This window comes from Eutrigla gurnardus (assembly GCF_963514095.1).
Source record: "Eutrigla gurnardus genome assembly, chromosome: 10".
NCBI classification, from domain to species: domain Eukaryota; kingdom Metazoa; phylum Chordata; class Actinopteri; order Perciformes; family Triglidae; genus Eutrigla; species Eutrigla gurnardus.
The window spans coordinates 27,167,365-27,239,453 of record NC_139924.1 but is presented as its reverse complement, the minus strand read 5'-3'; the positions used below and the strand labels follow the sequence as shown (position 1 = coordinate 27,239,453).

General features: G+C 43.5%; 1 protein-coding gene across 1 annotated transcript; it reads left to right on the top strand.

Moving 5' to 3' along the window:
- The first annotated feature begins 43,788 nt into the window (after nucleotides 1–43,788).
- rtn4rl1b (reticulon 4 receptor-like 1b) lies at nucleotides 43,789–47,466 on the top strand. Its single transcript, XM_084018846.1, has 2 exons — nucleotides 43,789–44,274; nucleotides 44,844–47,466. Exons 1-2 carry the CDS (start codon nucleotides 43,804–43,806, stop codon nucleotides 45,738–45,740), a joined length of 1,368 nt encoding a protein of 455 aa, XP_083874972.1. The 5' UTR covers nucleotides 43,789–43,803; the 3' UTR covers nucleotides 45,741–47,466.
- The last annotated feature ends 24,623 nt before the right edge of the window (nucleotides 47,467–72,089 follow it).

Sequence of the window (72,089 nt, the reverse complement as noted above, 5' to 3'; positions counted from 1 at the left end):
CACAGTTCAGATTTTGCACTATATCACTTTTTAATTAATTGTTTTTCCATCCCATTGGACACAAGCAGCGGTTTTTTTTTGGCAGAAAAGGGTTCTGAGCTGATGATGATGATGATCCACGAGGAGGTCAGCGAGCAGTTAATGAGCCTCAATATAAACCTGATTCTAATGCAGCTCTGCAGTTAATGCACTGGTCAGACTGTTTAATGGCTTTTTATCGACACCGTCATTAACATCAATTATTTATTCACTGAGGCGGATAACGGTTTGGTTTTTAAGATTCAAGGTTGAAATGTAATCTGGACTACTTTGAATTCTGGATTAACGTGATGATATCATCAGATGAGGGATCAAACAGGATGTAAATAAACAGAAACACAGAAAAACTAGACCTTGAATTAACAGACAGCAGAGTCTTATATCACAGCTGTTATTGATGGTTGGACAAGCGTGTTTCAATGACAAACAGGAGAATCCAATCTGACCTGTTTGATGAAGAAGAAAACGTGGCATTGTTGTTTATTTATTTTATAATCCGGACTCTTGACCCGACCCTGAAATCCACGGCGCCTCTTCAGCGTCTCCAATCCCAGCCAGCAGGTTGAGGATGTTCTTCGCGGTGCGACAACAATGAGGCCGGGTATTAAGTGGGTTCACCAGATCCCTCCCGGATCTCATTCATCTTTTCTTGATTAAAGACGTGTTAAGGTGTCAAGACTTGGGCGTCATTTTTTTGTCTAACAAGAAGTCGAGGAGGTTTTTTTTTTTTTTTTTTGGCCCCCGGATGATACGTAACACTTGTCAGACACTAAATTATTATTTGTCCCTGTCTTTGCATTTTAAATGTCATGTACAGCGTATCTCGACAAGGAAAAGTGATTAAATTTGACATTGCACACGCGCCAAAGGTTATGAGGAAATTCTTTCTGATTTGACAAAAGTAGGAGAGAGAGAGAGAGAGAGAGAGAGAGAGAGAGAGAGAGAGAGAGAGAGAGAGAGAGAAAGAAAATCCAATAAAGCTTAGCCGTGCCCCAGAAAGAGAAGATGTTAAACCGAGGTTGGTTTTTCATTTAGGCTCTACCTCTTTCTCTCTCCCCGTTCCCTTATTACCCTGCAGCTCAGAGAGGAGAGGGGATTTGGGTTGAACCAGCAGAGTAGGGAGGATGGACCGAATGAGACCGGCAGTGGGGTGGGTGTGTGTGTGTGTGTGTGTGTGTGTGTGTGTGGGAACAGGAACGATCTAAAAATGGAGGAGGAAATATTATTGTAATGATAATTCACCCCGTCCCTCTGGCCTCAAATTCAACTGCGGCATTGGTTTGTTTGTTTCACCCCGGCAGCACGCTCATAGAGATGCTGCTGTGTGTGTGTGTGTGTGTGTGTGTGTGTGTGTGTGTGTGTGTGTGTGTGTGTGTGTGTGTGTGTGTGTGTGTGTGTGTGTGTGTGTGTGTGTGTGAGATGCTTGCAAATGTCCCGTCCCTCACGGGTGATGTGACGGTTGTTTCCAGATGGCTGCTGGTGGAACTCAGTCTTAATCGTGGTCCACACCCGTCCCTCTCAGGGGGAGGACAGCCTCCCACTTACCTCCCCTCCTCCCCCATTTGATGTCTCCCTCCGCTATCCTCCACCCCTCGTCTCCCGTCCCCCCCCCATGTTTTTGACTCTTCCTCTCACCTCCACTCACCTCACCTGCACAACTTCTCATCACCTTATTATCACCGACTTAAAAACTGCATTTGTTTACCGACGTTCCCGTCTATAACGCCTTAATTACGTGATTGGAAATGTCACACATTGTGTTTTTTTCTCGGAGGCACTGCTGTCGAAAACGCAACACCTTCGGAGAAGCGCGAGTGCAGACAGGCGGTGTGAAATGAGTCTCCATGTAATCCCAAAGCAACATCAGTAATAAGCTTTTATGATGAATCCAAAGTTTAATTACGTGCACAAATAAATAATAGAGCGAGGTAAATAATGTAAACAGATAAATATAAAAGGTCGTAGCCTCCGCCAGCTTAATAAAACCTTCCCTGTGCATCATTAACAGCCACTTATTTAAAAAATCTCTTCCTTCTTTATTTGTCCTCGTTGACTTACAACATTATTTATTTACCGTTTCCTCCACACAGCATTGCACATCCTCCTTGTCACATAATCTACTAAGATATGTTTGTGTATTTATTAGCTATAAAGTTGGATTTCTGCAGTAAAAAGCTGCTTTTGCAACTGATTATGCCCAAAGGAAGGCTTCCAGTTGGGACACTGTGCTCATTAATCCTCACCATAAAACTAAATTGAATTTTTTTCCCAGATCAGCTGATAAAATCACATCCCTAACGAAGTAGAGCACATGGGAGGGGCTTATAAAACACAGAGCTTCCTGTTTATTGATTCAAAAAGTCCCCTAATGACAACTTCGGCTTCACGTGAGGAAAAACTTCCGTTTGTTTTAGAAATAGTCTTCTCATCAGCATAAAGATAAGAAAAATGTGAAAAAGTGGTGTGAGGGAAATGAGGAAGCAGATAACTGATTTAAATGCAGAGTAGGAGAAAGTTGAAAAGTTCAACAAAAACCACAGAAAGCTTGAATAAAAAAGTGTAGAGTAGAAGTAATACTATTAATTTATGTTACGGACCGATTCGAGGCAAAAAAAGAAGAGCAATTATGAAAGTTAAAAGCTTTTTCATTTATAAAGATACATTTGCATCATTCAAATCACTAATTTATTTATGCAATTATGCTTTCATTTCATCAAATTGCATCTAAGTGACGTTGGTAATTTTGGGATTGCATAAATTGAATCTGGAAAATATATATTTTTTGGTCCGATTAGATTAAATGTAATTTGTCCCAGAGGGACGTTTGTTTCCACGGGAACATAAAGATATACACTTAAAAACAACATACATAAATATCAAATATACAACATCTTCACGCGCTCGGCTCAGACACGGCGACGTCACTTTTTAACCGGCCGGGAAAAACCAAATCATTTATTAAGGTTTAGGGAAAACATCACGGTTGGGCTTACAATAAATCCATACATTTAAACACAGACAACATCATAAACATCAGTAATGTTACGATGGGACATGAATGCTGGTCACCTGGGTGAAAGTCCTGTTTCTCATCCTGTTTGTCCACCTGGCACCCGTGTGATGTTTATTTTTGGGATGCAGAATGGTTTAAACACCCGATGCATCTCACATAAATATGTAAGTTTAGGACACGAACGCCGCTCACCTGGGTGAAAGTCCTGTTTGTTTGTCCACCTTGTGTCCCGTGTGGTTTTTTGGGGGATGGGTTTACACACCTGATGCGTCTCACATAGACGTTAAGCATTGCCTCTGTGTTCTGTATCTCCGACCAGTTAAGTGTTTAGAGGGTCATCAGCGTCATCTGATACCGTGAGCGTTCGGCGGCGGACGGCGCTGAGGATCTGATACTCGGCAAATAATCGAATCTTCCTGCAGCTATAAGCAGCACCTTTTAGTTTGTATCACTGTTGGTATTTGGACATCGTTAGAACAGCATCATGCTTGTAAGGAGGTGTTTTTTTATTGCACAGGTGAGTCCTGATTCTTGACATCTGACAAGTGTGTTCAGGGAAAAAAAACCCATGTTGAATTACGACGGCGTGAAATCGATTTAAACGGCTGTTTCCTGTGACCATGTGCATTCGCCCCCATTTAAATGTAATAATCAGGTTTCCATTATAATCAAAAGGAAATCCTTTTCATCCCGCCGTGTAACCGAGTATAATCTGCCGGCAGACGTGATCGGAGCGCCAATTTACCCCCCCTGAACCTTTTTCACACGGAGGCATCCAAACGTATGTTAAAGCGATTGTGACGTGTCTTTGTGCTGCAGGTGGGCATCAATACCGTGATAATAAAGACGGACTCCTCTCTAAACGGGATCTTAATGAGCCGGGGCGCTTGGCGGCTAATCGGTAGCGTCGCTTGGTGGTGTGTGAGGGGGGGGACTACCTGTAAGACGGTTTGGTGGTCTGCTGGAGCGCTGCAGGAATCACTTGACCTTTATGTTCGCCGTGAGAGGTGTCTAACCTGTGAGACCTGCATGCTTATCGAGACGTTTTCACTGCACGGCTTTTGGCTTAAGTGGACATCCGGACTGCATTAGCCAAACGCTGCAGCAGGAAATGCAAAGAAGCCCATTTAGGATGTTTATGTTGTCTAGTTTGAGAAAGTCAATACATCTCTGAACGTCTCCTCTGTGTGGCTGCAGCATCGCCTACAGTTCAGAGCGTTTTCCTCGGGAGCAATTTAGACCTTTGACTTGCAACCAAAACAACGTGACCGGCCTTCGACTTGTGTGAACAAGCTGTGTTTTAATAGTGTTAATAAGCCAAGAGTGAAAGGCCATCTGTAAAGCAGCCATTAGCGAGGCCTGTCAGCTCCGGTCCAGCAGACCCAGAACCAGCCAGGGTTTAAATGTCAGGCGCTGGCTGTACACCGACTGAATAAAAACCTTGGGCGGGTCCGATGAGGGCTCGGTATAATATGGCCTCTGACACAGCGATCAATAGGCTGCGTGTGTGGAGGGAATACTGTGTTCCTCCTCCTCCACGGCCCGAGGTGGGACCGGCAGTAACCAGAACCCGGTGCCAGGCAGGGTGGATTACAATAGGCGGGTTGGGAAGGCGGCCATACTGAGTCACAGCTTACTGAAATAGCACGGCCTGATATGACCTGTCTCTCTCTCCCAGTCTCAGACCACACAGCCATAATGCTGACACATGTATGCAGGGATTTTCAGACATAATCTTCCCCCTGCAGGGCTCCGCCACTCTCTTCTGGATTCTTCCCTCATAACCCTCTTCTTCAGCCCATATGGATTCAGAATAAACACAAACATGCAGCTGCGTGCAAACAGATGCTCGCGCCGCCGTCCTCCCTCTCTCAATCATTCCGTTTGTATCCCTCGTTGGTGTTGTTTTTGGTCTCTCCAGCTGGGACCCGTCCATCCCCCAAACCATCCATCTCAAACGCAGACTGGGAGCCAGGAGGAACGAGCCGCCTGTCAGCACGGGACTTGGTACGGGGGGGATTCATAACCTCTTCAATGTCCTCTCCATTTCCCCCTCGCCGCCTTGTTCCCAGACAGGCCCTCTACAGCACAGCGAGACTCAAAAGGCCGTCCACGTCTCAGACAAGATAGACGGACAGACGGAGACGCTTCATCTTGATAGATGGCCCCTGAGAGACACGGAGAAGGCATATATGGGACTCTCTGACAGCATATAGATATATATTTATACACTTGCACTCATGGAGGATCAAAGGTGGGGGTGACGGAGAGGAGGATGTTGCAGATGTGCATCAAGGAGCGAGAAGGCAGCCGGGGACGGAGATGGATGGACACGAGGCTCGTAAACAGACAGAAGCAGATGAACAGATGATGATGGATGATAGACAGCCAGATACGAGAGTGAGCGAGTGAGCGAGAGTGCCTGGCCTGTCCTAGCCTGTCTCTGGCCTGTCTGAGAGGGTTAATATAAGCTGCACACCAGCACTTCAATAATACACCAGCCACGGAGTTAAAATGGATAAACATATCAAATATTCATCAACCTGTCATAGAAGACGGCAGGGGTGTGTGTGTGTGTGTGTGTGTGTGTGTGTGTGTGTGTGTGCAAACTCTGCACAGTGACATCGCATGTGTGTCCTTTGGTGTTAAACATTACAGAATCCACGATGTAGATATCACAGCGTCGGGTTTACACAATCAAGTCCCTCCCTGAGGTCTCAGAGTCGGCGTGCCGGCCCGATGAGGTCGTTGGTCAGAAGCAAACGTAGCACAACGGCGACTACAGGGGGCGCTGTAGAGGCACGAAGAGGCCGCATCAAAACAAACCACAGCAACGACAGGAAAAACCTCAATCAGGACATTCTCCGTGTGATGTCATCAACCCTGACAGAACACAGGCATGACGATACGAATGCAACAAACACACACACACGCACACACACACACACACACACACACACACGTGCAGGCGCCGTGATATATCTTAAGTGAAAACGGAGCTCTGGCTGTTTTGAAAGCTTCAGTACTCTCACAGTTCAATTAGTGGAGCCGATTCCATCTCGTGTCCGACTCCCGGTCAGCCCGTCAATCACGCTGCCGGGACCCGTCACTCGGCCTGACAGCCCTGTACACACACACACACACACACACACACACACGGACACGTCACACACACACAAAGTCAGACACGCACATTTACATCAGCACAAAGCACCAGGTATTCTCCTCGCACCCACACAGAGCAGAACATGAACTTTTAAAACATCGGCAGTCTGTTGTGATTCAGGATCAGTTCGTGGGATTGGCAGCTGAGGTTTCAGGGTAGAATGAGGGTCAAAGGTTAGACGGATGAGAAGAAAGGAGGACTGTGGATGGCGTAATGAAAAAGGAAGGAGGACAAAAAGCTGAAAAAGAGAGAATCTAGAGAGGAGAAAGTGTGAGAGGCACCTGTATGTGCACATACTTAACAATAAACAACAGAAATAATTTCTATCATATCATTTTCATATCAAATGCAATCACTTTTTTCTTCCTGTAACAAAGGCTAAGCTAAGCTAGGCTAGGCTAGGCTAGCTCTTTCCTTCTGATTCAAGCCTTCCTGCTTCGCGAAGCTAACCCACAGCTTGCTCCAAAAAATAATAATAATAATAATAATTATTATAAGCAAGCGTTGTTCTGAAAAATGCAAAAGAAGAAAATGTTTGTCACACTCATTTGTGAATTTGATGCACCGTTGCTTCTGGCTGGAAGCATCATGAACAAATTAAATAGTATAAGCAACAAATAGAGGCCGTTGCTGCCTGTTTAGACTATAAAACCTCTCACATGCTGCTCATAGGCTACGTGATGCAAAACCTGTATTTACTTCATCTGAAGTTTAACTTTATTTTAAAAGTGAAAGAGAAGCGGGACGGGGAGTAGAATATCCTGTGTTTCCTCTTTGAGACACAAAAGTAGAATAACTGCGGGTGAGTTCGGGGAGGGAGACTAAACTGGAAGTGTTATTGTCCCATTAATCACAGCGAAAAGCTCTCGTGCCGCATCACACACGGGAGAATTCATCTCCGGTGACATAACGGCGGTGGAACAGACTCGGGGTGAACAGAGCGGCTCCCAACAGTGGATGACACAACTGTAACTGACCCTTTAGTCTCTCAGCTATTTTAGGACGCACCAGTTGAGCCCGCGAGCTGTAATTTAGCCTGAGTAATGCATCTGCAATTTCATGCTGGCTTTGCTGTATTTTTTTGGGAGGGGGGGGCAATGGCTTCATGTTAAAACATTAAATAGACTCCCTCGTCGTCGTGAATTTGGAGCCAAGGATTGTGGCTGCGGTTTTGAAAAAAAGGAGGATTTGTGTTTAACAATGCTGCACAAGCCCTCTGCTGTTTTCCAGAGTGAGGAGTTGCCAGAAAATCAATCAAGCATAACTACAAATACATATTAACGTTGAGTGACAATCTCCCCGCATAAACATCACTTAATGTCCCAGGAGCAGAAGGTAGCCATCATTTATTTCTAAATTACCTTTCCAAAATTTTCAGACAAAACAGAATTGTTTTGGATATGCTCATCGAGTGTCAGGTTTCGGGTTGTGTGATGCATATTTTTTTTATCCGGTCCATTAAACACGATCACACCTGCAGGGAATCGTTTCTGATGTGGTCCATTTCAGCTCAAGGCTGAACTGATTGTGACGCTGTGACACAAAACGTGCCAGGATGTGATAACTATGATAATTTCTCACAAATGTCCACCAGGATAAAAATGGTGAGGTGACAGAGTGACTGATTGGTCGGCGGAGACCGGCCGGCTCAAGGCACTCTGTCAAATTGTCATAAAATTGAAACCTAGTGATTCGTGGACGGACAAATTAAAAAGCATCGACGTGTTTATTGGACTGTGGTTTGTGACGGAGTATTAAATTGACTTCTGGTGAGCCAGATGGGTCAAACAAACACAGGACTTCCAACCACAAGACAACCAAGTCTATTTAATTTAATAAACTTAAAGGTCGAGTAGGTGATTCTATTCAGAAGCACTTTGTTATATTACTTGAAATCCTCGTAACATACCGATAGCAATGAATACATGAAATAAAAAATCATCTGTGGCCGTAAAAACCCCGTCCAATCAAAAACATCGGGCCGGAGAAAAAAATTGGACGTCCTGCCTGTCTGTCAACTAGGGGTGGGTAAAAATATTGATACGGCAATATATCGCGATACTTTGCCGCCCAATATCGATTTTTCAACTCCAAAGATTGATTTAAAAAAAAAAAGATTCATGTTTAGACGCGTTGTGAATGCAGTACTTTATCCTTTTTCATTTTATTTTCAATATTTATTCCAGTGAATTTCATGGGAATTAATAATGGAGAGGCTGTTTTGAATGAAATAGTTTTGACTCAATTTGTCCTCTGATCAATATCATCTGATGTACATATACAGGTACTTGTGTTTTCATCTTTATTTATATCGCAATATCGTGATATGTATCCTATCGTGACCAAAGTATCGTGATACGTATCGTATCGTGAGGTTCTTGCCAATACTCACCCCTACTGTCAACGCTAACTTACTGATTGCCGATCTCGAGACTCGTTTGGCGTTTTGGGGGAGTGGCTTTAAACAGACAGTCAAACAGTTTGTCAAAAACTCGGTGGTTTTTCCAAATAACCTACTCTGCCATTAATGTTAGTTTTGTTTCGTAATGTTGTTCCGACTGTGGTGCATGCAGTAAATATGCTCTCAACTTATGATAATAGTTTGAAGGTCGTGCTATGAAAAAAATGCCAAGTTTGTCACCACGTAAACGAGTTATAAAGTGTTCTATTTCAGGAGGCGGTAATTCTCGTTGACATTTCTGCTGGTATAAAGAGTGAGAGCCTGAGTAGAGAGAGAGAGAGAGAGAGAGAGAGGGCTAAAAATAAGCAATTAATGAACTAGTTGGATTTAAGTTAGCCAGTGTGAAAGTGGTCAATTCTTCATATTAGCGCAGTTCCGGCAGTTCAGTTTTCTAAAGGCTTTATTCTCCAGGGACTCACTAAACACAGGCATCAGCCTGAGGAGAGGCCCAGTGAAATATCTGTAAAATACTCATTAAAGATAGGAGAAGAAGAAAAAAAGAAGCCCATTCATCAGCAGACGTGAGGCTTTCACACTGAAGCCCAGCAGAGCGACATTTGTGCATTTCCCCCAACTAAAGCAGCTGAAAACATGTTAAAGGATCAAACCTTTCCTCTCCTCTCCCACTTATGAATTCTGCACCGCCCTCCGTCTGCGAGCAACAATTGCATGGGCATAGTTGCCTCCCGGTGAGCACTTTCAAACACTTTTTTGTTGTTGTTTGCCTCAGGGGGGCTACCTGGAGCCCCCCCGTGGGAGTGCCCCTCTTATTTCGCCTCCTTCTCTGCTTTTATTGCACCACCGTGCAACAAACAAATAGATCAAATATCAATCAAGGCCAGAATAACAAACCCACCTGCTCCCGCAGTAATGCACAAGAAGCTATGCACCGCACAGCCTTCTGATAAAAGAGGTTGATTAGGAGAGCAGACGCGACCACACACAAATATAAACCAAACCCCACAAGAGGGGCGAGGACTTTGAGGAGGACTTGACCAATCAGCTGCCCTCATATATGAGTCGGTCTCAGGGAGGATCACGAATATCTACTCCAAACCTGTGTGACACGAAAGCAAATGAAAAGCAAAGTGGTTCTTTGACAAAATGTCATTGTTGTCGTGTTGATTGTGTGTTAAAGGTTGAGTAGGTGATTCTATTCAGAAACACTTTCCCTTATATTATTTGAAATCCGTGTAACGTACAGATAGCAATGAATACATTAAATGTTCTGACATAAAAACATTTTTTAAATGTCATCTGTGGCCGTGGCAGGAATGTAAAAACCCCATCCAATCAAAAGAGTTGGGCCGGAGAAAATGATTGGAAGGCCAATGCTTACTTCCTGATTGATTTCTGGGGGAGCGGCTTTGAACAGAGGTCTGAACGAAAGAGGGCGGGACTTGATGCAGAGATGCGTTCAAAGTCTCTGTGGTTTTTCCAATTGACCTACTGAACCTTCAATATTGTAAAAAGTCAAATTAAATGGCAACTCCTGAATGTGCACAGAGACTCTTTTTAATTATTTTATACAGTCCAGTGATTCTGGAAAGTGCAAGAACTATAATCTAAAGTAAAAAGAGCTGTCACTAAATGTTTCCATTTGAAGCCTCCAAAAAGGTCACAACAGGAAGTTTTACGCCTTAAGTTCTCCCGATCCCCCCTCCTTCATATCGTTGCATTGCTTTGTCCACAGAAGTGGCTCTCCAGAGCTTTCTGGACCAAGGTGGCCAAAGAGTATCAGCCAGACCGTCACAACAACAGGCCCACGCAGCTTCAACCCTTACCGGAGAGCCTTTATATATATTTTTTATTTAACGTCATGGTGACGTCACCCGTTGGTTTGTGGACTACGGCTTTGAAGCCACAAGTTTGGCATTTTGGTCGTCGTCATCTTGGATTTCTTTGCAACCAGTGAAAGGAAGTGACCATTTGGACTGTGGAGGAGCGATGGGTGGATCTGATTAACAACTAGAAAATTCCCCCGCCGGGAAATTTTGAAAGGGCCATGGGGGCTACTGCCGGAGTGTATATACATTACGATGAGATTCTTCGAGATTTCAAACGAGACAGAGTTGTTTTAGAGGCAAATACAGAGACTGCTTGCTGACTGAGCTGTCAGAGTAGTCCGTTTTGAGTATTGTGATGTACTTCAAAAACTGTCCACCAATCACAGCACACCACTCGTGTCTCCATTTTAAAGTTTAAATGGAGTTTCTAGGTGAAAGTATGACTGAGCAGAAGACGTTTGACTAAAAAAACTACATTTCCCACCGACCGCTCCTTCCTGTCCACCAATCAGAGCACACCACTCGTGTCTCCATTTTAAAGTTTAAATGGAGTTTCTAGGTGAAAGTCTGCCCGAGCAGAAGACATTTGACTAAAAAAACTACATTTCCCACTACTAAATGTAGTTTTTAGTACATTCCTGTCCACCAATCAGAGAACACCTGCTGTCACTTCTCAAGATCAAACCCACAGAGTGCCGTCACCGTAGCAACGGCCCTGAGCGCGTGTGTATGAATGCCTTCAAGCCTCTCTCTATCGCTCCATTTTGGAATACTACTAGGTACTATGTCACCGAGCTCAGCTGTCACTCAAGTACTACCGAGTACTACCGACTACTACCGAGTACTACTGAGACTCAAGTACTGAGAACTACTAGGTACTATGTATTGTCAAACAGTTGAGTGCACTCAACTGTTTGCCAGTACATGTCACCGAGGTCAGCTGTCACTCAAGTACTACCAAGTACTACCGAGTACTACCGAGTACTACTGAGACTCAAGTACTGAGAACTACTAGGTACTATGTATTGTCAAACAGTTGAGTGCTTCGATTGCAGTCGATTGGGAGAAAAACAGACACTGAGCTCAGCTGTCACTCAAGTACTACCGAATACTACTGAGTACTACCAAGTACTTCTGAGACTCAAATACTTCGCCCCGAGCACTGGTCCCCTCAGCTATTTCATAGCTGTAGGGGGCCAGTGCTCGGTGCGATTGCCCCGTGGCCCTAATAAGCAGCACCCTTACTGGATCTAGATCCATCTGGATTCTGGTGTGAAGCTGCTTAAAGAGTTAGCTTCTATAATTCAAGGTCAACTTTACAGCTAAGTGTTAAGTCATCTTAGTAGCTAACTAGCATTGGTAGCGTGGTAGAGACCTGTCAATCAGCAGGTAAGCCCCGCCCCCTTAAGCATCCCCTGCTTTCTGGTCTGGTGGACTCTAAATGGACCATAATGTACTAAATGAACATCATGCTGGATTGAAGAAGACTTGAAACTAGAGATTGAGACCATAAACTCATGTTTACAACGTTTACTGAGATAATACATCAAGAGAGAAGTAGGACCATTTTCTCATAGACTTCTATACAACCAGAGAGGAGTCGCCCCCTGGTGGCCAGCAGAGAGAAGTAGGACCATTTTCTCACAGACCTCTATACAACCAGAGAGGAGTCGCCCCCTGGTGGCCAGCAGAGAGAATGACACCCCCCCCGCCCCCTCATCCATCTCATGCTTCCTGCGACAGACAGCCAGGAGCATGCTGGGTATTGGAGTAGTCTTTTATCTTTTTTTAATGGCTTTCTCACTAGTTTGAGAGAAAAAAAGCTAATCAGGATTTAGTGATATTTTAATCTAATTCCTGCTGCCTGTTGTTGGGTTGTTTGTTTACGTTGTTTCGACTGTCAATCAAATTAGCAGATTAGTTGAGTTTTTTGTTTTGTTTTTGTGCTTACTCACAAATTTCATGAGCAATGAAGTAGTATCCACACAGATAAGACATGTTTCCATTTTCAGACTTTTGCTTGTGTCTCTCTGGTACAGTACGAGCAGTCACACTGTAATAGATGCTACTTTTTACAGCGTGACATGAGTGCCTGCATTACCACCTCTCAGTCTTCCTGACCTCCGCTCAAGGATAATTGGACCAGCTAGGTCTGTCCACGTTAATACCAGCCCATTTCAGTCTCTCTCTCTCACACACACACACACACACACACACACACACACACACACACTCTCCTTCCCCATTATCTCCTCCAGCCATCTCAACCTGTATACGCGCAAAACAGCGAAACAAAAAAAAAGTGCATCGCATTTCACTGTGCCATTTCCAAATATTAGCATTAATGCAAAATGCATTAGGAATAGATTGACGGAGATGAAGGTGGGTGAGTGTTATGTGTCCCCCCCCTTACCCCCCCACCCATGAGGAAAGAGTAATCAGGAAATTGGAATCTGGCTTGTATGGACAAGAATGCAGACTGAATCAAATCAACTGTGAGCTCGAGTTAGACGGGATGAAAGCGCCGACTCTTCCTGAACACCACTGACTGCACGTTGCGTAACTAGGAACCGTCTCATGAGGATTCCTCTAAACCCGGATCCTGTCTCGGAGGCATATATGCCTGAGTGGTTCAGGTCTCTGTCTCACAACCTTATTAATCACCTGCAAAAAATCCCAAATCCTCATTCTGCTGGAAAAACTAATCTAGCTAAATATCTTTCTTTGCCTTTGGTGCATTAGGATTACATGTTTAATCTATAATTATCTTCTACTTAAATCAGTCACAATCTCATTACGGGGGACCAAAAAAACGTTCCCGCTTTCCCGGAGGAGCCTGAAACTCAGAAAGACTCGGTGGTATCTCTGGTTCAATTTGGAGAAGTGTGCAAATCCTTGAGACCAGCATGGAAACCCCCACAAGGTGGCTCCGGCCTTAACCTTTATTTCCCCTTTACAGTTTACTGACATAGGAAACACATTCAACGTGTCGATGAAGCCTCGAGGACGGAAACGTGAAGCGGTTGTACTTTAATTTTGATGCAAATCTCCTGAAGGAGCATCCAAAAATGGAGTTTATTAGAAGAATTATATATTCTTGTTAATGAGCGTCTTCAGATCGTCGAAAAACTTTGTTCAGTCATTTCAAAGAAAGAATTTAAATGCTCATCCATGCACGGTGAACATCCTTCATTGTGTAAGAAAATGAAAACTTAATGAACACGAATATTCTCAAAAATATGACATCTGGAATATGATCGTCTGTCTGTCTGTCTAAGATGTAAATCAACACAACTATTAGAATAGCTTTTAGCAAACCTGCAGCGTGAGAGTGAATATAAAAAAGCTTTCTTCTCCAGATATGTCCACATCGATGCTATTTTCTTTTCTTCTCTTTCTCATTCTGAATCTTGTCAAAGTGTTTGTGGGGGATTGAGGAGCGAGATCAGTGCTATCAAGAAGCAATCTGGGCTGGATGGAGTGGGAACCGGGCCCTCGGATAAATGTGTGGGTGGCAGAGAGTCAGAGCAGACAAACACCCGTGTGCCTCTATATATATATATATATATATATATATATATATATATATATATATATATATATGGCAATTAAATGATTACACAAACACTTCACCTCAGTGATCAAATTAAAGTCTGAGTTTGATGGCCGGTAACAGAATCTGGGCTGTTTTCTTTTTTTTTTGGTTGCAATATCACCTCAAACCCATTTGTTTTCTTTTATGTGTCATTTATGGGGTGACTTTGAGTGCCGGACAGACATTCTACAGCTTCAGCGGGTGCAATTGTGGAATAATATCCCCCTTTAAACTGCGATCCAATGTCAGCGAGAACGGCACTTAATATCCCCCAAAACAGTTCATTACATTTCTGTCAATCTTCATTCTTTTCCCACTCTGAGCTCCGGATTTATCAAGGTCGGCGTGTCCAGCTCGGGGTTTTTTTGGGTGCCACGTTTGCTGCAGCAGCCGGTCTGGCAGAGAGTCCTGAGACCAACATGGGACCAGGACCGGCGGTGGCTGAAACACCGTTTATATTCTTGTCACAAAGATAATACGTGCTCGTATATTGGATGTGTGCATGCAAACTGTATTTCCCAGCAGTCCTTTTCAAAGCAGTGGAGACAACTTCAGCATTAAATCAAACTCCATGAAGTGTCTATATTGCATAAGAAGAAGGCCTCTATAGCGTGATGCAATAAAGAAAACAAGGACGCTCAGCTTCAAATCCTTTTGTCACAGAGAAGCCGGCGCGCTTATATTTGATGCAAATTTGTTTTTGCAGCACTAAAATCAAATGTAATCAAGTTGTTTTGCATTATCAGCCTGTCAAGTCTTAGTTTTCTCCTCGTCCATTACTTTAAATGCATTCTTTTATAATGCACTCGTGTGTGTTTAATCCAAACAGCACAAATGTATTGAAAAAAAAAGAGCCGGCTATCGTTCCAGGGGGAGCTCCTAATAGTTTAATCTGTCTAGGGACGAATAAACACCTTGACAAACTACAACTCTGTAACAATCTGCTGCACACGCACGCATGCCTGCAGAGCGCCGAGATAAAGTAGATCCTTGTTTACCTCGACAAGAGTGTGTCAGACAGCTGCTGTCTGCCATCTGACACATTTTAGGTGAAACATCATCATTCAACCAACTTCACAAAAGTCACCGAAGCCATCTGGCAAACTGTGCACGGAGATGGAGGAGGAAGAGGAAGAAGTAGAAGAAGTAGAAGAAGTAGAAGTAGAAGAAGAAGAAGAAGAAGAAGAAGAAGAAGCTGGTGAGGATAGAACATAGACAGATACGTTGTATCGGGTGAAGGTGCACCACGTAGGTTCGAGCTCCTTTTCGGGGTCCAAGAAATGTGATTGGAAGGCTATGGAGCCACGCAAAGGTATATTAATCATCGGAGTGATCCATTAAGGAAAGAAACAATCGCAGTTTTAACAGTAAAGAGTTGTTGAACAGAAGGAGAGAAAGGTTTCTTTTTCGTTCCGGCTCAAATCAAACGGCAAACGGGCGAACCTGAGTCCTCCTGTGAGCGTTTTTTCTCCGGCAGCTGCTTTTTGATATTGCTGCTGACCTCCGGTCTCCTCTGGAGTGTAAGGCAATCACAAATGAGTGCAATGCTTATGCTCTCTTTCCAGAGTGAATTGGAAGAGAGAATATGAATGATTGGATTTGAGATAAACGTTCAATACAATACTATTTTCATATGTAAATATATATATTGGCAGGAAATCTGTAGCTTGAAGGCAAATATGTGAACATTATTTATATTGTATACGTATTATTATGTTCAGACCCACAAAACATTATTTTAAATTCAAGTGAAGATCTGAAGTTTCCAATGGTAACAAATATATCTTCAGGTAAAAGATGTATAATAATAATAATAGTAATAATAATAATAATAATACTAGTGTATGAGTCATTTGTAATAGAGGATTAAGATACATTGTTGTTATACTCTGTTTTGTAGATAATAAGAACAATCCTGATATTGAAGCAGAATCCTGGTATTTCTAATATCTCCTCAGTGTGGCCACACAAGTCTGTGTGTGTGTGTGTGTGTGTGTGTGTGTGTGTGTGTGTGTGTGTGTGTGTGTGTGTCCAGCGTCCAGCTGTCAGGTAGTGCAGCCTTGCAGTCAGCCAGGGGGAACGGGTCCGTGTAAGCTGCCAGTCAGACCCGGCTCACTGCGACCGCCGTCGCCACCACCGTCGCCATGGCGAGCGAGAACATCGGCCATGACGGGAGCTCGTTATGGGGAATAATTGGAGTTTGTTAAAAGCAACAGGCTCAGGTGTTTGTCCACATTTGGAAGGAGACGGAGTCCATTTTCATGGGTTACAGACAGACAGACAGTATAACTGCTCCTCCCTCCTCTTCTAACGGCGGCGGCGTTCAAACTGGAAATATAAGCCATTCAAAAAAACACAATGCTGAAAGCCTCTTCTGATTCCCAGCTTTTACCCAACGCCGATAATCACTATCATTACCGCTGCTCTCTCAAATAACTGGGAGTTGGGAATCATTTAATGGTGCAATCTAAATTTAAACACAACACATGTAAACACAGACGAGGAAGGCAGAGAAACATGCAATTACCAGTAATTATAGAGCCGGATTCTATCAATCAACCTCCAGAATTTCAGATTCTAAAAAAAAAAAAAAGAAGAAGAAGAAGAAGAAGAGAGACCAAAATAAGATTTTTTCTTCTCTCACTTTTGGCGATGCCAAGAAAAGTTAGAGTTTGTATTCGCTGTGGAGATTTTAAAAACTCCTCGGGTCATTATTAAATATTAATCTCCAAGATGACAAATCTGTCCATGAAGAGCAACGAAAATAGAGCTTTTTTTTTTAAACTCTAAAACATTTCGGTCCCATGAAGATGCTCCTAAACTGGCATGAAGGACCTTAATCCGCCTTAATGTCTGGGAGCGGAGACGCGTGTCATGTGGTGATTATGGCGTCTGTGTTTCACATGTTGCTCTGTGAGGGAGGGGGCAACTACACTGTTAGCAACCAACAGCAACTCCATGAACTCGACTCCAGGAATCAGAGGATGTCATCCTTTAACCACAAGATTGGGCGGTTTGATCCCCACCTCCGACTGCCCATGCGCCCTTGAGCAAGACATTGACCTAGGCAGCAATCAGGCAGGTGGTTGTAAACGAAGAAGAAGAAGCTGGTGATGACGTCAGACAGGAAGCCGTTAGATTTCAGCCGTGATGTTGTGAACGTACTTCAACACTTAGCTGTTATGTTGACCTTGAATTACCTTAGAATCCACATGGATCCAGATCCAGTAAGGGTGCTGCTCAGGGTGCCGAGATCCACCCGTCGCTCCTCCACAATCCAAATATGGTCACGTCCTTCTACTGGTTGCAAAAACTCTAAGATGGCCACGCCCAAAAATGCTGAACTCCGTACACACCGTAGTCCCCAAACCAATGGGTGGCGTCACCATGACAACGCCCACGTCTTATGTACAGTCTCTGCTTTGAACCTGAACCACCTGACTACCTTCTCGTGTGTTTCTTAGCTTTTTGATCTCAACGACCTTCAGACACGAATCATCTGTCACTTCCTGGTCCGAGTTACAAGAACGTTGATACACTTGAGTCACCTCCGGTTATTTTACTGGCCGTTGAACGTCGTCGCAGCTTAATGATATCATGATTTGACCCTCGTCTTCTCGGCTACCGTCTGTTGGCGAGGGTTGTTTGCAGACTGAACGGCGTGACCTGCAGACGGTGACTCGGGGCTGAAAAAAGCACTTTGCCATCTCTGCGTGTTTTTCCAATCAGAAAAAAAACACACACAGTGGCGTTTCTTTTTATCAAAGCCAAAAAAAAACAAATCAGAAAGCCTTGCAACAGGAAACTCTCTATCTAAGTACCATTACTATGAGGAGCATGATAACCAATTCCAGCATAATTTGCTATTTCATCATAGATTTATTTTAAATTAAATTCGTCCCGCGCCCAACTTTCTGAAACCCTACGCCCTTGTGCTCCGCGCATATACATAGATGCTAAATAAATTATCCATGCAGCACAAATTGAGCTCGATTGGAACATAAAACAGCTTGAGGAAATAGCATCGAACAGCGTGGAGGCGTTCTTCACTTACGTTTCCCCGGCTTGTGACACACACATTTACTCAGGTGTGGAGAGATAAAAGCATCTCATGCACACACACACACACACACACACACACAGTGATTGTATCATTATGTAGAATATGTAAATTGTGTTTGTGTTGCAGGGAAATGTTCGTGTTGCAGCGTTGAGCTTGCAAAGTGTTTGTTCCTGTCTGAGATTGGGAGGGAGGAGTTTGCATACGTTGATTTAAAAAAAGGTGATTGTTCCCGCAGTTATTTACATGAGCGAATAGCTTTAGAAGGAATTTGTCACGTTGTAAACATGACGGAAACACTCGGACGGAGTTTGTTCTGTTCTCAGAAACAGAAACAGAAACGTTTGTGTGTTAATAGCAGTTTTAAAGATGAGCTTAGAAATGCCATCGCCCAGAATGCTTAGCGATAATGGAGCATGGCAGAGCCGCTGGCACGCTCTCGGCTGCTCAGATGGACCATTTAATTCAAAGAAATATAAATATAATATGAAAAACGAGACGTTGCGTTTACAGGCGTTCTTTCATCGCGGCGTTTTGGACGCTGCTCCTCGATGTTGATTGCTTCTGATAAGATTAAAACATCCAAACATCCAACGATCGCAGCTATGTGAGTGTAATTATGGCACAGAATGTGTCCACTCGGGTTTTTTTAGACCACATGGTGGTGGAAAGGAATGAACCCGGCTGAAAGGAAGCCGCTGTCCGGCCGTAATGACAGCCTGCCACATTTAAGGGCAGCGTTTATGCAGATTTCTTTTTGTTGCTTTTTTCCCCCTGAAATTGCTTCCATGCTGAATGTCACTCAATAACAGACTCTTATTCAAACTAGACAAGCCCTCCATCACGCTCTCCAAAAAAACATGAAACCACAGAGTGACTCGTCGAACACTAATTGATTGAGAGAAAAAATGGTAAAAATACTCTTTGCAACAGATGGTGCATTTAATTTATCATCCTCAAAGTGAACTTCTCCTCTGCTTGCATTTTTTTTAAATCTTTTTTTTAAAGGCAGCCAACTTTTACCGAGTGTAACTGGCTGATCTCATTAAGTTTATTCCGCTTTTAACCAACACGTCTGGGATTTCTGAAAATCTTCACAATGTCTAAAATAAGAAAAAAGTAATCTGTTCAATAAGTTCAACTGTTGCATGCTTTTAATTTATTTATTATTTTATGAATCCACTTCCTCTCAAGCCGCCCTCCTCTGCTCCCTCTTCAATTACTGGTTTGTGAAAAGTCACTCAGGAACCCACCGAGACAGAAAAAGTGACGCATTCAGCTCGGTTATTGGAAGACAATTATTGTTTTTCCCCGGTTGAGGAAAAGGGAGAATCGTAACCTGTAAGTCCGGAACAAAAAGCCAGATGTCTCGTGGCTACATTGCTTTTTTGGACCGGTGTTGTGAAATAAATTGGCATCTCTGCCTCTCGTGTGGCATGTTTCTCCCCCGAAGGAGCGTCGAATGAATATCAATGGAGAAGGTGAAGCACGAAGAAAAGATAATTTGCTGTTTTTCTCTGTGAGGTTGACACCGACATCTTTAGCAACAACGTAAACACGTTGCTGTCAGAACGAGACTTCGATCGCCGACGGCTCCGCCGGCTGAAAACGTCTCATGTTGTCCTCATTTTGGCTTTTTATCTGTTTGGAAAACCAAAAACAACCTTTGAGCAAAAACTGATTCACAAATGTGACTCTGATTGCAGATTCCAGTTATTAATCTACAAGTTTATGAAAGGAGCCTCATGGGATCAAATGCATTCTTATTGATTTATTTTTGCACTTTTCAATGATCAATAAAGATAAAACATTAACATTGACTGAAGGTTTCACAGATTTATCATTAGACGCTTAACGGTGGTGCAAAGAAGATTAGAACTTCTGTATTTTAATACAATTTTTGAGGTACTTTATTTCCATGTAATGCCACTTACTTCTTTAATATACTTCTACTCGTAGATATTGTACTTTAAATGAAATTTGAACTTAGAGAGAAGTAGGACCATTTTCTCATAGACTTCTATACAACCAGAGAGGAGTCGCCCCCTGGTGGCCAGCAGAGAGAAGTAGGACCATTTTCTCATAGACTTCTATACAACCAGAGAGGAGTCGCCCCCTGGTGGCCAGCAGAGAGAGGTAGGAACATTTCCTCATAGACTTCTATACAACCAGAGAGGAGTCGCCCCCTGGTGGCCAGCAGAGAGAAGTAGGACCATTTTCTCATAGACTTCTATACAACCAGAGAGGAGTCGCCCCCTGGTGGCCAGCAGAGAGAAGAAAGACCATTTTCTCATAGACTTCTATACAACCAGAGAGGAGTCACCTCCTGGTGGCCAGCAGGGAGAATGCATGTTTAAGGCACTGTTTAAGGAGTATAATTCATGTCACTGGAGTTGTTTGAAGGTTTCCTCTGACTCCAAATCAAAAAGCTGAAGCTGAAGATCAGAACAAGAGGCAGAGATTTTTCCGACAACCCGATCTTAAATGCAACACAGCCCCAAGACTGGAAATAAAAACAAGGGTCAGCTTGTTCCAAAAGATGAAAATGTGTTGCGACGTTTGATAAGGGCAATACAAAATTACTATTCATAGGTCAATAAAATACACAAGTAAATACGTGAGCTTGTTTTTGTTTTGTTCATCTCAACATTCAATCGTCGTGGGGCTGTTTGTATCGCCCTGAATTATATTGTACAGCTCTCATGTGCACTGCTTCCCCGTTAACGGAGGAATGCACCGTCGTAAAGAAAGGTAGCGCTGTAGAAACAGAACTTTTAACACTATTGTTATTGGAGCGGGGAGAGAATAAACAAAAGGTATAGAACAAATTCCACCTACGCCTGCCGCCTGCCAACAACGATAAGTTGGCTTCATGCATGCGGAGAGATTCGCCAAGAGGCCGATGACTACCGGGTTTATATGAGAGACCGTTTAAGCTATAAATCTCACTTGCTTTCCCAACAGCATTGTAAAGTTGCACATATTATACTCTCTCTCTCTCTCTCTCACACACACACACACACACACACACACACACACACTACTACACACTCTTACATGTACCACATACTTATTACTGGCTCACATGAACCCGCGTGCCTGAGCTGTGGGCTCTTATTGATCACCTTGTTGGACACAAATCGATTTTTTAACACGACGGCCATCAAGTCAAGTCGTGTAATAATGCAGGAGCCTCTTTAAGCAGCAGTTTGACATCGTGGAAGTTGCGGTTATTAAGTAGTAAAGGCAACAAAGTGGGTCAATGGGGGGGGGGGGGCTATTTCGGGGTTGTGCAGAGTGACTTCCTGTTCCTTTTAGAAGTGTCTGTAGGAGGATGTTGTTGGGTCTTTGCCTGGTAATCCATCCTTGCTAATTATACACTCCGATGACAGTATACAGTATTCAGACAGAGTAATGGTGTAAGTGGATGTGAAAGCAAAGAATCGTAAATGTTCTTGAGAAATTTAAACAGTTGGAGTTGGACTGTAAAAAAAACAAGTGGATTGAAACAGCAATCATGTTTGGTTGCTGATTTTTACACTTTTAAAAGAATAGAAGGTACATTCATCCTGAAAATGCTTAATTTAAATATTTTGTGTAGCTTATAATTGCTCGCAGTGCCAATGTACAGGTACGTGACTTGCTTTTAAGAAGGCAAGCCAATCAAAAACTGAGCATTTACAAGATAACATGAATCTCTACTGATACTAGTAAAAATACGATTTATGAGCCAGACAGCCTTTATATCGCGTGTTGATCTGTTAGGTGAAAGTCGGGCTGTGCATCCGATAAATCCTGACCACCAGCCGGCTCGTCTGAAGTCTCAATGATGCTGCAAACGTTTGAAATTGACAGAAAAACGTCATGTTTGTGAGCATCACACAAACACACACAAACACACAAAACAGCACGCCGTGTCAAGTTTGTGATTCCAAATCTACAAAACGGTAAGTAACAGATTCCATTTCACGTTTCCATCAGTTGTCACGACGACGTCTGCAGGGGAGGAAACGGACTGTAAAAAAAAAAAAAAAAATCTTAAAACGCTCTAAACTCCACTCAGTCGCTCCCGCTCTCCAACACATCAGCGGTCCGCAGCCGCTCGTTCCCCCGCCAGAGAGAAATATGCTTCCAATTTATGTTTCGTCATAACTGGAGCGATCCCAATGAATTCCTGGAGCACCAAATGCATGTGACAAAGAGAGAGAGGGAAGAAAAAAAATCCCCCGCACTTAGCAGGAAATTATTCTTCTTGCCCGAGAAGAACATTTTTTTTTTTCCCAATCACAACTTCTCAAACTGGAGTCATTAGTCTCTGGGGGAGAGAAAAAACATGTTCTCGTTCTCCCTCCGAGTTCAGGGAGCTGTGCATTATCTCTCTGCAGATTTACACTCTCGTCAGCGGAGGAGCAGCCCGGCGATAACAACACCGGGGGGAGTGAACAGAATGAAAGTAGAGCCATTTGTCACTCACTCACTCCCAAAATGAGTATGCTGGATTCATACGACGTGCAAAACATTGACTCATGTCCAGTTTCACTGATTTCATTCATGACTATTATATAAATATACATCGTCGGCCATGGAATCATTTGCAAATGTCTCGTCTTTTATAGCAGATAGCCTCATTTCCAGAGGGAGTGGGTGAAAGGGGTGAAGAGGTTTGGAGAGTATTTTGGGGTTCAGGAGGTCAGGGTGCTCGGCTGTGGAGGACTTTGTTCATGATGACACGTAGCTTCATGAAATCAGTACAAACATATTGTTCCAAATGTCATTTTTTTTGTTTGTTATGTGGCAGAAACTAGTCGTTAGAAAAAAAGCACTCATCCCTTTGATTGTATCATGGTCTTCATGTTTGAGTCTATTAACCGTGTTCCATGTGAACTTCTGACCACGTTCAACAGCACACGGTGTTCCCTGTCAGAGCTGCACCATCAGCTCATTGTTATTTCTGCTGTAAACAGAGGCGGGTATGAACATGTTCCAGGAAGATCTGGCATCAGTGGCAAAAGGAAAGCATCACATTCACAATGTTTTTTTGGAAAGTCAAACCTGGAGGACAAAAAAACAAGCTAACATGGTTGTTGCTGGAAGGTTCATGTTAATTTCTCATATTGAAAAGTTTGCAGCTAAAGTTTCCCCGTTCTTTAGTTTCTTATTGCTCACTACAAAAACCTCATGATGAACATGAAAGGAAAAATTTATTTTAATCAAGTTTATAATAATGATGAATTTTTTGTAAATATGTAAACAAAAAGCAGGGGATGCTTTAGGGGGCGGGGCTTACCTGCTGATTGACAGGTCGCTACCACGCTACAAATGCAGTTAGCTACTAAGATGACTAACATTTAGCTGTAAAGTTGACCTCAAATTATGGAAGCTCACCAGAATCCAGATGGATCCAGATCCAGTAAGAGTGCTTGTGTTCATCAGATCCACCTGTCGCTCCTCCACAGCCCAAATATGGTCACTTCCTTCACTGGTTGCAAAGAATCCAAGATAGCGATGACCAAAATGCAGAACTCGAGGCAAACCAGCTGGTGATGTCGCCATGACTACGTCCACTTCTTATATGTATTATAGTCTTGACATGCCATCACTGACACGTACTGAAGTAGAAGGTCATAGTTTGAAGCGTTAAAGAAGAGGTTTTACACAAGTCTGACTCCTCAACAGCACACATGTACCCTGAGACATCGGGAAGGAAAAGTTTTGAAGTCGTGAACTCGAAGATGAAATGAAAGCGTGTCGTGTGCAGATGGCTGGAAGGCAGCTGCAGACTGAGAGTAGGAAGGAGAGATGTTTCCTCATTCTAACCGATCACATCGCCTCCTGTGGTTTAGCGTGTGTGATGTGTGTTTCGTCACACGGAAGTCAGGCAGGTGGAGAGAGAAGACGGAGTCAGGTGTTCCCAGGTAACGAGCCAAATTGGGCTGATTTGTGTCAAGTGCCTGCTGTGTGTTCTGACACCACATGACCACTGTGACTTGAGTCTGGCATCGCGTGGCCAACCACATCTGCTCCGACCCGTTAGCAAAGCTCTGTGGAAAAAACACCTGTTAGAAGGTTTTTATGGAATAAAAATTTGCTTCTGACTTTTTGGGCTTTTGGGGGCCTGAAGACTTTTTTTCTCCAGCAGTTTCTTAGAAATTCAGTACGATGTAAACCCGGGTTTCAGAAGTAAATCTTAAAGATGCTACACTAGCTGTAAAGTTGAACCTTGAATTATAGAAGCTAACATTCTTGGAAGCTTCACACCAGAATCCAGATGGATCCAGATCCAGTAAGGGTGCTGCTTGTGTTCCCCAGATCCACCCGTCGCTCCTCCGCAGTCCAAAAATGGTCACTTCCCTTTACTGGCTGCAAAAATTCCCCACATGGTGCAAGCCGAAATGCCGAACTCGAGGCTCCAAACCAATGGGTGACATCACCATGACTACGACCTCTTCTTATATACAGTCTATGTGTTGTTCTAATGTAGGCTTTTCAAGAGCCTGGGAAAGAAAGAATCTGTACATCCCTGCAGCGGTCAGCATACTAGTGTGTATATGATGGATTTCAAGTAATAGGGAAGTCGGATTAACACAATGGACATAAGGTATTACATTTTGAAATTGATAGCCATTATTATAATGCACATCATCATTAGTCAGCCTTACGGATTATTGTAGTGGGGAAGATATTTTTCAAAGAAAAAGATTTTTGCCATAAGCAGAAGTGCATTTGCATAAACTGCTCATTTAGTCGCTGTTTCTTTACTCCTTTTTTTCATAATCACAAATGTGAGATGTGGAACTTTAACTATTGTAGGCTTTGTAAAATTAGTCAGCACATCACAGTACTAAAAAAATCACCCTTTAAATAGCAATTAAACTCAGTTTCAAGGATGAATTGACGTTTGCATCGTGTGTGATATTCATGTTAGATTGTGCCACCATGAAATTTTCATATTTCCTTGATTATCCCTGACAGTATACTTATGAGATAACCACATCCGGTATATTAATTAGCCCCACCATCACTTTAGGCATTTCACTGCTGTACAGACCCCCTAGAATCCAGAACCAGCTCCAAGAACAAGCATATCACTATGATGACATATGGATGTTTCTTCTAAAGCAACATAAAAACTTTCTACAGCTGCAGGATGAAAATAAATAAGCCAAACAAAAAGCTCCATTCATTGTATTGATATTAGGAACCATGCTGTAATGGCAGTTTGTAGATCTTTTGTCCAACACAGAATAAACTACAGTTCTAGTTCTGTTTTCCTCTGAACAGCAGATTGTGTTCTCACGACAATGACCATGAATTGGATGTGGTTATTTTAAATTTCTCTTTTTTTTTGTCAACAAAACATGAAGTAACCAACAATGTCATCATTTTTATACGTGGTTTTGTTGCCTGTACGTTAACCCCCATGTGCTACAATGTTAACCCCCATGTGCTACAATGTTAACCTCCATGTGCTACAACATAAACGAACATGTGCTACAACGTAAACCAACATGTGCTACAACATAAACCAACATATGCTACAACATTAACCCCTATTCGCTACAACGTTAACCCCCATGTGCTACAACATTAACCTCCATGTGCTACAACGTAAACCCCCATGTGCTACAACATTAACCCCCATGTGCTACAACATTAACCCCCATGTGCTACAACATTAACCTCCATGTGCTACAACATTAACCTCCATGTGCTACAACGTTAACCTCCATGTGCTACAACGTAAACGAACATGTGCTACAACATTAACCTCCATGTGCTACAACGTAAACCTCCATGTGCTACAACATTAACCTCCATGTGCTACAACGTAAACCTCCATGTGCTACAACATTAACCTCCATGTGCTACAACGTTAACCTCCATGTGCTACAACGTAAACGAACATGTGCTACAACGTAAACCAACATGCGCTACAACATAAACCTACCTGTGCTACAACAAGTGTAGTACTACAACGTTAACCCCCATGTGCTACAACAAGTGTAGTACTACAACGTTAACCCCCATGTGCTACAACAAGTGTAGAACTACAACGTTAACCGCCACTGACAAAGAAATGAACTATATCTGGCTGCGATCAACACAGAAAACTAATCAATTGATTTATTGGTTCTGGTCTTTTCATTTTTGACAGTAATAACAATATAGACTTTTTATAAAACGACACGTCATGTTGGAGGTTTAAGTTGCTCATCAGATTTGCATTCAGGCTGTTCAATCCTATTTCTGATCAACGTTGAGATATTTTTATCATCTTCATTAATGTTATTTGCTTTTTTCAAAGTAATCCAGTTGGAGAAGGGAGGTTTTTGTACTTGAGCGGTTTCGGGTCAAGCTTGCAATTTTGCGGGAAAAAAAAATAAATCCCTGGATGATGCGGCGCTACCGTCGTAAAGTTAACGTCCGTGACGATACCTCAAGATTAAGAAGGAAAGACAATTCCAGAGTCCTTCAGGAGTTCTGCTGAAGACATTAACCTTTCCAAACAACACTTACTTTCTCAACCGAGACAACGTTTACACTTCGGCTCTTAAACCTCTCCTCTCATCGGGAAAACAAACCCCATGATGACGGCAAAAACAGGATGTGACTCACATTCTGACATTAATACATGAATATATTACAGCAGGTGTGCTTTTCTCTTGTGGCTGATGTTGAATAAATAACACTGAATCTATTTAAAACATCTACATCTAAAAGATACTGCTTAATGAGGCACATCTACCAGAAAGAAACTTCTTGCATATTAAGTAAAAAACGAAAAAATCATTCATCATCACCAAATTAAAATCATTGTCGGGAATATGAACGCATAATTAGGAAACATTATATGAAAGATTTGTTCTCTCGGAGCTGGAATAATGAGAATTTAAACTGACTGTGCTTTTGGTTCATTCTAGACACGATTTCCCCCTCATTTTTAATTAAAAAAATACAGTATTGGTAGAAAAATACAACACTTCACCATCAGTTCCACCAACAGGAAGTTGCAAGATGGCCGCCACACACACACACACACACACACACACACACACACACACACACACACACACACACACACACACACACACACACACAGGTTTGATGTGTTGTCCATCGTGGGGGAAAGAATCACTTTGGCAAACTTGGTGCGTGTTTGAGTTTGGGCTTTTGCCATTACAGCTTCCTCATGGTTGACTGGGGCCCGGTTTAACCTCTGTAACGGCCCCGACCAATAACGCAGCCTGAGGGGTGAGAGCAGGAAAGGTGGGTGAGGAGGGGGGGAGGGGGAGGTAACATTTGTGATGGTGAGGGCAGAGAGGTGTGAAGATAATAGCCCCAATGGGGAGATATGCAAGGCAGGGGTGCTTTATGAGGCTTAGTCAGTCTAGTGTGAAGGAGTCCTGCACGGCACACAGGAACCCAACCAGTTATCTTTTTTACTTCTGGTGCCTTTGGATCTCTTTCTCGTACTCCTTTTATTTCTTTCACACCTTCTTTCTGGCTCATCTCATCCCATCATGTACAGTAACTAAGTACAGTAAGAATCAGGATTCAGAATGTAACAAAAAATAAATAAACAGTATACAGCACCATTACTATATATAATGCATTCATTTGTCTCATTATGTTTTTCTCTTCTGATATATTTGCCCTTTTTCTATGTTTTGGCTCCGTAATATCAGGTTACGTCAACATTCACAACCCACAAATAAAGTTAGACTAACTATAGCACATTTAAATGTGATTTCTTTTGTGTATAATAATGATAATTTATTTTTATAATTATTAAAAAACAATTAAATGAGCAGGGAACTCACATAAGAAGAGACTTATATTGTCTAAGAGTAAAAACCTGATATTACCAATATTGCAGTTTATATTATAAAAAAATATGATAAAGTATATGATATGACATGAATGGAATGTTAATTGAAAGGGCCCTAGTTTCGTAGACCAGCGCAGGGCGGCGTAGGGTGGCGCAGCCGGCGCAGTGCAAGTTTCGACCCGCGCAGCCTTGCGCACCGTCAGTTTGGCAGTTTGGTGGATCGCCTGCGCCAAGATGGGTGTGGCGGCGCAGCAGGGGGAGGCGTCACAGATTCAGCTTGGTGCAGCGGAAGTTTCGTGGCAAAAAGCCTCGCCGAGACTGCACTGAAAGCTCGCCAGCTCCGACCTGGTCTACTTTCGGCGCAAGGCGCAAGGCGTAAATAAAGTCCATTCATTCAATGCGAATCACAGCTGGCGGAGTGGAAGTTTGGCTGACGGCGCGCAGTGCGCACACGTCACCGAGACCTCACAGGCAGGTTTCCACAGTTCCAGGCACATTTAAATGCAATACATAATCACAGCAAACACTATTTAATGCAACTAATTGAATCAACACGTGAATTTATATCTATATAGATTGTCCCGTCACATCTGACGTCAGATCAAAGGCGGATGGCACGCGTAACGGAAACTCAGCCTCTCGGACCAAAACATCTCCCTCTCTCTCTCCTGTTTTTTATAATATCGGCATTGTTATTATTATGATACGCGCGCACAGCGCGTGATGAGCGTGGTGGGAGCAGCGGCGCTGCTTCTGTCATCGGGTTGTCAAGTGACGGATCTTTTACTGAACCTCCCCTAACGCATTAAAGGAGAGGAGAGGAGCTCATTTGATTGGTGAAGATCTGAATCGGCTGTATTAATCCCAGTCCACGCCTCGTCTCCTCCTCGTCTCCCACTCACGCCTTCTTCTCCACCCTCTTTCCCACTTGCGCCGGTGGGCGAGACGGGAGGTGTGCCTGCGCGAGCCTGCGCGGTGCACGAAACTTGCAAAGTCCAGGCGGACACACCCCGTCGGCGCGGCGCAGGTGCGCTGAAAGCTGACTGCGCCTGGTCTACGAAACTAGGGCCCATAGAATTTCCTATCTCATGCTGGTTTCCCCCTCAGGCCTTTTCTCCCAAAAGTAAATCATTAATTTGATTTTGGTTTGAGAGGATTTGACTTTTATTTTGGTAAAGAAGTTGGTTCTGAGGCAGGAAGTTGCTCTTTTTCCATCGCGTTGCTGTTGGCTGAGCTGACACAGTCTGTTTTCTCCTGCGTTGCCAGGTTTGTCCGGTTCCCGATAGACAAACTCGCTCAGTCATTGTTTATCTTTGTCGGTTTCTACTCGCTGCCGGATAATCTGCTGCTTGGAAATAACACACTGGTTGATGAGCGTTTCTCTCTTTCTTTGGCTCCAATGTGATTGGTCCAGATTGTGAGAGAGCTGTGCTAATGTGACAAAAAGAGCCGAGGCTCGTGCCCAACTGGCCGATGGGACTTTTTCTCCTCTTGGCAACGCAGAGTTTTAGTGGAAGCTTTAACCTTGAGTGAGTGTTTCAGACAATAAAGCCATTTTTTAATTTAAAATTACCCTATTTATTATCTTAAACTTGAGTTCATGGTCTCAATCTCTAGTTTCAAGTCTTCTTCAATCCAGCATGATGTTCATTTAGTACATTATGGTCCATTTAGAGTCCACCAGACCAGAAAGCAGGGGATGCTTTAGGGGGCGGGGCTTACCTGCTGATTGACAGGTCGCTACCACACTACCAATGCTAGTTAGCTACTAAGATGACTTTAACACTCAGCTGTAAAGTTGACCTTGAATCATAAAAGCTAACTTTGTTAGAAGCTTCACACCAGAATCCACATGGATCCAGATCCAGTAAGGGTGCTGCTCGGGGTGCGGAGATCCACCCGTCGCTCCTCCACAGTCCAAATATGGTCACTTCCTTCTACTGGTTGCAAAAATTCCAAGATGGCAAACTCGAGACTTCCAAACCGTAGCCCGATGGGTGACGTCACCATGACGACGCCCATCAAAGACGAGGTTTTCAGGAGGTTTAAGGTTCCACCTCAGCATCCGTTGTTTTCCTCGCTCTTCCTACACTTTCACTGCCCTCCTCTATCTCTCTTTACCATCTCTCGCCCTCTCTCTCTCTCTTTGAAACACCACACTCACAATTTCTTGTGTAAACAAACCCCTCAGTGTCTCGCTCTCTCCCTCTCGCTGTCCTTGACTTTGCATCTCGTTATCCGTCTTCAAGGAGAGATGGGGGAGTGGCTGGAGGGCTGGGGGGGATCATGTTTCATCATCCAGCCGTATACATACCGAGATGGAGCTTGACATCTCCTTTAGCCGCCGCTTGTCTGAATATTATTGCTGTTTACGACTCGATGCAATATTCAAGGGAAGGCCTTTCTTCTTTTTTTTGGTCGTGTGTCGAGAAAGTTCAAGGGACGTTGTCATTACATGCAACGAAAATTAGTCTCAGGCCGTCACTGTGGACCGGGGATGGAGGTTGGGGGGGGGGGTAAACCACTTATCTGTGGAGCGTCTGCAGCAAGGCACTCGGCTTCATAAGGAGAGAGAGGATTGGGAGCACTCTCCACTGAGTGGTAGTCGCATGCAGACAAGCAGCCGAGGGGGGAAGAAGTGGGGAAGGCACTCACAAAGCTGAGGAGTTAGTGTGGTTCGCCTCCAGAGAGGCTTCAGGTTCACAATGGAGAGCAGGCGAAAGCAACACAGGAACTTCAGATGGCAGCTCAGGACATGATAAAACAAGCCTCCAAAAATCACATGATTTGTCATGATCCTTAGATTCCCCCTTTATGTATGAACCACAGCGAAGTCATGCGAGTGAGAACTTCATTATTGGGTTGTATGTTTTTAAGGTTTTTGTCGATGAAACACTTGAATCGTTTTGTGGGTGTTCTTTAGTGACTCGCTAAATCCCATAAGCTCCTATAGTATCTCTAACAGCCAGACCGAGGTTTCTTTAATCACACCTAGACAGTGACTCTGTTTCATCCCGCGAAGCCTTCTGCTTTTTTGTCGTTTCGGGAAACAACAACTGAATCAATTAAACAGCGAGGGGGGGGGGGGGGGGGGCATGAGGGAGGAGAGCAGTAAATGATGGCAGAGAAGCATCGTAAAAACAAAAAAAACGGTCATTTGAATGAGCGAGAGAGCTTAACGTAGCATATCACCGCTTCTTTTTTTCTTTTTTACATTAAATTGAAAAAAGGTTTCACAACAGAGACCGGCACTATTTCTCAGGAGTGTCGACACAATAAAACCGGCGGCGCAGGTATATCTCCCCGTCTGCGTGCAGAGCAGTGACTCAAGGGCAACTCTAATGCACTGCAGAGAACTGAGTGAATAAAAATGATGATAAGTTATCATCCTCAGGATGGAGCTATATGAAACAGAAGACGGTCTTGAATGAAGACAGAAGAGTGGGAATATATAAAAAAAAATAAAAAAATAAAAATAGAAGATGGAATTCAATCGTTGGAGCAAAATGGATCTAAATTCAATTTGGTGAGAATTGAACATAGTGGTCTTTTTCCTCCTCCCTCCACTGCCTTTGATTGTGGGAAAATACTTAGAATAAAAATGCTGAATGTGTTTGTTGGAGGGAGAGAGAGAGAGAGAGAGAGAGAGAGAGAGAGAGAGAGAGAGAGAGAGAGAGAGAGAGAGAGAGAGAGAGAGAGGCCTTGGAGCTGATAAGCCCTGTCGAGGCCCGGTACATTAATGAATTGGCATTACACTAAGATCAATGCTGAAGCTCTCAGGGTCTGGAAAACTATACCTAATGAAAAGGGATTACTCTCTTAAGATCAAGGTCTTCCACTTCCCTTTCCCCCCCTCTGCTAATTTTCTTCTGCTCTTTTGTATTCTGTTGTGTTTTCATCCCTTCACCACTATTCATGACACACGTTATAATTGTGTCCACAATCTGCCACGGCTTCTCCGAGCCTCTAGTTTAAACTGTCTGGCTGTTTACCATTCACTGCACCTACGTAAATGTTCACATTAGTATTTATGTCTATGCACATTGATTTGAAGGGGGAATATAAGTATCTGCTTAAGGGAATACTTTCTTCAAAATCGTACGTTTTTTAAATATCAGATTTTTTTTTTCACTCCCCGAGGCTTGAAAGTGTGGCTCTGAGAAGTTTGAAGCTTGATCCTTTGAGGATGGCAGCATCTGCAGTCAACTGTTTCACAGCAACTACAATGGATTCTTCGTCAAGACAAACAACAAGACGTTGTCAAAATATCTTCTCAAACATTCCTGCAGCGTAATCCACCCCGATGCTGTCGTTCTTCAAGGCCCGTTCTCATTCCCAGGACGTCAAATACCAAAGCTTTATGTACCTATGCAAAGTCCAAACATGATGGTTTTCTACTTGAAGTCACGTTACAGTTGAAATACAGTTAAAATAGAAGCACAGATATATATATATTTCAAAAAGTGAAGCCAATGCTGGAAGTTTTGCATTCTGTTTGCCACCAGGGGGCGACTCCTCTCTGGTTGTATAGAAGTCTATGAGAAAATGGTCCTACTTCTCTCTGCTGGCCACCAGGGGGCGACTCCTCTCTGGTTGTATAGAAGTCTATGAGAAAATGGTCCTACTTCTCTCTGCTGGCCACCAGGGGGCAACTCCTCTCTGGTTGTATAGAAGTCTATGAGAAAATAGTCCTACTTCTCTCTGCTGGCCACCAGGGGGCGACTCCTCTCTGGTTGTATAGAAGTCTATGAGAAAATGGTCCTACTTCTCTCTGCTGGCCACCAGGGGGCGACTCCTCTCTGGTTGTATAGAAGTCTATGAGAAAATGGTCCTACTTCTCTCTTGATGTATTATCTCAGTAAACATTGTAAACATGAGTTTATGGTCTCAATCTCTAGTTTCAAGTCTTCTTCAATCCAGCATGATGTTCATTTAGTACATTATGGTCCATTTAGAGTCCACCAGACCAGAAAGCAGGGGATGTTTTAGGGGGCGGGGCTTACCTGCTGATTGACAGGTCCATTTAGAGTCCACCAGACCAGAAAGCAGGGGATGTTTTAGGGGGCGGTGCTTACCTGCTGATTGACAGGTCCATTTAGAGTCCAACAGACCAGAAAGCAGGGGATGCTTTAGGGGCGGGGCTACCCTCTTATCAGAGTTCTGAATGTTCTGGAGTTTACGGAGGAGTTTGGATGTCGTGGCGTACAAAATGAAAAGGGCAGTTTTGGTTATTTCATGTATGTTGACGTTGAGCATATTTAGCGTTTTTAACAAACTGAGCGTCTGGATCGATGGGAAGGTTGATTATGTTGCAGGAATGTTTTTGTGTATTTGAGTCGTTCAATGGAATCCATTGAAGCTGCTGTGAATCTTAAGCTTAATAGTTTACTAATGTTTTCGTTTGCATCTACACAGAAGACACGTCTTCACATGTCTTCCAGCTCTGACTTCCACCCGGCGAGTCGTCCTCCTCGCCTCTCGGCCGTCCCACCGTCTCTTGAACTAATGAGCCACAATGCTTTTCTGCTTGATTTCACATTCCTGTTTGCCTCTTTGAAGCCATTAGCCGAGACCGTTGAAACTCTGGTACGTGTGTGTGTGTGTGTGTGTGTGCCTTTATGTACATGGAGCACCAAACTCTCACCTGCTATGAATAATTGATGGGCTGAATCTAGGCCGCATGAGGTTTGTATGCAAGGAAGCAGCTGCTGCAGCAGGAGGAGGCGGTGGCTACCTTACCGTTTGTTTAAGGGGAACATGTGAGTGCAGGTATGAGTCTTTACTGACCTGATGGCTCCAAAGCAGCAAGCTTCTAAATCATTAATCCACCAAAAAAAAGCTTTTACTAGCACGAACAAGAGGCGGGATGTGTTGTGTGCGTCTCCGAGGTGAAGGAGAATGTCTACACATGTCAACACGATGCAATTTTAATCAGGGAGTCTTTTGAATCATAACAATATGAAAAAAGGGGACGAGGTGGTGGAGTGGAGGTTGTTGACATTGACGTCTCACAGTCAACTGAACACAATCCACTCTCTTTATTTCTCCTCCATAACCAAACGGCAACACGATAACAATACGGGAGCTAAAACAAAGCTAATATTTGTCTGGTAAATGATTCATGTCTGGAAATAGACTTTTTTTTTTTTAAAGCAGTAAACTGCTGCTAGATCAGTCTCACGTGGATGTTTGAGTTGATCTGAAATAAAAAGAAGAGCAGATAGAGAAATATTGTGGGGTGTAAAAGCTTATTTTATATATATAAAAGAGTTTAAATAAGAGTATAATCTAGCCAGAACTGCGGTAAACCAGGTGCTCCGGTTCATGGGGGGGTAACTACAGTCCCGAGTCCACAGCTCCTCTTCAAAACAACCCGCCTTTTACTTCTCTATTATTATCAAAGTCAACCCTCTTCTTGTCCGAGACGTTTTCTGTCATCCGTCTCCGTGCGTCTTGCTCGCTTTCACCGTATCGCCGTGACTCAGCCGTCACTCTGTCAGAGAAACACGTTGATTGGCCGCGGCGGCGGCATAATCACGCATGATTGAACGAGACTCGGCGACTCGGACGAGGCGGGCGGACTGACAACCGTCCGGCCTGCTGCTCCGGAAAGCTGTAAAGTCTACTCTGTGAAAGAGCTGTATGAAACCAGAGGTTGTGTGTGTGTGTGTGTGTGTGTGTGTGTGTGTGTGTGTGTGTGTGTGTGTGTGTGTGTGATTAGTGTCCTTTGTTACGCTCAGCGTGTGGTGGCCTTTAATAGGCTCGGAGCAACTATAAAAAAAAAGGCAACTTGATTAACAACATGTTTCAACGTATTTAAATCAATCAAAGAATGAGAATTAGAGTTCATACATATTAATTAATTTACTGCCTACATCCAAACCTGCAGTCACTTAGGACAGCCTTATGGAATAGCCTTGCATTTATTAAAAAATATATAATATCAGGTTATCAGCAATGTATGTCCCAAAGTTGCCATGAACCTTTTGAACAAACAAAAAATGAACACAACCATTACTCCTGTGAGGAATCAGCGTTGTTAATTAAATTCAGCAAACATCCCAGCCGGGTGATTGGCTCATATTCACGAGTCTCATGACTAAATAAAGAAGACGTGAAACTAGAGATTGAGATCATAAACTGTTGTTTACAATGTTTACTGAGATAATACATCAAGAGTGAAGTAGGACCATTTTCTCATAGACTTCTATACAACCAGAGAGGAGTCGCCCCCTGGTGGCCAGCAGAGAGAAGTAGGACCATTTTCTCATAGACTTCTATACAACCAGAGAGGAGTCGCCCCCTGGTGGCCAGCAGAGAGAAGTAGGACCATTTTCTCATTGACTTCTATACAACCAGAGAGGAGTCGCCCCCTTTCTGCAGATGATTCCATTGTTCAGGTTTAAAGCTGCAGTTTAAGCCACTTCAGCCTTGGCTTCACTTTTCAGAACCAACCTAACACTAACAGAGTTACACACACACACACACACACACAGCAGAGTCACATTTACTCCGTGACTTTTCATCATCAACCAACACGTTTGAATATCGAACAAATCGACACATAGCCTAAAATAAACGCTTCTGGTTGCGGTTTCGCCCGTGAGACGGAAGCAGAGACGCCACAGCTGCTGCAGACGTCGGTACGCTACAGTGAGATCTGTTTGTGTGTGATAAACACATCTGATAGTCTCGCGGTCTATATCGTCAGGATGGAGTGTGGCTGATGTTTTCCTTCAGTCACACAATAGAGTGGCAGGTCACAACCGGCAGAGATCTGCACTCCACCGACTGCACCTACCCCGAAATCAGTCTGAGTGAAGCTCGCCACATGTGATAACGAGACAGATTTACCATGTGACTTGTTTCACACCAAAGACTCGTGTATCATAGAATAGACCATAAAGATCTCTCCACACCTGAAGGAACCTCCTCGCTTTATATCACAACACCTTCAAGCATGATGGATAATTATGAGTCACGCCAGCGACGGGGAATTGCATTATAACTGCTCCCTAACACCTGCTGAACTACATGTGGATACACTGTGGGATGATTTATAAAGGGTTTGGGTGGAACCATTAGTTTAGTTTGGCCGGAGCGGTGCAATACCGCCTCGGGGGGGGGGCAATATATTTGAATCATTTTTGTGCTTTCGTGATGAATGAATGCAGTTGGTGGCTGAAAGTGGCGCCCCACCAACAGCGCCGATGTGTGTACGTAGGTGTGTGTGTGTGTTCTCCATGTGTGTGTTCAACAACAGCAGCAACGAATGCAGCGTGAGCAGTAAAAGAGCAGCAGGTCCAGATGTAAGCAAATGGCATCCGTTAAGTCTGTAAACACTATTAAACTCTCCAAGTTCCGTCTTTGAAAATTAAGTTTATTAAGAGCTGTGTTTAAGAGCATCATTCTCAACGTCTCTGCCCTTCGTAATGTTTTCCCTTTAGTCCGCATACTTTCTCTCTCTCTCACACCAAATTGTGAATCCAGAAGAGATTTATCGACAGGGTCGCCTCATTGATTAGCCGCCGCTGCTCACAATATCAAACAGCCATAAAAGCAAGCAATTAAGCAGACTTAAATATCAATAACGTGGGGCGCCCGCTGGTCCATTTGACCCTAACATGACTCACTGTGTGACTCCAACTCTCACCTGCTCTCTTTACTTTAAACCGTCGTCCCTCTGGGAATACAGTCAGAAACGTGAAGCAGCTCGGTCCTTTCAGCTGAAGTCAACCCGAATTTAGAGAATCATATCCAATAAAATCATAATTAATGGTGGTGAAGCCATTTAAGAGTGTTGACACATTACAGTCTCACCACAGACTGGATAAAGGAGTGGACGTAGTCATGGTGACGTCACCCATCGGTTTGTGGCGAACTGTTTTGTAGCCTGGAGTTCTGCATTTTGGCCAGTAGACCAGTAGAAGGAAGTGACCATATTTGGACAGAGGAGGAGCGACGGGTGGATCTCACAAACACAAGCGGAGACTGGAAACTAGAGATTGAGACCATAAACTCATGTTTACTGAGATAATACATCAAGAGAGAAGTAGGACCATTTTCTCATAGACTTCCGTCTAATCAGAGAGGCGTCGCCCCCTGGTGGACAGCATTGGCTTCACTTTTCACACATGGCACAAATGAAAGGAACATTTTCAGAATATCCTGAATATACAAAATCTATAAAAAATATGTGTATTGAGTTGTGTGACGAGGTAAACTGAGGTAAAAGCCGAATGATTTCTCTCAATCACTACGTTTCTGGCAACTGAAACGAGGATTGCCTGTCCAAAAAACGCTTGAAGTCATAATCTGGAAGATTCCTTTCATATTTAGTGTGCTAGCATGAGATAAGAGGTCAGTTGTGATGCTGCACGAACACACGAACACACACACACACACACACACACGCTTGTAAGCAATCTCCCAGTCTGCTGATGCTTCTGCACCAGACGAGTATCACGACATCGTGCTATGTTTCTGAAATATTTTCCATTCTGCTGCATTTCTCAGAGATCTCTGTGTTGTCACTGTTCTCTCTCTCTCTCCCATTTCCCTTTCATTCTTCAGAAGAATAGTCAGGCAACCTTATGAGGCAATATTGCCTGCAGTGGAGCCGGGGAATGGCAAATGAGACAAAATCTATAACCATCCGCAGTCGGGCAGTGAAAAAAAGAATATATTCCCGAGCAGAAGCGTTGCCGGTCACAGCTGTTGGCGCGAGTGTTCATGTGTGAGTTTGCTGTTCAGTCGGAGAATAATGGCAGTAATCAGCGCTTTCAACAAGTCAACAGTGACTTTCTAGAGGAAATGGTAATGAGAAACAGCTTGAGTTTTCGTGCCATTATTGCCGTTTCTTTATCCTTTAAGAATAAATATGTGCATTTGTTCCTTTTGTTTCTGGCGACGTTAATTAGAATAAATATGCAATCATCGATCCGCACTTTGAAATGTCAGACGGCATTGTTTTTAGCATTGTTCTGTGAACCAACAGAAAAACAAAGTGATTTTATGTTAAGCATCATTCATACAGGTCGCTCCTGATTGTAGCATTTGCATTTCTTTAATGCTGTCTGATTTTTGCCCTTAAAAAGGTGCCTGAGATGAAACAACGTCCTGTAATCTTGTGTTTATGACGACATATTAGGGTTGACAGACAGACACATGAGGAAAAGATATGCTCTGAACAGATAGGGGGAAGCATTTCATTATTTGTTGTAATATTAATAATAAAGTTATTTTTACCACATCATCCAATATTGAAGTCTGGCACCGTTGCAGAACTTTATATTTACATTTAATCGTTTCTAAAGTGCATTTTTGACACATCAGAACAGCTTCAGCTCATCAGGGATTCCTGTCATATCTATATTTGGCTGTTAATGGGTCGAAATGGAGCAAATAGAAGAAGAGCTTTCAATTGTTGACTTCTTGGTTACATAAGCAATATTTGCCCTATTAATTTCCACCCATTACCAGCCAGACATCTCCCTTTAGATTCATAGTTTATTTTGACATAAACAGATACAGATAGCAGCATTGTGTTACACCCCTATGACAGCGTATAGTTTAATATGACAGAATATTCCTCATGTTACAGATAGTAGCACCACTTTGAGCTCCACAAGGTGACGGCGACACATTTTTCTTCCGCAGGGTTTTAAAGCCATGATGAGCCCATTCAATCAACGGGGGCGAATATATTGCTTCATCGTTACTAACCACACACACACACACACACACACACACACACACACACACACATTTTGGAGTGTGGAGGGAATCGAGACATTATTTAGAAACGGCCAATGGCAGGTGGGTGGGAGGGGGGGGACACACACCAGGGTGCTTATCAGGGTCTTTGGAGTGACCAGGAAATTGAGTTTGTCCAGTCTAATTATGGGCAGAGTCACGTTGCTCTACAGACGTACCATCTCTCTCCCATTAGCAGAGATGTGTTATTCATGAGCCCGAATCCAAACGTGAACTATAGCTACGCTCATATTCTACAGCAGTCACCTCTCAGGCTGCCAGGGGACATGAGCCACTGTGTTTTATTCATATATTTATCTATTTTCCCATTCCTGCATCCGTTACCGCGGTGATGACGGGGGGGTCCCGGGGTCAAACGTGCTTGTGAAGAGCTATCAATAGCATACACCACGTAGACTAAGACGTGGATGACGTCACCCATTTGGTTTGTGGAGTACGATTCCGAAGCAGTCGTTATCGTGGTTTTAGGTCACCGACATCATTTTTTTTACAAGCGAGAGGGTGGAGCTAAGTACAACGCTTAAGGCGACCAAAACAATTAACTTTCATGAAGTGAAAACACACTGGAAAATAAATCAAATTAAATAAGATAGCACGGTAGCGACCTGTCAATCAGCAGGTAGGCCCCGCCCCCTAAAGCATCCCCTGCTTTCTGGTCTGTTGGACTCTAAATGGACCATAATGTACTAAATGAACATCATGCTGGATTGAAGAAGACTTGAAACTGGAGATTGAGACCATAAACTCATGTTTACAATGTTTACTGAGATAATACATCAAGAGAGAAGTAGGACCATTTTCTCATAGACTTCTATACAACCAGAGAGGAGTCGCCCCCTGGTGGCCAGCAGAGAGAAGTAGGACCATTTTCTCATAGACTTCTATACAACCAGAGAGGAGTCGCCCCCTGGTGGCCAGCAGAGAGAAGTAGGACCATTTTCTCATAGACTTCTATACAACCAGAGAGGAGTCGCCCCCTGTGGCCAGCAGAGAGAAGTAGGACCATTTTCTCATAGACTTCTATACAACCAGAGAGGAGTCGCCCCCTGGTGGCCAGCAGAGAGAAGTAGGACCATTTTCTCATAGACTTCTATACAACCAGAGAGGAGTCGCCCCCTGATGGCCACTAGAGAGAATGCAAGTGTGAGGCACTTCAGATTTGGCTTCACTTTTAAGAACTGGAGGTTTCTGCCTGGTCTGTCCTCAGTAACCAGCGGGAGGGAAAAGGGGGTGAGGTGGTGGGGCCGGGAGGCAGCAGGGGGGAGAGATGTGGAAGTGGAAGACTTGTGAGGAGAGTGTTAATACTCAGCCCAGACTCCAACCACAGATAGCTGCGCCTCTTTGCTTTCCAAAAACACATTATCTCTCTTTCTGCACCTCTCCTTTTATTCTGCCAAATTCCAATAGGCACTATTGGCATATGTATGCTCAGTTGTGTCCAAAGCTATTTATAATAATACAATCTGAGCTGAATGGCTCATTGTGTGAGCACACAATGCAGTTATGACACACATTAATTTCTTACATTTTCATTTAAGAACAGCTTTCCCACACACAATAGTTATTTTCTCCCCTCTGTGCTGAGAACCAGTCTCCTCGTTCAAAGCTCTGTAAACAAGCGTCATTCGGCCTTTTATGCTCGTCACACTGACATGATCTGCTTCATTCAGTCAGTGTTCATGTTAATACTCCAGAATGTACAGCATTTCTTAATGTCAACGCAGAGAGCTTATGTTTGTGCATGTTGCTGACGCACACGTGTGAATGGATGTGTGAATTTACGTTTACGTCAGGTGTCTATGAGAAAATGAAATCGATTTTGGTGGTCAAAAGTCAATGTGACATCACAGAATGTTTTTGTCCGTGATTCAAGATATCGATCTATCAGCAGATATAACGCCGACGATGAGACGGCAACCTCCGGTTTTGAAAAGTGAAGACAACGCTGATATGCCTTAAACATGGAAGTCTAGTGGAAAATGGTCCTACTTCTCTCTTGATGTTTTATCTCAGTAAACATTGTAAACATGAGTTTATGGTCTCAATCTCTAGTTTCAAGTCTTCTTCAATCCAGCATGATGTTCATTTAGTACATTATGGTCCATTTAGAGTCCACCAGACCAGAAAGCAGGGGATGCTTTAGGGGGCGGGGCTTACCTGCTGATTGACAGGTCGCTACCAATGCTAGTTAGCTACTAAGATGACTTTAACACTTAGCTGTAAAGTCGTTGAAGTTCGAATTGTGAAGCTAACTTTGTTTACAGCTTCAAACCAGAATCCAGATTGGATCCAGATCCAGTAAGGGTGCTGATCGGGGGTCTTCGTCAGATCCACCCGTTGCTCCTCCACAGTCCAAATATGGCGCTGGCCAAGAATGCTTACAACACCTTAAACAGCATCCTTACTTCAACAGCCTCATCAGAAACTAAGTTAAAATAGATTTAAAAGGGATGGTTTTCTCGACAAAAAGGGATATTTGGCGAAAGCAGTAAAAAAAAACCAGCCATTTTAGAGGAACACGTTAAGCAGATTGAAGAATCTATTAGTTTGTCGTGACAGGCTGAGGGGAGTGAGAGAGGAGAGGAGGTTGCATCCTTGTGTCCAACCTGATTAGCAGATCACTGATTCAAATTGTCTCACTATCCAGGCGGCGACTTTCTCCTCATTCCCCTCCAGTATCACACTCGTCGCTGCCCGTCTTCTCCGCCGCTCGGATCATTTTTCCCCGTTAGAGATCTGCCGCCTAATTCTACTGACATGCATGGAATGAAGTGTTAATGGAAATAGTTTAAGGCCCTCAAAAAAATATAATTACCGGAGTGAGCAGAAGTTTAATGAATAATGGAAAATCTCCTGGATGAATCCCCCGCTAGGTCAGGTGCTTTACACAAACGTGATTTAATCCCAGAACAAATGTAAAAAAGAAAAAAAAAAGAAGATGGTTTTAATTTGTTGTATTCTGTGTGTCACTTTATGGAAATGCTTCCTCCTGCGAGGGGGATAAAATGTGAAATACCTGCATCTGCTGAATGCAAACGTTCTTCAAACAGCGGGGAAGGGAAATTTACTGCCTCTTTGTCTTGCTTATTTGTCTCATACAGGAAAGGCAAACCTTTTTATTTCCCAAGAGTAATGCAAAACACTTCCAACCTATTTACTCAGTCAGTAGGTGCCACACTTCATCTTCATGGGAAAAACGGGCCGAGCGGGAGAGATTGAGATAAACGCGGCGGCAGAGTGACAAAAGAGCGGGAAAACCGTTGGTGTGACAAATTGGGATGCAGCCCTTTAATGCGCTAAAGGTTACACGTCGGGATAAAGCCGATTCTAGCGCTGTCACGATCTTCCGAACGTGAAATAGCCACAAGCATATACTTGCAAACATGAACACTCAACCTTTTCTTCTTTTTTTTTTTTTGTTGTTGTTGAACCGTGAAGAATCACCTGATTTTGTGGTGCACCTTTCTGATTCAGGAGGACGCGTGCGTTTCCATTGTGCCCATCGGCGGGGCTTAACAAACAGGATTAGATCCGAGCCCGAGAGAGAGAGAGAGAGGGAGAGAGAGAGAGTGAGAGAGAGAGGGAGAGAGAGAGGGAGAGAGAGAGCGAGAGGGAGAGCAGGTGACTCACTCGGCTCTGCTACGAGACACAGAGAATTATTGTTAAAGGTCAGCGAAGTCAGACGTTGAATGTCACAGCTTAGCCACAGTTTGGTGAGAAAATACATTAGATAAATACGCCTCTCTCTCTCTCTCTCTCTCTCTCTCTCTCTCTCTCCCTCCCTCTCTCTCGCCGGAGAGTAATTCTGCCTCTCCAGAATTTTCCAGCGTAAAAAAAGAAAGAAGAGAGAGTCGGGATTACGGGGCCGAGTTTGAAAGGCAACAGAGGCGTATCGATTAGAGGCGGTGAATCCGGGGCCTCGGCTACGCTGTGAATAATAAATTGAGTCGGAGACGAGCCAGCGGTTTGTCTAGATGGAACTATAGTGATGGGTTGTGAGTTTTTGATGAGAAGATGGATAAAAGTCTCCGTCTCCGGTTTGTCAGAGGGATTTGGGGAATCCAGTCACCGATCAGAAAGCACCTCACTACCAGTTTAAATAAGCATTTTCTGCCCCATTTAACAACACAAAAAGACTGACGGCAAACTAGTGCCGATAGCACGTCTCTCCCACCTGAATATTGAAAAGGGTAATTCTGAAAGCCGGGTCAGACGAGAGCGTTGAGCCAGGTGTCCAATCGGCTTCACAGAGACGTCGTGTGACTGACTAGAGCTGTTTTTGTTCTCTTCAATATCGACTCCTCGTCGTGTTCAGATCAGTAGACTGTGACCGAGAGGCTTCACATGTAGCAGAAGTTGAAAAAAATCAAAGATAATATCACTTCACAAGGTAAAATTACGTTGAGCACAAAATCAGAATGTAAAATTAATTTGCAAAAATCGCTGCTTCATCCTTTTTCTAATTCTGTTCAGTGTTTCCTGACCTGTAACCTGTGAAGTGTTTATGTACCCGAAACGGACATTTATCAGAAAAAATACAGAAATGGTCCTCAAGGTGTTGACGTTTGTTTCATTTTAAAAGGTACAATTAAGATTGCTGAGTGCAAATGGTACATAATTATACCTTTTAACAAGCTTAAGGTTCGGGCAAATGGAGCCACAGATCAGTGAGTTTATGCTTTATGTGTTTCAACCACCATAAATATAGAAAAGGATATAAAGATTTGAAGATGTAAAGCAAATTATTAATTTATGAATGTTTTTGCCTCATAAAAAGGTACAAAATGAATTTTCTCCAGATGTGCCTCATTCAGGACCAGTTCTGTACCTTCACCTTACATTTTTGTCACTAGGGGTACAAAAATGTACCAATGTTCAAAGGTACCTCGATTTCTTAGTGTGTACTGGTTAAATGTTAGCATGCTAACATGCTGAGCTAATATGGTTCCTGCTAATCATAAAGCATGTTAGCATGCTGGTGTTAGCTTTAGGCCAAGGTTCAACCTCACAGAAGCTCTATCGAACTCCTTTCTTCTAAGTTTTGATCTCCACAAGAAGGGTCTGCCTCTAAATTCCAATGTGTGTTCTCCTTGCAGGCTGTGGGCTGGAGTTCCTGCTGGTTCTCTGCGGACTCGAGTTTTCCTGGTCCTGCCCCCGTCACTGCATCTGCTACACGGCGCCCAGCACCGTCTCTTGCCAAGCCCACAACTTCCTGTCGGTGCCCGAGGGCATCCCGCCCGACAGCGAACGCATCTTCCTGCAGAACAACAAGATCCACCGCTTGCTCCGGGGCCACTTCAGCTCCAACACGGTCACGCTCTGGATCTACTCCAACAACATCACATACATCGAGCCGTCCACCTTCCACGGCTTCACGCTGCTCGAGGAGCTGGACCTGGGTGACAACCGTCACCTGCGCTCCCTGGCGGAGGACACCTTTCATGGGCTGAACCGCCTCAACGCGCTCCACCTGTACCGATGTGGGCTCAGCTCGCTCCCCAACAACATCTTCCAAGGCCTCAGAAACCTGCAGTATCTCTACTTACAGGTACCCTGCACCGTTTCTAGCTCCGATTAGAGCTGTCACACCTCCAAAAAAAAAGAACAAATTGAAACTAGCACATGTGAATTAATTCAAACAGAACCTATGCAGCCGAGTGCCAAACTGTGTTGTAAAAACCGAATGTGTTGTTTATCCGCAGTGCCTCCGCTGCTGCACTTGAGTGACAAGCTGGCAGTTGCGTTTGACAACACCAGCTAACAAGTCTTACCTTTATGCACAAATGTTCCATCTGTGGTGTCAAATCCATATTTTTTCTTTTTTTACATATTACTTCAGATGGTTTGCCCGTTATGGTTATTCATCCTAATTTTTTTTAAATAACAGCAATAGTCTAGTTTACTGAATGCTGATGGACACTCCTACTGGAGTACAGCCTGTGGTGCTTATTCACTGAGAGTTTTAAATTCGAGCAGATGATCAAAGATAATATTATTTGCATAGATTCATAAAATGCATTCAGACACAAATTATCATAATTCAGTATAAAACTGTTGGAATGAAAGCTTTGCATCATATATCTTTTTGTGATTGTGATTCTTGTGATTTCTCCGCAGGATAATCATCTGAAGTTCCTGCAGGATGACACCTTCATGGACCTCCACAACCTGAGCCACCTGTTCCTGCACGGAAACCGCCTGTGGAGCCTCAACCAGAACACCTTCAGAGGCCTCCGAGCCTTGGACCGGCTGCTACTGCACCAGAACCAGATCGAGTGGGTGGACCGCCTGGCCTTCCACGACCTGAAGCGCCTCACCACCCTCTACCTGTTCAACAACACCTTGGTCCAGCTCTCCGGACAGTGCCTGGACACGCTGCCCGCGCTGGAGTACCTGCGCCTCAACGACAACCCCTGGTCCTGCGACTGCAAGGCCCTGTCGCTGTGGGAGTGGCTGAAGCGCTTTCGGGGTTCAACGTCGTCGGTGGGTTGCCAGGCGCCCGCCGACATGTTCGGGAAAGACCTCAAGGAGCTGCGCAAGGAGGACTTCCCCAACTGTACGCCCACCATACCCAACTCCGAGTCCAGGGCCCAGACTAACAATTTGTCCGGCACGGTGAATCCGTCTGTGAACCGCGGGGTGGCGCCGGGCTCCGGGGGTCAGACCCACATCGTGCACCCCTCGAGGCCCGGCGGCCGTCCGCGGAACTGCACAAAGCCTCGCAACAGGGGGAGCAAGGGGAAGGGTGACAATGAGGTGCACCACTCGAAGGAGGTCATGGCAGACAAGGAGGATTCCTCCCCGGATTTCTCGGACGGAGGCAAACATGACCACACCTCCCCCGACGGCACCGTCACGCGGAGGAAGCACAAGTGCACCCCCCGGACCACTGTTCGCCCCCCTAGCGGGGTTCAGCAGGCCAACAACAGGGCGACCGCATCCCGGTCACTACTACACGTCTGTGCCCTCTTCGTTGCCTTGGTAACGACAAATATCAACTTCATCCTCCGTTGACGTCTGAAGGGGTTTGGCAAGTGAGAAAAAACCCTCGGACCCTCTCTCTCTTTGCTCCTGCACTACAAGGCCTGTGTGTCTGTTATGTATGTGCGTGTGAGTGTGATTATATGTGTAAATGTAGTGTAGGGAGCTTTTTACTGTTCGGACTGAAACAGACATCAAAAAAAGCATCAAACATCTACCAACGGAGAGACTCGCAGCTCGAAAATCAAAGGGTGACGGAGAGACAGGACGACAAAAGATTAATGCTTGCACTGCCACTTATGCCAGTATGATTTACATCTTTTTAACTTCGGTTTTTTTTTTCACTCAGTGGAGCTCAGATAACCAAAATTTGGTGAAAATAAAATAAAAGGGTGGGGAAGAGACGATGCGTTAGCTAGTTAGCTCTCAGACAGATACGCTAGGTGTTTTAAGTGCTCCATCCAGCTTTAAGTTTCAGTTCACATTTTGTAAATTGTTGATCAAGAAGCAAAGTCGATGCTTCTCATCCTTTTTCCCGCCAAAATGTATTTGGCAAAAGTGTTTCTGATAAAACAAAAGAGGTTTAAAGTGGTAGCGTGGCAGTAAAGTGCCGGCCCAGTATGAGACGTACGAATGTGCCGTTATCGCAACGAAATGGAAATCTATAGCCACAGATGTGTTTAAGGCTATAAGCAACCATTAGCTTGCGCGCTAATCGTTAACAACGACTCTCTAACATAAATGCCGAACATTTTTCTGTCCGTTTCTCATCGGTGTTACATTTCCACAAAGGTTTTTTTTTGTTTGTTTGTTTTGCATCACTTCCCCTTCCTCCTGTGCAAACTGAATATTAAAACTGTTAATTGTTTCGAGACGACAAGGACTTGAACCGCGTGCTATTTTTTTCATTTGCTTGAAAAAAAAAGTGTGTGCGCGTCTCTGAGAGATCAAGCTGTGAATATTGACAAAGTCTGTCTATATCTCGTGTCAGATGTTGTTCATTATGATTTTTTTTCTAAGACACAGAATGGACCTAGTAGGCGAACCCCCCTACAGGAGCCTCAGGGGGTGGCGTGTCAAAAATGGGGGATTTTTCTCAGTTTCCCAGTGAGCTGATCCCTCAACCTTCCCTCACTGAGAACGTGAGGAACACATTTGTTTCTTAATCACTTAACGGAATACAAGAACAGGACTCAAGATGAAAAAAAAAACACCTTCGACTACTCAATAAAACATTTCTGAATGGAGCATGGCAACACAGGGATCTTGATTAACGTGATCGTGGATGACCAAGACAATCGCTTCTGCAGCAACGAGGCGGGGGGCGGTACAAAGCAGAACACATTACAGGACGTCTGTACTTCTGGAGCTTTTTGTGCCTCCCTTCTAAATCTACCGATAAGATGGCGTTTGTATCACGGATGTTGAACTATACGAGACACAGTGAGGAGGACGACTTCTCACAGTGCTGATATTAATCATTTACTGTATTACTATGAGAAACACAATATCAGTGACATCGATGATGATAACAGGGTTTCCTGCTCCTCCTGTCAGGGGGAGCCTTTTGATTTTTCATTTTCTGGTGATTTCCGTTTATTTTTGCATATATTTTTTTTCCACAATATATTTTTAAGATCCTTTTCTTGCACAATTTCCTCACCTCCCCCCAATTCTTGTTCCTACTGTATGCCTACTCGTCTTCTTTTTCTTTTCGCCATGATTCGTAATTGTTCGGTAAGTTATCATCAGAAAACAACAGTACAAAAATGTTTATAAAGATATTAAAATCTATATCTTCTTATGTCTACCGTTGCCGTCTGAGTCTGTTTATTGCAGCGTTTATTTTGTTTGGAGAAAGTAAGTTTTGCTCGACCCCCCTCCCTCTTCTTGCCTTTCTTTACTTTTATATTAATTTCAACCAGAAATTGATTATGTCAGCAAATGTAGTTTTTTCTCTCTCTCTCCCCTCTATCTTTGCTTTAGTTTGGAATTTGTCTCCCGTGATCAGACCTGCCAGCTTAGATAAAACGCATCCACTCCTCCCATAGACATTTAGGATTTATGTACAATGTAAACGTAGAAGTGATATAAAATGTAATAAAAGGCAAGTTCTTATCAACAGCATGCAGAAGTTCCTGACCAACGGGGGGGATTAGTCGACAGTGCTCTGATACATTGCAATAAATCATTTAAAAGCACTGAAGATATTAATGAAAGTGTCACATAGAATCTGTAGATATTCCAGCCTATTATTATTATTAATGACCCTTTAGAACATAAATTCTATTTCCTCTTCTTTAAATTCCCCTCGCTGAGATAGAAATTGATCCGAAAGTAAGTGTTCCATTTACTTTTTTTTCTTCTTCTCCTTCTTCTTCTTTCAAATTTTGTTAAATGATAGATGAGCACAGACGGGGAGGTTACATGCATGGATGAGAGTACGGAGTAATTATATTCAGCCTGAGAAGCAGGTCTAGCATCTGGTGTTTGATGCTCATCTACGCACCAGCCCCCCCAGCTAATTTGAAAAAACTGTTAACTCTGCGTCTCCCAATGACTTTTCTTTACTTTCACATAAATCACTAAAAAAATCATTATCTTGGGGGTTGCCAGCTTTTATTCCTTGAAACAGCCCAGAAAACTGTGAAAGTGAAACAATTAAATTAAATGAATACATTTTATTACACTAAATCTTCTTGCAAATGTGTTGGTTTTGATGATGATGTACACAGTTAAAAGTACTTTTTTATTATTGCCACCAAACATACGTTGTATGTCGATTTTTTTTGCAGACTGAGTCAATATCATCAATAACGGTCAAATCCAAAGAGGGTGATTTTACCCTTTTCTGTGTTTGATAAAAAAACGAAGCTTCCATTTGGGCTGTGGATTCTCTAAAAAGCTCCATCCATCACTGGAATTTAGGTTAAGAATAAAGAAAAAAAACATGCACCTGCTGAAGTGAAGCACAGAAAACTTCATAAATATAAGAACAATCACGGTTATGTGATGTGCTAAATGGAACACCGTCCCAATTTTACATAAACTCTCTATTCACTCTGACTGTAGGTTAAATAAAAAGGCCAGACTGATGGTAAATAAACTTTCTTCACCTCTAGATCTCAACTCAAGGTCGATTCACGAGCCTTTTCGGACTTTTTCCTCTGGAGCCGGATCCGTTGAGCGATGACGACCGTGGCCCGTTGAAAGAGCTCATCGCTCAGCATTCAGCCGCTCACGTCCAGCGTCCTTGTCGTGTTCCCCGCACATACACCCGATGTCACACACCGCTCCGGTTTCTCCAGTTTACTTTTTCTTCTGGAGAGCCGGAGGAGAAGATTGATGCCACTGTTTTTCTGTTATGAAGCCACAGCTCGCATAAAGACCGTAAAGAACTGGAAACTTCAGGTTCTGCAGAGTGAAGCCGAGGCTGAAGTGCCTTAAAGTTGCATTCTCTCTGCTGGCCATCAGGGGGCAAGTTTATGGTCTCGATCTCTAGTTTCAAGTCTTCTTCAATCCAGCATGATGTTCATTTAGTACATTATGGTCCATTTAGAGTCCACCAGACCAGAAAGCAGGGGATGCTTTAGGGGGCGGGGCTTACCTGCTGATTGACACTTTATCACGGCATAAAGCTGAAGCTTTATCCAGTAGCATTAGCTGATGAAGACCATGATGTGCGTTTGGAAGCAATAAAAAAAAAGTTATCTCTAACTGCAAACTCTTGATTCATTCGCACCAAAACCATGACATCAATTTATAATATTTTAATTAGGTGATCACCAGTAAGCTCAGCAGTGAATTACACAGCATCAGAGATTTTCCTTCAATGTGCAAATTATCTTCATTGTTGGACTAATGAAGCTGAAAAAATAAATGGCACGATCACGATCATTTCCAGCCGGCGTTGTATCTCGCAGGTGGGGAGTTTTACACGGGAATCTGACTCACAGACTCTCATCTGACTTGACCCAGTTATATATATATTGTATTTGAAAGCACATCAAAAAGGCCGGGACGTCACTGTGATTGTTCAGCTAGCGGATCCTCAGAGTAAAAAACAGACGATTGAAACGTCAGAAGCTGGAGGCCCCGAATGGTTTCATTAAGAAAATGAGAGAGAGAGAGAGCAGGGGGCTACAGTATCCAGTCAGATGGGATTCACGGGGGAGGAAATTATACACGGAGGGAACCCAATCAAGACAGGTGAGATTACAGTAATGAAACCGAAGAAAAGAAGCAGTGAAATTAGAAATTAAACAGGTGTTTTGACACGTCACCAACGCTCCGGGGAGCCTTTTATATGAATCCACCACGTATGACTACACAATAATACACTTCCCCCTGCAACTCCACGAGGAGCCCGATATAGCATCGGCATGTGTGATTTCACATCACTTATTCATGCAGGAGGAGAGAGGCAGCTTGTTGATTCATCCCGAGGCGTGACAGCATTGTGGAATGAAGCGACGCTCCCCGACAGAAATACTCGTCTAAAAAAATAAAAATAAATAAATAAAAGCCTTTTTGTGCCCATTTCTCGTTTTTTTTTTCCCTTTCTTTTTATTAACTGACTCACTGTCACTTCTGTGTGGCTTTAATTAAAACCGAGCAATTAGAACATTGAAAAAAGGGAGATGAAGTAGAGGGGAGAGCTGGGGAAAAGGAGACGGAGCACTGGGGAATATGATGATTAAGGGCACGCCGTGAAAATGCCTCAACACTTGCACTTCCTGTGACTCCCCATCCCCCCCCCCCTTCCTTCCTTCTCTGAGTCCCACTCTCCCTACTCAATCACAAAGCTAATATCACCTCTTTCTCCATAAAATCCTTTTCTTATTCCAGCTCTTTTATTTTGTCTATTTATTTCCCTTTTAAAAATAATTCCCCCCAGAGCGGCGGTGCGATCCAATTCTCTAAAAAACCCGTCTGCGTAATAATAAAGTGTGAGGACTCGCAGCAGCCCGAGGCCACATCACCACCTGCATGGATTAGAGGCCTCGCTAATCCTCTCATGTTTGACCTCAGGTCAGACGGAATGAGCGGAGAAGTGACAGCCTGGCATGTTTCTCCGTATCAATATCTCCAGATTCAATTATTTTTATTTTCATGAATCATGTTTTCCCTGCTGCTGATTTTACAGCGGAGAATGCCAACTGTTAGCTTTTAGCACAACAACTTGGGACAAAGTGTTCCCAACCAAGGTAATCATTGCGATCTGGGAACACGGGGGAGACTGCGACAAAAAAACAATAAAAAAAAACACGAAGAGCCACAGGGCAGGAAACAAATAGCCATCTTGCTAACAACCTGCAGTTAAAACAGATAAAACCTTTATTGTGGGAAAGTGAAAGACGCCCCGGGTGTCTGCTGGAAGTGTTTCTATAGTGACGCATCATTAATTCGTCTGTTCTTCAGAAATCACACGTTTAGATGTGTTTTCCCACCGTGATGAAGGTAAGATCACCGCTGGATAAAGAAGTATCGGAGATGTGTTTATTCAAATGGATCTAGCATCGAAGCTCACTGCGTGCACGCTGTAAAAAGTAAGAAAAACGTTGTTGTTTTTTTTTCTTTTACAAGTGTATTCTTATCAGCAGTGTATTCATGATCATTGTGGGAATAACGCAAAGAACGAGCTGACCTTATAATCGATTATTATCAACCTCCACTTCTAAAAAGAGAAGCCAATGCTGAAGTGCCTTAAACTTGCATTCTCGCATCTGGCCACCTCTCTGGTTGTATAGAAGTCTATGAGAAAATGGTCCTACTTCTCTCTGCTGGCCACCAGGGGGCGACTCCTCTCTGGTTGTATAGAAGTCTATGAGAAAATGGTCCTACTTCTCTCTGCTGGCCACCAGGGGGCGACTCCTCTCTGGTTGTATAGAAGTCTATGAGAAAATGGTCCTACTTCTCTCTTGATGTATTATCTCAGTAAACATTGTAAACATGAGTTTATGGTCTCAATCTCTAGTTTCAAGTCTTCTTCAATCCAGCATGATGTTCATTTACTACATTCTGGTCCATTTAGAGTCCACCAGACCAGGAAGCAGGGGATGCTTTAGGGGGCGGGGCTAAACTGCTGATTGACAGGTCGCTACCACGCTACCAATGCTAGTTAGCTACTAAGATTACTTTAACACGTAGCTGTAAAGATGACCTCCAAATATGGAAGCTAACTATGTTTCAACTTCACACCAGAATCCACATAGATCCAGATCCAGTAAGGGTGCTGCTTGGGGGAACCGAGATCCACCCGTTGCTCCTCCACAGTCCAAATATGGTCACTTCCTTCACTGGCTGCAAACATGCCAAAATGCTGACCTCAAGGCTTCAAAACCAACAGGTAACGTTGACCATGAATACATCCACAGTCTGTGGTTTTAGGGATCAGATCTTAACCCTCAACTGTAACTTTGGGAAACACAATGCTATCAAAGAATAACGATCGCTCGGCTGCATGAAATCTTCGGCAGCTCTTCTCCGTTTCTGCCAGCCAGAGCTCACCGCCTCGTTGACGATTAAGCCTCCTTTGTGCCGATCAATGCCAAACAATTAACACACACGATCAACTGAGGAGGCCTGAGGAACAAAGCCGGCGTCCTCCGTGGAGCCCATCGCTCCTGGAGGGGTCCACGCTCCAGTCAAGAGGCTAATGACACACAGCACTTTCTCTCCCCTCCACTGTTCATCACCCCCGTGGCCGTTCGACAGAAGGAAGACTCCTCCGGAGGTTTCTTTAGTCGGTCCTCTTCCAGACATGAGCCTTTGTGTTCTGTATGCAGATATTCAGTAGCAAAGACAGAAATGTCAAATAAAATGACTGAATATACACAAAATGTACTGTACATGAAGCAGAATTTAACCAGAGAAGCTTCTTTTTTTGTTAGCTTTACAGAGTCACATCTGACAGTGACTTTGTCTGCATCCGACACTGATTTACATTTACATGCATGTTATTCAGAAAAGCCGAAGCCGAAAGAATCGATTACTGTCAAAACCTTTCATGATCAGCGTTGGTGTCCGTCTGGGCTTTTTTGTTGTAGGTCGCTGATAATCCCACTGTAACAAGAGGCCGAAGCAGAAATGATTATACGGCAATGACACATCTTCAAAAATGACCCAATGACCTCTGGAATCTCTCAGAGATAAAAAAACAAAACAAAAAATTCTGCTTCTGTTTGGTTGGAAATCCCAACGTCAGCCATCACTACATTAAAATTAAATACAGTATACGTGATTGATTGATATGAGAGTAAATGTGGTCATGTTTCAGTTTACAACCTGCAAATTATAGTGAATATTTAGTGGATAATGTACCAGTTATGGATTAAATACAGTTTTTTTATTAGGACAAATATGTAGGTGCACCGGACTTTACATTTAAATATTAAGCAAAACCACATTAGTTTAAAATATACTCATTTTTTAAAGTTAGATGTGATGCTACAGGCAAGAGACCGTTAGCTTAGCTTAGCATAAAGACTGGATCCATCCAAAAGGTAACAGAATCCACCTGTAAAACTCGTCAATTAAACAAAGAATGAAAACTACGTCTGAAATCACTCCCTGTATAGTGAGCCATGTTGTAGTGCTGCCATTATGCCCTTCATAGTTACCTTTCACAATAAAAGCCCTAGACACGAATGTGGCATCATTGCTTACTAGGGGAACTTAAATTACAACAAGCTACTCAATTATGTGTGTGCAATCATGCACCTTAACTTATATCGTGGCCACAAATTAACTAAAATGTGGGAACGAATTGTATCTCGTGGTCACAAATGTGCTCAATGTAGTAAAACGTGGCCTCAATATATATTTTTTTTTCTCCGGATGGCCTCCAACAGATGTATCATGGTTGATGATCCACCAGCAGACCACTAATAGAAACAATACAACAGATAACTTCAAACTGAGCAGTTCTTTGGGAAATCTCCAGGTTCTGATGAACTCAAGATAACCTGTCTCAGTCCCTTTATAACTGACACCAAACACAGTCCCTCCCAGGAAAAATGCCTGGAAAACACGTAACAAGACGCAGATTTCATAACGACTTGCATCTGCATTTTGTTGTTGAAAGCTGATTTTTAAATCTCTCCCGAGGAGCTGGCATCGACGTACAGCGGCTGTCACTGAGCGAGAGAGACGCAAAAGTCTCTTTTTTTTTACCCCCAGCACTTTTTTTTGGTGGACCCGGCGTGTCCAGATATCTCCCAGTTAAGTTTCTTTAATTTGAATAAAACTCCGTTCTGATCCTCTCTCCCACCGCCGGGTACAAAGAGAATGAAATATGCTGATGTTGTAGTGATTTTGTCACTCACCTTGAGGCGAGTCAGTGACAGACCCTCACAAACCCGTTTAATCCTCTCTGCCTTTCTGAGCACCGAGAAATAACACAGATTTACGAGGACAGTCGGGCCGATCCCCCATGAGCTCCATCGTGGCACCATTTGAACCGCGATGAAGGGCGTCCGCTGCAGCCGGCGGGCCTGATCAGCGGGCCGGCGTTGGCTAATTATCGTGTCGTGTTACGAAAGCAACGCTGGCAACACTCCCGAAGCCGATACTTTGAAGCTGTGTACTGATTATAGAGTTTAATAATCAAAGGGGGTGTTGTTTCTTTATCGCTTTGTCTATAAAAGAAAAAAAACAACAACGTCATGCACAGTTTTGAGGATCACAGCAGCAACTCGAACACAGAAAACAAATTAAATCCACCTCCCGTGGATCAGCGGAGTCTATTTAGCTAAATGTTACTGTAAAATGTGTGTTCACATCAAACAAAGTAAGCAAAGTAAAAAACATGTCAACAATTCCCGTCACTGAATCAGAAATATCAGACATAGAGACAAGAAATATCATAGCGGCCTGTGGTCCTCAAGAGGTCTAGATAGTAGCTCACATTAGTCCAGAGACCAGACCAGACTATGTGGAGGAACCAGAGACTGTCTGTGGTCCCCCAGAGGTCTAGATAGTAGCTCACATTAGTCCAGAGACCAGACCAGACCATGTGGAGGAACCAGAGACTGTCTGTGGTCCTCAAGAGGTCTAGATAGTAGCTCACATTAGTCCAGAGACCAGACCAGACTATGTGGAGGAACCAGAGACTGTCTGTGGTCCCCCAGAGGTCTAGATAGTAGCTCACATTAGTCCAGAGACCAGACCAGACTATGTGGAGGAACCAGAGACTGTCTGTGGTCCCCCAGAGGTCTAGATAGTAGCTCACATTAGTCCAGAGACCAGACCAGACTATGTGGAGGAACCAGAGACTGTCTGTGGTCCCCCAGAGGTCTAGATAGTAGCTCACATTAGTCCAGAGACCAGACCAGACTATGTGGAGGAACCAGAGACTGTGTGTGGTCCCCCAGAGGTCTAGATAGTAGCTCACATTAGTCCAGAGACCAGACCAGACTATGTGGAGGAACCAGAGACTGTCTGTGGTCCAAACAACAAGGTCTCTACTGTATTTATGTCTAGATGACCTTATTTGGAGTGGAGTACTTCCTGGGGTTAAGGTCGTGTGAGTAACTTGTGGCGAACGTTCGCTTCGTGTTTGTTGTGAACGCACCTTCGGAAAGGAAGTGAACTTCTCCGATGTTTTCTCCTCCTGCGGTTCTCAGATTATACCGTTGCCAAAAAGTTTGGCCGCTCCAACGACAACAAAGCCCCTCCCCTTCCCATCCACACGCTCCCACTCAGTGGGAGGCTGCATGGCGTCTGAGGTTGAGTTCAAGCTCGCCTCCCTCCCTCACTCCGTTCTCTCGCCCCGCGGCGTCCTGCATCGCTCACATAAACACACGCCCACATTACAATAATCCACAGATTTCTAACATGTGATGCTCGGGCGCCCCGTTCTCCCGGAGACGCATGTACACCGATGTGCATGTGTGCGGTTTGGTACCGCCCACGCGAGCACCAGACCCCAGCTGTGTTTACACCAAACAAACCCCGCTGATGATCTCAGACTGTGGCCCGGCGCCAGACTCTGTGTGTGCTAACGCTATCTCTGAATTCATAGACGTTATGTACAATTCTTCACAGCATACAAGAAATGAACAAACCAAACGGTATCGCATTGAGCCGTGACTTTAGGATCAAAAACAGCCGTTTTCTTTCTCCTGTATGCAATTATTCATATTATATATGTGTAGAAATGTATGTGTATAAACCTCTCTGTGGTCCAAACAACAAGGTCTCTGCTGTATTTATGTCTACATGACCTTATTTGGAGTGTTGATGGAGCAGCTACAATGTTAGCATAGCCTAGCACCCATCAACCAGACTCCATTCAGAAAACAAGCATTTTAAAATGTGTTTGCTTGTCGTCTTTCAGACAGACTTTACAAAGCATCTCTTCACTTTTTATGAATCGTCTTCATTATGTTATTATTTCAGCAACCTTTTTATCAGTTTATTGCAATTAAATCACAAAATAATGGTTTCATACCTCTATAGTAAACCAGCAGATGTGTGTCTTGCTAGATCCAGTGAATACATTTTGATATGTTGTTAAATAGCTGCACAATAACACACCGTTATCATGACAAACATCGCTAAAACAAACTTCATGTTCACTGTTGAGAACATTATGAAGTGATATGTTGCAGAACACAAAAAAAATCCTAATCTGTGATCCACTGCAGCTGCTAGAATAACCCACTCGGTGCACCCGTCGCGGTGCTTCAACACCACATGGCTGTTTTATCTCATCCAGCGAGCAGAGAGGAAGAAAACGGCGGTGACGCCGGGGGAAAGGCTTTGTTCACGCTGCCCGGACGCCGCTGCCTCTCGCTGTAAGAGGCTGGATCTGAATTGATTTCATGACAAGTGAATCAGGCTCGGCTTTAATTGGACGTATGCATTCGGCGTCCTGCGAAGCTAATTGCACACGAAGGCCACGGCAGCCGGAGAGAAAGAGACACGCTGCTGGGACTCGAACCAGCGTGAAGGATCCGGTCCTGGTTTCATAGCCAACAACAAAGGCCTGCAGCTTCTGTGCAGTCACTGCTGGTTGGTGGAGGACTGGACAGCCCCCCGTTTGAGCACTGATCTGTCTCCGGTGTGACAACATCGCAAAGCCGATATCGTCCCGGGAGGCCAAGCGGTTTGGTCAATAGTGGATGTGAAGTCGGAGAAAGCCTCCTCGTTAGTGGAAGTGTTAGTCTGCTGCTGCAGGTGATAAGTGAACCAACAGATGTGACAGGATATGGATTTCATTCCATATATCCCGGTTTCATTCCATATTCTTAAGATTTCATTCCATATATTCAAGTTTCATTCTATATTCTCACAATTTCATTCCATATATTCAAGTTTCATTCTATATTCTCACAATTTCATTCCATATATTCAAGTTTCATTCTATATTTTCAAAATTTCATTCCATATATTCAAGATTCATTCCATATATTCAAGATTAATTCCATATTCTCAAGATTTCATTCCGTATCTCAAGATTTCGTTCCATATAATAAGGTTTCAGTCCATATATTCAAGTTTCATTCTATATTCTCAAGATTTCAGTCCATATTCTCAAACTTCACATTATGTACGCAGATATAAATAAATAATAACCGATCAATAAAGAACTTAACAGCAGTTTCATCACTGTAAAAAAAAACTCTTTGAAGGTACAGTGCGAGTTATAGAGTAAATGACACGTTGGACGTTGTCATGGTGACGTCACCTGTTGGTTTGTGGACTACGGTTTGGAAGCCTCGAGTTCGGGGTTTCGACTGTTGCCATCTTGGATTTATGCAACCAGTTAAAGGAAGTGACCATAATTGGACTGTGAAGGAGCGACGGGTGGATCTGGCGAACCCAAGCGGCAGACTCAAGCATCTTTAATGGATCTGGATCCATCTGGCTTCAAGGTCAACTTTACATCTAAGTGTTAGACATCAGTAGCTAACTGCATTGGTAGCGACCTGTCAATCACCAGGTAGCCCCGCCCCCTAAAGCATCCCCTTCTTTCTGGGTCGTTTGACTCTAAATAAGTGGTTTATAAACATCCAGAATACATTTAAATAAGAAGAAGAGAGAAAATACAGATGGAGGATACTGTGACACCTTTCTAATGAGCCTTAAGTTATGAATACATAATTCAATGTTTTAGATGCATATTGAACTTTTAAAGTATATACTTTCTCGCTCTCTAAACATGCCTCGTTTACATCCCTGTATACTAGTTATCTGCCTCTCATTAAAAACCCTTACACAGTCCAACCCCCGACAACCTTCCCAGCATGCCTCTCTTGGCTTGAGGAGAGCACAGCTGGCCTGGACAGATGTGCATCCAACACGTGGGCGACTTCTGCTCCCCGAAGTCCGTTATCTATTAGTGATATTAGTAAAGGAGAGGAATACCAACAACGTCTGGATTTTTCTAGGACACCTGGCATCTCAATGCATCTTTTACATCGATACATACTCTGGAGGATTTATTCAACCCTGTTTAATCAGTTAAGGCTGTTAACAACAGTCTCTCTCTCTCTCTCTTGGCATATTAGCATATAAAGGGATTTAGCGATTTCAGTGAACTCCACTTTAACATTGTTTTTTTGAGCAAATTAAATGTCATCACCGTTTATAAGTTCAAGTTTTGAAGCCAAGCTATTAAAAGTGATTGTAACTGGCTGGAAGGAAAATGTGTAAAAAGAATAAAAAGGGGATGTTTTCATGACAAGTGTGATAAATGGGAAGATAGATAAAAAGATAAACAGAGCACAAAGAAAATGAGAAAAACTGATAAGGAATTTCTATTTCATTTTAAGGTAATGGCGAGGAATGGCCCCGTCCATCTTTAGTAATAATGTTGGTGGCGCCCGCTATAAGAATGTAAAAAAGAAAAGTTCCCTTTGCCATCTACCTGGGGGGCTTTGAGCTGTAGAATCAAACCGCCATCACCTGCCAGCTCTCTCCTCGCGCTCCAAAAATAAGATGTTAAACCCCATTTTCTAAAAAAAAAACCCATCTCACTTAGTTTCGCTAAGTCGTCTCAACAGGGAGACTCTGAGACTCCATCTATCCCATCAGCCTCGGCGGTGACTTCTCCATCCCACCAGCACTCGGGAGGCAGCTGTCAGAATCTAAAGAAATAAATAAGTAAATAAAAAGCTTACACGTTGAAATCATTACCTCTGCAGAGCTTTACATCAGTCAGAGGAGGCGTGTGGTGCTGTGCAGAAGATCTCTTCATGAAGCGGAGGCTTCCGATCAAAGAACTTGAAAATATTTCGGGATTTGCTCCGATGCCGTGGATTTGTAAACTCAAACCAAAAACAAAAAAAAGGCAGGATTTCCTGAATGCAGGTGGCAGTTCAGGTGTCTTTGGTTCAGTGGCCTCTGTGGTTGCAGATAAACTCAATAAATATTTTTTTAAGACACACACTTTAATACGACGGTGTATCAGGGTCACTGTCGGAAAAAATAAAATAAAAACAGAGCTGAGAGAAAAAAAAGTTGCAAATTTGCCACTTTATGAGCAAAATTTCTAGTTTTAAAGATTGCTACTTTATTACAAGGCTAACAACCAGCATCGATGCTAGCTAACTCTCCATGAATGTCACATTTATTTTTCTTATTACATCTCAACTTGTGACAACGCCACGTTAAGGCGGGTCCACACCGGACCGAAAATCGGCGTCTTTGAGAGAGTCGGCGTCCGTGACATGAGTCTCCTTGGTGTGGTCGCTCGAATCGGCCCACGTCGGCGTTCATTTCAGCCGATTCAAATGTGTAATCCGCCATTCGAGTCGGCCATATTAAGTAGCCCGACTTCATTTACCGACGCGAGTCGGGCAGTCGGTGCGGTGTGGACCCGCCTTTAAGGTCCTTAGGGTGATGATGTTGATGCATATTGTTGATTTTATTCATATGAGGCCATGTTGTCATCTTACGGGTGTTTATTGATCAGTTGGTTGGGCTAAGATGCTAGAGTTAGCTTTCACTTGTTGTCATAGCAACAGCAAACATCCGGTCAAGCAACGTGTTTACTTCCTCTATGACCGCTATAATAAAGTAGCAAATTTGCTAGTTTTAAAATGGCGAAATTGCAACTTTATAAAGTCGCAAATTTGCTAGTTTTAAAGACGCAGATTTGTTACTATATTAAAATGCTAACAACCAGCATCGATGCAAGCTAATGCCTCGATTAAGGTCCTTAGGGTGATGATGTTGATTTTATTTAAGCGAGGACAACTCGTCATCTAACGGGTGTTTATTGATCGGTTGGTTGGGCTAAGATACTAGCGTTAGCTTTCACTTGTTGTCAAAGCAACTGCAAACATCCAGTCAAGCAATGTGTTTCCTTCCTCTATGACCGCTATAATAAAGTAGCAAATTTGCTAGTTTTAAAATTGCAACTTTATAAAGCTTTTTTGTTAAAGACTTTTTTTCTCAGAATATTGCCCACCTCTCTCTGCTCCTTTTTTAAAAATATTTTTCCCGACAGTGGCCGTAATATGCCGTTGTACTTTCAGCGCCTTAGATGGCCGCCGCGGTTCAAAACGACGAGTGCGCCACGCCGGTCTTCGCTGCCAAGAACAGAGCGAGAGAAAAAATGGAAACCACCTCTGCTTCCTGTCCGTTCCTCTTATGCGTCCTCCGAAGGCCCCATCACAGTCAATTAAATTCAAGCTCGTCAGATCAAACAGGCTCTCTTTCACACATACAGTATATAACAAACCCCCACAAGGACACGAGGCCTTTAATTCACGGCGAGGGGAGGGGGAAAAAAGAACATCCATTCAATTAACAATACGCTCCACAAAAGCTTTTCATCTGCTTTTCCGTGTGGACAACATCTACTGTGCTCCACCTACAGAGGCAATTACATATATGTGTGGAATAATAATATATAATATATGACATACACACAACGGCGTGCAGGAAAGATGTTTTCTTCGCTTCACTACGTCTACATGAAATCCTTCCTCTCTCTCTCTCTCTCTCTCTCCCCGTGACTCGCCCGTCTCCCCTGATTCATAGTTCAACTCAACAATTAGTTACGTGCTTTGTTTACTTCCTCGCAGAACGATGATTTCAGTCGAGTGTGTTGCCGACGACTTTGATTGTTTCCGCTAATGGATGCTCAAATTAATTTAAACCTGAAGAAGTGGAAGAACAGTGAAGGTGAAGGAGCCACAATGAGTTATTGTTTGTTTATTCTAAACACGCTCTTTTGGTTTCTATTATTTACGGTCATTAACACCTGGGTGTGGCTTTCCCTTCATTCACCTGTTCAGTTGGACGCCGGTGCTCGTTAGACAAAGATGGCGGGCGGGGCTCCGATATTTTCTGTTGACCGTGTCGTTTTGTTTTCATATTTTGACATTTTGCCTCAATAATTACTTTAAAACGTAACTGGAGTGATGAATGAATTCAATAACCGCTGAGCCTCTTAGCGGCATTTAAAAATTAAATAATAGTTGCTACAGAAGGAGTAAATAAACAATACGATGAAAACAAAAGGTGCATTCAAACGAGCCCTGTGTGCATATAAAAGCCTGGAAAAGTGCCAAAATGTTAATAATATATTTCAAATCTAATATTGCAATTAAGCTACCGTGCAGATTTACACCTGTTTTGATTTCTTTCCATACATGATTAGTCATTATTAGCAACAATTTTTAGGATTTCCCGTTATAGAGTCTGGAATGCAATACATTCGTTTCCATTTACTCACAACACAATCCACAACAGAGGAGCTTCCTGTGGGAAGGTCACACGAAGGTCACGGATAAGAAACATCGTACATTATTCAACAGACGGAACTTTAGTTTAAGTTCCTTCTACCAAGAGTGATTTCTGCAACACGGAGGAATATAAACCATAACAGCGATGAAATGAAAATGCTAAATACATTTTTAATTGTTTCATGCAGTGATTCATCTGTCGCTCTGACAAGGCTGGCAGATGAGATCAGTGGCTGGAGAGAAGTTTAATAAAAGCATGATTGCACATTTCTGTCCACCCACTAAAAAAAACATTGATATCCACTGTGATTCAGTTAGATCTAATTCTGTTACGTTCAAATATCAGCAAATTAAATGTTTAAAACAACATATAGTTTAAAAAACAAAACAGTGATGAGTTCTCAGAAAATAGAGAGCAAAAATTCCAACAATTAGCTTCATAATTCAAGTCAACTTTACAGCTAAGTCTTAAAGTCATCTTAGTAGCTAACTAGCATTAGTAGCGTGGTAGCGACCTGTCAATCAGCAGGTAAGCCCCGCCCCCTAAAGCGTCCCCTGCTTTCTGGTCTGGTGGACTCTAAATGGACCATAATGTACTAAATGAACATCATGCTGGATTGAAGAAGACTTGAAACTAGAGATTGAGACCATAAACTCATGTTTACAATGTTTACTGAGATAATACATCAAGAGAGAAGTAGGACCATTTTCTCATAGACTTCTATACAACCAGAGAGGAGTCGCCCCCTGGTGGCCAGCAGAGAGAAGTAGGACCATTTTCTCATAGACTTCTATACAACCAGAGAGGAGTCGCCCCCTGGTGGCCAGCAGAGAGAAGTAGGACCATTTTCTCATAGACTTCTATACAACCAGAGAGGAGTCGCCCCCTGGTGGCCAGCAGAGACAAGTAGGACCATTTTCTCATAGACTTCTATACAACCAGAGAAGAGTCGCCCCCTGGTGGCCAGCAGAGAGAAGTAGGACCATTTTCTCATAGACTTCTATACAACCAGAGAGGAGTCGCCCCCTGGTGGTCAGCAGAGAGAAGTAGAACCATTTTCTCATAGACTTCTATACAACCAGAGAGGAGTCGCCCCCTGGTGGCCAGCAGAGAGAAGTAGGACCATTTTCTCATAGACTTCTATACAACCAGAGAGGAGTCGCCCCCTGGTGGCCAGCAGAGAGAAGTAGGACCATTTTCTCATAGACTTCTATACAACCAGAGAGGAGTCGCCCCCTGGTGGCCAGCAGAGAGAATCAACGTTCAAGGCACTTCAGAAATGGCTTCACTATTTTTGGTTGTTTGCTTCTATTTTAACTGTATTTCAACTGTAAAGTGACTTTGTAGGGTAATTTTCTCAGACTTGCATGTTTAAGGCACTTCAGCTTTGGCTTCACCTTTCAGAACTTGGAGGTTGCCCTCCTATCGTCGCCATTTTATCTGCTGATAGATCAATATCTTGATTTATGGGCAAAAACACATTTTTGCAAATAAAAATCAATTTATCGGACATTTGGGCAAAATTTGAATAAATTCCCTCCAGGCGATTTCTGAGATATCACTTTGAGAATATTAAAACGGAATTATAAAAACTGAATGGTAGAACCTACAAACGAGAAGTCTGTGCTGAAGCTACTTTTTTTTCTTCCACACACACACACACACACACACACACACACACACACACACACACACACACACACACACACACACACACACACACACACACACACACACACACACACACACACACACACACACACACACACACTTTTACTTCCCAGCATCAATCAGCCCACTGATTACGGAGGTCGGGTCAAATGTCTCCCTGCGTCCTCACGGCAGCACTTAGCCTTTTTTTGTCAGAATGCGCCTCGAAAAAACACGCATTTAACATTCACATGACAGAGGCCGCCGAGGGTTCATCTCTGCCACTCCAGAGTCCAAACGAAGACGTACGGGGTTCAAGAGGGAAATCACACGTGCAAAACGTGATCCTATTTTAAACCAGACATTCTCCGCGACACTCCACGTTATAGTGTCAGCCATGAGCTGCAGCTTGTGTTGTATCTTGCTTATTATTCCTCTCTCAGAAAGGGCAACATGTGAACAGTGAGTGAAGAGCTCTCCGGTGTTCGCTTTGTATAACAGAGAGTCCTCCGTTTTCTCCTCGTGGGCATTTCAGAACAACACAAACTGCCTCTACCTATTTCATGGACTCTTCACATCACAAATAAAAGGATTAACCTCCCCCCCCCCCCCCCCCCCCCTTTCCTGTGACAAATACAGTTTACATGGGAACTATGTTTTTTAAGCCTCCTGCTCGCCGAATCAGCTGGTCCACGTTGTGAGGAGGGCTTTGTCTGTTGTACTGTGTCCCCAATGTGACTGCAGTACATTTACTAAAGCACACTGGCAAAAGCTTTGGCTTCAATATTCGCCACATGGTTACTTAGGTTTGTTTACAAAAGAAAATTGCATTAGTATGTGAGGCGAAAGCTGGAATCCACTACGAGACACAGACACTAAACATGGAGGAGATATGAAAGTCTTTAAAGCTTTCAAACTAACCGCAAGTTGGATTTGAACAGCGAGAGGAGCTTGTTCATCATACTGCATGTAGAACAATAAATATGTCTCTGCATGTATCCTAGGTATGTATAGGTTAAACCGTCATTTTTATACAGCGCGGAAAAAACTAACACATACAGTGAACTGTAAATCCAGCAAACTGTCAAATTAGTTCCAATAAACATAAATATTCAACATAAATAAATGTTATGTATATAGTCTAACCTCAGACTGCATAAACACTCAACAAAAATATAAACGCAACACTTTTGTTTTTGCTCCCATTTTTCATGAGATGGACTTAAAGATCTAAAATTAATTCCAGATACACAATATTACCATTTCTCTCAAACATTGTTCACAAATCTGTCTAAATGTGTGATAGTGAGCACTTCTGCTTTGCTGAGATAATCCATCCCACCTCACAGGTGTGCCACATCAAGATGCTGATCTGACATCATGATTAGTGCACAGGTGTGCCTTAGACTGTCCACATAAAAGGCCACCCTGAAATGTGCATTTTTTTGCTTTATTGGGGGTCTGGGGACTCAGAACCAGTCAGTATCTGGTGTGACCACCATTTGCCTCATGCAGTGCAACACATCTTCTTCGCATAGAGTTTATCAGATTGTCAATTGTGGCCTGTGGAATGTTGGTCCACTCCTCTTCAATGGCTGTGCGAAGTTGCTGGATATTAGTGGGAACTGGTACACGCTGTCGTATACGCCGGTCAAGCACATCTCAAACATGCTCAATGGGTGACATGTCCGGTGAGTATGCTGGCCATGCAAGAACTGGGACATTTTCAGCTTCCAAGAATTGTGTACAGATCCTTGCAACATGGGGCCGTGCATTATCTTGCTGAAACATGAGGTGATGTTCATGGATGTATGGCACAACAATGGGCCTCAGGATCTCATCACGGTATCTCTGTGCATTCAAAATGCCATCAATAAAATGCACCTGTGTTCTTTGTCCATAACAGATGCCTGCCCATACCATAACCCTGCACCACCACCATGGGCCACTCGATCCACAACATTGACATCAGCAAAGCGCTCACCCACACGACGCCACACACGCTGTCTGCCATCTGCCCTGAACAATGTAAACCGAGATTCATCCGTGAAGAGAACACCTCTCCAACGTGCCAGACGCCATCGAATGTGAGCATTTGCCCACTCAAGTCTGTTACGGCGACGAGCTGGAGTCAGGTCAAGACCCCGATGAGGACGACGAGCATGCAGTTGAGCTTCCCTGAGACGGTTTCTGAGAGTTTGTGCAGAAATTGTTTCGTTATGCAAACCAATTGTTTCAGCAGCTGTCTGAGTGGCTGGTCTCAGACGATCTTGGAGGTGAACCTGCTGGATGTGGAGGTCCTGGGCTGGTGTGGTTACACGTGGTCTGCGGTTGTGAGGCCGGTTGGATGTACTGCCATATTCTCTGAAACGCCTTTGGAGATGGCTTATGGTGGAGAAATGAACATTCAATGCACGAGCAACAGATCTGGTTGACATTCCTGCTGTCAGCATGCCAATTGCACGCTCCCTCAATGCTTGTGGCATCTGTGGCATTTTGCTGTGAGACAAAACTGCACATTTCAGAGTGGCCTTTTATTGTGGGCAGTATAAGGTACACCTGTGCACTAATCATGATGTCAGATCAGCATCTTGATGTGGCACACCTGTGAGGTGGGATGGATTATCTCAGCAAAGCAGAAGTGCTCACTGTCACACATTTAGACAGATTTGTGAACAATGTTTGAGAGAAATGGTAATATTGTGTATCTGGAATTAATTTTAGATCTTTAAGTCCATCTCATGAAAAATGGGAGCAAAAACAAAAGTGTTGCGTTTATATTTTTGTTGAGTGTAAGAAGGGGACGTAGTCATGGCAACGCCACTTATTGGTTTGTGGACTACGCTTTTGAAGCCTCAAATTTGGCATTTTCGTCATCACCATCTTGGAATTTTTGCAACCAGTGAAAGATAGTGACCATATTTGGACTGTGGAGGAGCAACAGGTGGATCTGATGGCAACCTTACTGGATCTGGATCCATCCGGATTCTGGTGTGAAGCTGAAGGTCAACTGAAGGTCAACTCTACAGCTATGTGTTAAAGTCATCTTAGTAGCTAACTAGCATTGGCAGCGTGGTAGCAACCTGTCAATCAGCAGGTAAGCCCCGCCCCCTAAAGCATCCCCTGCTTTCTGGTCTGGTGGACTCTAAATGGACCTGTCAATCTACAGTTTTGAAAAGCTATTTTGTAAATGTGTTCCTTGGTGACTCACCACTTTATGGAAGAAAAGCCAAGGTTTAAAGATCAAGATTTTAACTCCATTTGTGCATTTTGTATGAAAAAAAAACTCCATAACACACTAAGGAAGGGAGGAAGCATAAGAGTTTCTCTTAACTCCGTCCATGTAAGCCACACAACACTACATGTGTAATGTTGCATCTTTTCCAAACACCAAAGCCTCTGAAGAAAACCACGTAATAATAATAATAATAATAATAATAATAATAATAATAATAATAATAATAATAATGGCTGTGATGATTCAGGGGCAGCTTTGGCAGAGCTTTTTCTAATCCTGTGCAAAAAACAAAAAAAAGATTTCTGGTTAATGAGGGAGCGTTTACAGCAACATAACAGATGCAGTCGACACAGTCCAGACACCCTGTGGCTGCCAATAAACAGAGCCTGTTGCCCCCCCCCCCCCCCCCCCGCCGCCATTGATGAGTTGGGCCGGTCTGGGTCACTGTAGTGGGAGCGCCATCATAAGAAGACGTGGCCGCTTTTTAATCAGAGAGGAAGCATTTAAGGGGGTTATATCGGAGTGACACTGATCAAATGAAGACATCAATAAATGACCTCATGAGGAAGAACTCCGTCTTCATCATTCAGCCGTTGCTCGGGACAGTCAGCACGCCAGCCGGCTCGGCGTTGACGTCTCTTTATTCAAACCTAATGATCCAATAATACATCTCAACCCCAATCACTCCATTCCCACTGAGCCCGTAGTCCACTGTAAAGCCATTCTCTAGTCATAATCAATTTGAGCTAAATCAATAACTCAGTCTAGGAGGGAACGGAGGGGGGGGAGGGGGGGCTGTGTACTCACACTCGTCATTCAGAGTGTTGGCTGCGTCTGTCAGCGTCGTCTGTTATCCAGCGCCGCTCTATTATCTGCTGCTTGATGTTATCAAGTCGACAAACACACACAAGAACACACAATTATGTCTTTCAAGACAAAAGAAAATGCAGATTTTAATTACCTTCCACCTCGGACTCTCACTTCACAGCTCCTCTACACAAGATCCTACAAACCAAATCAAAGATGTGCTCTTTTAAAAGAAAAATGTATTTAATCACATTTACACACACACGCTGATATCTTACGACTGCGTTACCACGGCGAATACATAAATAGGTTTCCCTCTCGCTGAGTTGGTATAGCCTCACAGCTCCTTACTTAATTGAAATTGTGTTGTTAAACAATTTTGATATTTGTGCGGAAAAAAAAGGAGTTTGTTTATCGCCGTGGAATTCTCCGCTGACGGATAATTTGGGGGGGGTTTTCGGACAGTGTGAGTTAATAGAGGCTGCGAGTGAGAAATAATTGCTTTTGCAAACATATGGATGAGAAATAGAGCAAATGGAATACTTGTTTTATGAGATGATATGGATACAAGCTTCATCACAAACCCGAATAAGCTTCCCTCGTGATTGAATGGAAGTTTTAAGTGTGCAGAAATGATAATCTTGGTAATTGAGATAACGAGTTTAAGGTCGCCATGGATACATCATGTTGGGTCTTGGCTTAATTGGTTAATTGGCTTCAAGTTATTTCATACATAAGACTCGAAGATAGGTCAATACAAGTAAAATTGCCCAGGTTTGATGTGAAGCAGCACTGTGACAGGAGCAACTTGTTGCTTGCTGATGTCATTAGTAGAAGTCCAAACCCGACTAGCTGTCTTTAGCCAGAGAGACTGTCATGTGGTGAGGTGAGGTGAAAGAACCAACGTCCCTGCAGGCTCAGAAAGCCGTCGTTAAGGATTAGACGAGCTGACGGATACGTCAATATTTGTGAGGCCGTTTTGATAATGGTATGTGGGGTTCCCATTTATCCTGCAAGAAGCAATAACAGCCCCAAAAGACAAGTCTTCAAGTGAAAGCTGTGATCCACTGAGAGGTGCAACTACTCGTTTGTCAAATCAGATTCAGAGGTTGTTTTTGTTTTACTGCAGGTAACAAGACATTTCATTTATCTAGAAACCAGATTAATGGACGACTCATGTAGTTTATGGACAACAAAATGTAATCATGCGGTTTTTCAGCCTCAAGTTCGGCATTTTGGCTGTCTCTATCATGTGTTCATCTGGTGAAAGGAAGTGACCATATTTGGACTGCGGAGGAGCGACAGGTGGATCTCGGCACCCCAAGCAGCACCCTTACTGGATTTGGATCCATCTGGATTCTGGTGTGAAGCTGCTAACAAAGTTAGCTTCTATAATTCAAGGTCAACTTCACAGCTAAGTGTTAAAGTCATCTTAGTAGCTAACTAGCATTGGTAGCATGGTAGCGACCTGTCATCAGCAGGTAAGCCCCGCCCCCTAAAGCATCCCCTGCTTTCTGGTCTGGTGGACTCTAAATGGACCATAATGTACTAAATGAACATCATGCTGGATTGAAGAAGACTTGAAACTAGAGATTGAGACCATAAACTCATGTTTACAATGTTTACTGAGATAATACATCAAGAGAGAAGTAGGACCATTTTCTCATAGACTTCTATACAACCAGAGAGGAGTCTCCCCCTGGTGGCCAGCAGAGAGAAGTAGGACCATTTTCTCATAGACTTCTATAGAACCAGAGAGGAGTCGCCCCCTGGTGGCCAGCAGAGAGAAGTAGGACCATTTTCTCATAGACTTCTATACAACCAGAGAGGAGTCGCCCCCTGGTGGCCAGCAGAGAGAAGTAGGAACATTTTCTCATAGACTTCTATACAACCAGAGAGGAGTCGCCCCCTGGTGGCCAGCAGAGAGAATGACAGTTGAAGGCTCTTCAGCATTAGCTTCATTATTCAGAAGTGGAGAAATAAATAAACCATTTTTCAAGCGCCCTCATGTTTTCTTTGTTGACACTATAAGGACTCAACTCCATTAATTGTTGAGGATGCACTCTGTGCTGCTGTTGTGTTGGCTGCTGCATTATATTAAAAATGTCTTTAATATTTCATCCGCTGGCATTTGAATAAATAAGACCTCCCTACTTTGCAGTCTTGTTTGCCTTTTTATCTCTGCATATGTCGTAATTGGTGTTTGAAAGGGTCAGTTTACTGAATGACTTATTTTTATTATTTATTTATTTGCCAGGCTTCTATGGTTACCGCTGCTCAGACTGATACCTCACCCCAGAATAATGGGGGTGAATGGGAGTCTGTTTATGCAGCTCAGAATACTGATAATGAATTTAGAAAAAACTCAGCAGTGTGTCTCTCCTAAAACAAAGCCCGGTTAACTCTGGTTTATCTAACAGACTGTGAACTGTGTTTCATTCAAACTATTTGCATCTAAAAACACACACAGTTCAGTCAGACTATAACAGCCTTTGTGCTGTTTATCTCCACATTCTCCTTGAAGCAAAGTCTGTAATATCTCGAAAAAAGGAGCACATTCTTCCTTTTACAAAGACAAAGTTGAATTCATGAATAATAAAATGCACCTGGTAGCTTATGGTGGCTAACGCTAACGGACATTCCTGAGTTTGTCATTAACATTTCAAAGTTCATCAGGTATTTCGAGCAATAAAAGGAAGCAAAGAGATCTGGATCCATGTGGATTCTGGTGTGAAGCTGCTAACAAAGATTCATCTGAGTAGCTAACTAGCATTAGCGACCTGTCAATCAGCAGTAAAGCCCCGCCCCCTGAAGCATCCCCTGCTGTATAGTCAATTTGACTCTAATTTGGACTATAATTTACGAAGTTAAATGATGTGAATATAGTAAATGATGGTCCCACGTGTTCGTGAGAAAGAGCTGTATGTCTTCTTAACCTTTAAACTCATTAAAATCTCAAGAAATTAACTGCAATTCCGAGGAAATTAAAATGTAAAAGCTGTGTTGACTCTCTGGTTCTTTGATTAAAGTCAGCATATGGTGCAAATATAACAAATTCTCACTGAGATGAAATCAAATCAAAAAACTGCATCGTGTGTTATCCCCAAATTCAACAATGAATGTCAGAATTCTCTACGTTTCCGATTAATGCATTTAACTGGTTTCTGTCCCACGGGACTGGCAGCAGAGGATTATGGGTATTATAGCATTTACAGCCACGCCAAAGTGACAATAAACCCTGATTTATGTGAGACAAAATAAAAATGATTAAAAACTGGCGGTCATAATTTAAACACAAGGAAAACAATCAGTATATTATTAAGAATCACCTCCCAACCTGAGAATAATATTCATAATTTAATAATGTGAATTCTTTATTCTCAACAGAATAAACAATCTTCCAGCATTGCCGTGTTCTGGGTGACTCTTATTTCTTTATCAGGATAACTCAGAGTGTCCAACACAGCAGGGGTCAAACCTGGTCTTAAGGGGTCGCGTCTCTTCCAGACCCGACAGGCATGAAGAGAAGGGATTTAAAGACGTTGACCCCGAACATGAAGACCCGGTCTTGCACCGCCCCGACACCTTCCAGCTTCCAAGCTCGTCTTGTATCCTCAGGGTCAACCGTGAACTCATGTTGCATTTATATAAACAATCTAAAACACACACAGACGTGATAATTCCTCGCCTCGCGGCTACATCGGAAACTTCAAACAGCGGCCAAGGCAACACGCGGGTCACTGCTCGGCCAAATCAGGACTTCAATTAGGCAAAATTTTAAAAAAAGGGGGTTCTGGTTGAGGCCACCAGCTGGCTCGGGGAGACATTCCCACCCACGCGGCGGCGTTATCTCCCCCACCGCAGACATGCATGCGTTGCCCCCGGGGCTGCTGGGAAGACACACAAGTTGGCATCGTGCGTTCTTGTTTAATTATAGCTCTTCAGAGTAATGCTGCATATTACGTTAATTTTCCCCCTCGCTAATGATTGTCATAAAGCACTGCTCAGCTCACTTTGTTGATTTCAGGGAGTCAAACACACACACGGCGGCTTGTGATGCGTCCGCTGAAGCCGAGGAAGTCAGCCGGCAACAAGCCGAGGCAACGTTGACAGCTCAGTCTCTTTTGAGTATCTTATAATGCGAGAGTGGGTTAGAGGGAAGGAGACGCTATAATTTAAAAGTTCCACTACAGAAAACAAAAACATCCGAGAGTCACTGCTGTTCACCGAGACACCCCCCCCCCCCCCCCCCCCCCCTATACCGTCTCCGTTGGAGGGAGGGAGGGAGGATGGATGGATGGATGGATGAGGGAGGATGGATGGATGGATGAGAGGGAGTGATGATGGATGGATGAGAGGGAGTGAGGATGGATGGATGAGGGAGGATGGATGGATGGATGGATGGATGGATGGATGGACGGGAGGGAGGATGGATGGATGGATGAGGGAGGATGGACGGATGAATGAGAGGGAGTGAGGATGGATGGATGAGGGAGGATGGATGGATGGATGGATGGATGGATGAGAGGGAGTGAGGATGGATGGATGAATGAGAGGGAGTGAGGATGGATGGATGGATGGATGGATGGGAGGATGGATGGATGGATGAGGGAGGATGGATGGATGGGAGGATGGATGGATGGATGGATGAGGGAGGATGGACGGATGAATGAGAGGGAGTGAGGATGGATGGATGAGGGAGGATGGATGGATGGATGGATGGATGGATGAGAGGGAGTGAGGATGGATGGATGAATGAGAGGGAGTGAGGATGGATGGATGGATGGATGGATGGATGGATGGACGGGAGGGAGGATGGATGGATGGATGAGGGAGGATGGACGGATGAATGAGAGGGAGTGAGGATGGATGGATGAGGGAGGATGGATGGATGGATGGATGGATGGATGAGAGGGAGTGAGGATGGATGGATGAATGAGAGGGAGTGAGGATGGATGGATGGATGGATGGATGGGAGGATGGAT

What these genes read in the sequence shown, in the direction of transcription:
- rtn4rl1b (XM_084018846.1), top strand. Translation starts at nt 43,804, where the DNA reads ATGTGTGTTCTCCTTGCAGGCTGTGGGCTGGAGTTCCTGCTGGTTCTC. An exon ending in TGCAGTATCTCTACTTACAG is followed by an intron (nt 44,275 to 44,843) that starts GTACCCTGCACC and finishes ATTTCTCCGCAG; the next exon opens with GATAATCATCTGAAGTTCCT.